The 72,089-nt window shown below is 37.5% G+C and overlaps 2 protein-coding genes across 2 annotated transcripts in view; one reads left to right on the plus strand and one right to left on the minus strand.

The window, feature by feature from the left end:
- Positions 1-11,009: 11,009 nt before the first annotated feature.
- Positions 11,010-21,500, plus strand: ARRDC3 (arrestin domain containing 3). The gene is made up of 8 exons (XM_072416159.1): positions 11,010-11,475; positions 14,911-14,992; positions 15,355-15,502; positions 16,164-16,266; positions 16,482-16,738; positions 17,212-17,371; positions 17,641-17,792; positions 18,920-21,500. The coding sequence occupies exons 1-8, from the start codon at positions 11,196-11,198 to the stop codon at positions 18,974-18,976; spliced, it is 1,239 nt and encodes a 412-aa protein (XP_072272260.1). The 5' UTR covers positions 11,010-11,195; the 3' UTR covers positions 18,977-21,500.
- A 36,666-nt stretch (positions 21,501-58,166) lies between these two features.
- The window catches only part of ADGRV1 (adhesion G protein-coupled receptor V1), a 214,350-nt gene continuing 200,427 nt past the window's right edge, over positions 58,167-72,089 (minus strand). The window contains exons 64-66 of the mRNA XM_072413958.1: positions 68,874-69,065; positions 66,503-66,656; positions 58,167-58,566 (exon numbers count right to left, since the gene is read on the minus strand). Coding sequence (XP_072270059.1) covers positions 58,448-58,566; positions 66,503-66,656; positions 68,874-69,065 — 465 coding nt within the window. The 3' untranslated portion in view covers positions 58,167-58,447. The remainder of the gene's footprint in view (positions 58,567-66,502; positions 66,657-68,873; positions 69,066-72,089) is intronic.

Consider the following 72,089-nt stretch of genomic DNA (forward strand, 5'->3'; position numbering starts at 1 on the left):
TATTGGCAATTATGTATAACTTTTATAAAGAAAATTGTGACATTCTGTGTTTAATCACCACCTGTACAACCACGTGCACCCAAAAGTGTGTGCGTGACTTTTTACATACAAGATCATCTCACTTGCACGTGTAACACTGATGAAGCAATATTGTCGTACACATATTCTGCCACTAGGTGGCACTGTAATGTATAGAATGGGAGTTAATAGATTGAAAATGTTTTGACCATTCTGAAAAGTGATATTACCTGTTAAAGGGCAACTCCAAGCAAACATACACCAATTAAATAATTGTATTTGCATAAAAGATAGACTAAGATATTGTTGAAATATTTTTAAAACATATACAAACATAGGGGGAACTTACAATCTTCATAGCATCCTGGCTGAGATTCAAACCAAAGATCCTATCGCTGTAAAGGCATGAATGCAAGCCATTGAGCCACTATGCTGCCGTATTGCTCCTTGTCTGTTTAGCTGTAGGTTTTTCATTGGTCAGAGATTCAAGATCATTATATCACTGCAATGAGCAAGGAAATCATACAGAGACTTTTATGCCATGAGACTATTAGCTGATGTTCTTGACATTGGCCTCACAAGAATGATGGGGCAAAATTACAAATATATAGAAATATAATGTCCTTTGCAGGACATAGATGTAGATTGTAGTAGTCTTTTTTAAGGGTCCCCCACATCCTACACTTTGACCTTTTTGCATCCAGTTGCCCATTCAGTGGCCAAAAATTCCATGGATTCTGTGTCATATGTATTGCAGTACGGCGAATGTGTTTATTCTTTGTATGTACATTGGGGGGCTACCAACAGCAAAGCTAGTACCTAATGCATATGTGTTTCAACAAGTTCTGCAAAATTCTGAACTGCCTTTATTTTTAAGAAGAAACATAATGTTACCTGTTGTTGTGGAAATATTCTGGAGAGCTAACAGTGTTTTAGCTAGTAATGAAAGCAATTGACTTTTATTACAAGTGCTTGCAGACATATTCCTAGTAGAATAAAAAAGAGAAAGTAAAAATGTAAAAATATCAAATGCTTCAGGTCAGAACAACACAAAACAGACATATCAGAAACCAAAGACACGACTTGCCACCATTACAGGGAATTTCAAAAAATCAAACAAGGAAACTGATACTGTGGGGATTCACTAGCATTGCAGACCTTTGCAGAAAATGCTTGTTTCCAGGATGGCATTATAATTCTTTGACTTTAATGACCTAGAAGAGAAGAGCAAACATTTAAAATTCACTTTGACTTGACTTGTTTCTTTCAGATCAGTGACCCAAAAAGTTCTCAGGCCAGAGACAGGCAGAGCAGGTAGCATCTGAAGAACAAGGCCAGTAAAGCAGACCCCAAGTGGCTATCATCACATTCAAAATAAAAAGAGTTCCTCCAAATTCTTGATTGCAGGATTGTGTAGAATGGAAGGTAGAAAAAGGCTTTCCTTGCTTAAAGTGACTTTCTGAGGGAGACCACAAAATCATAATCATAATCAATCGTAATCAAAATTCGTAGAAATCTCAGATTGGAAAACATTGACTGATGCTGCATTGCAGGGAAGTAGAAGATGGGCTGCTGGAGATGTGAGTATACTTCTTTCCTACAGTGAATCTCACTTTCGAATTAGAATTTCCTGATAGGTAAGCTTTAAATATATTTAATGACATCGCTGATTAGTGCAAGTGGACATATTTTGATAATATTATAAAGGTTGAAGCTTATGGTGTATTAGAAATAAACAGTACAACTGATCTCAGCTTGTACTGTTAATGCAGCTCATACAATGTATATATACATATATATGAGCCTCTTATAGCATTAAACTAGCACAGCATAGAAAGATAACATGCAATATTGTATTTTAATTATTCAATTACTTTTTGTGAGTAGTAAACTAGGAAAAAATGCATTAGGCATGAATATCAAACACAATTGTAAAGAGAAGGCAAAAGCAGCCATTTTTGCCATTTTCCGGTTTTCTCTATTAGGTTTTTTTACAAATAGCTGGCACATAATGTAAAAGGTGAATGTGATAGGTGAACTGGCAAATAAATGTGCAAAAGCAGCATATAAACTGAAACCAATGATAGATGAATAAATGAATATCACATTTCTTTCTTTTACAGTGGGAAAGGTTTCTATTTGGTTTATATTACTGTCATTGTCCTTTCAGGAATATTTTAAAGCAATTCATTTAACCAGATATGCAACAGGTAGCATTGTGAATGGAAAAAAACAGAAAAGATGCCCTCTCTACTCTTGTATTGGTGACAACTGAACATTTTGTAGTCCTTCCTACTTATTTAGGCAATTGTGAGGTTATATTTCTCCTGTGAAAAATTAAAACCAAACTTTGCGGGAGGAAAACGTCAAGAAAAAAATCTAATAAAATGCATTTTAAATGAAGGGCTGACCTGTAGGGATATGAGATGACCACCTTGGACTCTTCAGCAGGAAGTGCACAAAAAGGTTAGGACCTTCAACACATGCTGCCAAGCACTTAGGTGCAATACACATGAATGTAAATCATCACTGATAGATGTTAACAGTCAACAATATGGGCTATTATGTTTTGTGTGTTCAGCTTTATGTATCCTGGTAAGGTTGCTCTCAGCTTATAGGATAGGGGGGTGCACTTTGGCCTTTCCCTTTCAATACTAAAAGACCTAGTCCCACCTTTGTCACAGTGCACCATTTTGAAGGAAAATGAATTCTGTAATTATAATTCTAACTAAATTTAAACTCTAATAAGTATTACAAATTGTTTAAATAAAAATGGAATAAGTAATAAGGTGCCCACAAAAGAATGAGGCTTGTAAATCAGTAATTAAGGCTTAAAATAGAGATGTCAGCATTACTGCCTACAAGTAAGGAGTGGGCTTGGGGTTTGGTGGCTGGTCACCTCTCCTGATCTGAAGCCAGCATAATAAAAGCCAAGTGTGTTGTAAAATAGTCTTAATTATCATAGCAACACTTGCTATTTAGGTTCACTTGTAACTCCCATACTGGCAACACATGCAGGACAATGGAAGAATGTCTGTGGCCATTGTCTAATTGCAGACCAGGGACTAGCTTCCGACACACCTACATGTTTTGTGTTAATATTGTAAGGCAAATATAATGAATTCTTAATCTTAATATGATTCCCAGCCTTTCCTATAATAATACATCAAAGCTTCAATATTACATTTAAAATCAATACATTCCACCAGGACCCTTATAAAACCTTCTTAGTAACATAACAATATATCTAATATAATGACATGAATACACTTTATGTACAAGGTTCTTGGTGATAGCAGCCTATTTCTTAAGCTTGTTTTTACATTTTATAGGACTGGAGTTTTAGGCTAATCATTTTCGAAGTTAAATTGTTCACCTTAGCTAACATATATTGATTTGATTGCCTTAGTAAATATAAAAAAAACACTTTAAGAACATAGCTATGATCTAACTAGAACTACATAACTACATAGAACTTCACTGGCTTCCCCCTTGTAATTTACAATGACATCAAATAATTTGCAGTATATTGTAGTGCTGTATAGCATTAAGGCTCCATGTAAACCTTTCAGCCATCCCATGTGTACCATAACAGGCATCTCTTCAATATCTTAGGTAAAAGAATGATTATGATGCACTGCGATTTAGACCTTTTAGCTCCTTCTATAAAGGTGAATCATTTCCTGATGTAATGTTTTCAGTCAATGTAGAACTCACCAGTCAAAAAAGTCAGATACAAATGCATACAGTACAATGGCGCTTAGTATGTAATTATAAATGATAAGGAGCCACAAGAAAAATTTTATGGAGGTGCCTGCTGAAACCAGTGGCATTATGTTCCTATCAAACAGGTGCTCAATCAAAGTGGTCAGCCACTATGAAATGTTTTCAATGGATTGGAATTCAATTATTAGATTCATAAAAATCAAAAAATCTAATGAAAATCTATTGCACACTATGGTCATTTATGATCAATGTTTGACCAGCATTTAAAAAATGAATGTGGAATGTCCATTCCTGGCCCAACCAAGGAGTACAAACTCTGTCCTTTTGAATAGGCTGATGTAAATAAGTAGAGTGCACTCCCTAAGAATCAGCAACCAATAGGAGTAATCCCACCATTTACTATCCACTGACCCTGCCTAGTTTTTAGGTAATGATTCCTTACGCATTAACATTACCATGTCTGTGTTTTGTGGGGGGTTATGCAGAACTCAACTGGGCTGGCTAGTTGATGAGGACACAGTGGTTATGCTACATAAACATAAAGACAAGCGCTCATGGACCAATGGATAACCACCTTAGGATAAATATATATATACTATATATATAGAGAGAGAGAGAGAGAGAGAGAGAGAGAGAGGAACTAAAATGCTATGAGCATGGTATTGGGTCACTTTGTGGTTAAATAGCCTCTAAAGCAAAAACAGTGCTGAAGTTCAGAGACCTAGGCCCTGATTTACTAAAGCTCTCAAAGGTTGGAGAGAATACACTTTCTTCAGTGAAGCTGGGTGGTCCAGAAAACCTGGAATGGATTTCTTAAAATCATTTGCTTTTTGCTAGCAAATGTTTTGAATCCTGGACCCGATCCATTCCATTCACTGATCAAAGTGTATTCTCTCCAGCCTTGGAGAGCAAGTGCCTGTGTTAGTCTTAAAACCGTGTTTTCTGCCCCTATTAAGTACCTTTATATACTAAACATAGGCTGCCAAATGAGGCTACCTCATAAAAATGATAGCTGCCAGACTGTCCCTGGTTCTAATACTTCTGAGTCACAGGCCCAGGACAATAATGCAACACAATTTTTATCAGGGAGGTGTCAGAATAACATACTTGTATAATTAATCTGGGTCAGTAATTCAGAAAGCTTTAATGACATTGGTTCAGCATGCCAGGCAAATGATTATCTTTTTCAGTACAGATCAGAAATATCAGCATAGATAGTTTTTACATGACAGGATTACTTTAAATACTACAGCCTGATAGATAGGTATGTGGAAGGATTATTAGAAGGCCTTGAACATCAACATATGGAAAACATTGTTCCCTATACAACTAGAGGTTTTTAGCATGCAAACATTTACTGTTCCCAGACTGAATATGAAAGGGAAAAAGTAATATGTGATAATGTAATAGTGTGTAATATGACATTTACTGAATTTGACCTATTACAATTACTCAAAGCAAAGTATGAATCACATACAAACAGAAGCTTTTACTTTACTTTGCATGCTTACCACTGTTTGATCTAAGGTGCCACCTTGGTGTGTAATGTGTGTGTCATTAGGAACTGCTATTGAAAATCTCTTAATTACATTAAATTATTAATGATACAAAATTATACAAGACAGAGTGATGCAGAATATTCAAATGTTAAATCAATCAAACACAATTTCTTTTTAAGTTGATCAACATACCAATTAGATTAGAAGTGTCTGCTGAGCTCCATCCCAGAGGTCCCTATTCACTTACATGAGCAAATTTGTGAGTCTGACTAGTCTCAGATGATGATCGGTTCTCTGCCAGTTGTTAGGTCACACTTTATTACCATTGTGATTATTGTTTACTGCTATTAAAATAAATCAAAGCCCCGAGAAAGGAAGTAAGTAAAGTAAAGGAAGTTTGCTTTAAAGCTTTTAAGGTTGCTCCTTTGGTGCCCAAAGTGGAGATATGTCATCTTGTTGGTTCTCCATTATTGGCAGTTCAATTTCATTCAGTGATGAAGTAACTTCCTCTTGTGATAATGGAAACAGAACTTAGGCAATGCTACAGCAATGGTTTCACCCATCTAACATAATCCTTATGACAATCGAACACTAGAAACTCATGTCAATGGCAAGAGCTCACCAGTAGCAGGATTACTATGAAGAAATACTCACATGTTTGCATGTGTTGTCCTTTCCAAGAGACCATGCTCCATCCATGGTGAGGGACATGCCATCAGTGAGGGAACAATACCTCGCTCATCTGGCATTGAAACAGCTGAGCAACATTTCTTATTTTTTTCAATCAGCACCCGTTACCAAATTGTTGTATGCAATTGCTCATGGCATGAAATAAGGCATGCCCAATGGCATGGGTAAAAAGAGGCTTTAAATTTGTAATTAAAAACATTGTAGTTTTTGTAGATTTAATTTATAGTTCACTATTATGCAAAAGAAGATTTATAAATATAACCCATTTTAGCCACTAAGGGCAGGCTCAGCCCTTCTTGGGGATCAAGCAATTCCTTTTGGCACCCGGTAACTGGCAAGGTGTTGGCTCAGTCACTCACAATGCATTGAACCAGCGTCTACATATTTGATAGCTGGTGGCAGTGAGTGTTACTGTTCTGCTCATTGCTGCCCCGATTCAGTCTTTATGGGGCTGCTAGTGCTAGAAGCTACATGTGGTGGATCCCCCAAGGCAGTGGTTCCCTGGCAAAAAGAAGCGGCACCACAACCTCAAGCCTACAGTGAACATAGCCAAAGGGTTATTATCCCTTTGTGAACCCTTTCTTCCTATTGCAGTCTTTTACCACTTGGTTTTTTTTATTTACTATTCATTTGCATTTGTAGTGTGAAAAAATTAAAAAAAATGCTTGGAGCCAGAAATAAAATACTAGTACCTTTTTAAGAGGAACAAATCCATTTTAGTTTTTTTAAACAATGAAAATTGCAGTTACAATTTAATTAAGACCCAAATTAGTTATTAACATTTCCTTGCCAATATCTTTTTTGCATGTTTGTATGTAAACAGTTTAGTTTGTTTTTGTAATAACACATTAAGACTCTCGGCAGCTGGTAAGAGTGTGGGATGGAGCACTTGAGTTGTGGTATATTAAACAAGAAGTTTACAGGATCTGAAAACAAAAAATGACGTTTTCTAAAGGGTCAGTAAAATCACGAGACAGCACCTCTCATCACCATGTATCTGTTCCCTAATATTACAATTGTGTCATTGTGCATTAACTGCGTGTAAAATATTGCATTGTTGATGTTTGTTAATATAATTGGAAAAGGACAGCCAACATGCCAGCCATGTAAAAATGGTAGAAGATTTAGGTAGACCAAATCCAGATTGGGATAGATTCAGGTGGACCATAATATGCATAAGCAATACAGGCAACAAATGAAAGCAACCTGTAAACTACCGATGCTAAAAACAATAAAAATTGAAGTTTGATGTAAAGGTTCCTTCTTAAGACTGTTTAACTTACTTAACATGGTAACAGGTAACGGGTTATATGAGGTGACTAGTCCAGGACTGATATTTATTGTTCAATGTTTCACCTTCACAATCAAAACAAATTCATCTAAATTGAAAGAAGTAAAAATACAGTTAGTAAAGCCTTAACACCCATACAGCTACATGTTTAATTAAAAACAACAACCTAATGTGATAAAGTACAAAGCAATCAATGTTCAAAATGTATGATGATACATAGATCCCAACACGTCTGCAGCAATGTTTGCCCAGAAACAATTACCACATTCCAAATGTGCTCAATCCCAATTTGCAAGTACAAAAACAGTAAAGTACCTCTGTTTCACTTCCACTTGCCAAATACCCTTTTAGATAATCACTCACTCACACCTGTGGACTAACTGATTAGTGGTAAGGTGAAAAAATACTCAATGAACACAAAGGTCCTGATTTATTAAAGCTCGAGAAGGCTGGAGAGGATACACTTTAATCGGTGAAGCTCGGTGATCCAGCAAACCTGGAATGGATCTAGTCCAGGATTCAAAACATTTACTAACAAATAGCTAATGACTTTTAGGAAATCCATTCCAGGTTTGTTCCAGTTCTAACTTGAAGGTTCCAGTCACATGCAATAAAATAATATCTTAAAGGTATAAACTGGAAAATTTTTATGTAATTCCACAGCCTCCACTGATATAACCCACATAAAAATATTCATGACTGACATCAAACAAAATAAGGGAAAAAGTAACTTTCTTTAAATGGTCCAAAAGGTACAAATTCGGCTTTAAAATAAAAACCCAGCCTAGCCAGAACATACACTACTTCTGTATTTTACAGAATGTTAGGGAGTAGAGACTTGGGGACCCCAACAATTGAGCTCCCTTTTCTTGCTCTACTGTTAGAAAACATAAGACCAAGCACGGTGGAGGTGGAATATGGGTGTGCTTTAAGTAATACACAAACATTTGTACTGGTAAAACTTATATTCATATATTCATCATAGATGGAAATAACACCTGTGATTTGATCTATGGTCAGGAAACAAAGTGTTCCATTCTAAATGTTTATAAGGAACTGGTGTGTGCATGCAGTTTCACTCAAAACAGCAATAGTGGTCTTTCCATTGAGGACCCAATACTTTTTCTGTGGATTACATTAGGAAAGCACATTTGAATGGGCTGCAAGGTCCCAGGGTACTGCAATTTATTTTGAAAAGGGTATTTATAGAAGATCAAATGAACCTGCATTACCCAGAACTGTGTACACATTCTGATGGTGCCCCTACTAAGTCTCTCTTGGCTGCTGCTGGCTGCCACAATTCTTGCTAGTGTCCCCGAAAGATCTCTGCCCTGTGAATAATACTTTCACCCTGTCCATGTGACAGCACCAAGGCCTGTGATATCTGCAAAGGAAAAAAGAGGCCAGGCTCATGACTTTGGGCAGTAATGCGGCCAGGCCCCTCACCTCCTGGCTTGTTTGTCATTCAAGATGGTATTATTTATACAAAGTAAAGTAGTCAGTACAGAATAGTAATTAAAGGTTTGAAGTGCTAATTGACTATTCAGGAATTGATGGCACCAAACATTTTATGGCCCTGATATCCTGGGAATCTCTTCACACCTCCCTAGGTGACCATTCCCTTTATTCCTATTAACAAAGAAGAGAAACTCCACTAGTCCTACCCCCCCCACAATGAAGCAGATTTACCATGGATAGTGAATAGGAGTCCTGAATGTTAACTAAGCTGTGCATGTGTCTCAGTGTGCACATACAAAAAAAACAGGCCAACAGGTAAAAAACATCACTACCAAAGACCTTCCACAGTCTCCTTTGCATTAAAAAGAAACCTGCTCATCAAGACTCCTCCAAAAACAAACTATATTGTGTGTTTTTTTTGCATGTCCATATACTCCCCTGGAGTGGTATGTGACATTACTTCTCGGTAAAGACGCATACCACCCAGATTTGGGAAAATAACACTTTCCAGTTCAAAGTATGTGGGCAAATGACAGATCCCTATCATGCCCCCATTTTGTGGACTATAAAAAATCAATAGGCAAAAAATGGACCTGTTTTTCCTGCATCCTTGCCATTTCCATGAAGACAGGAAATCTTCAGCCGTTGGATGGCAACTGATGATGCAACTCCTGCACTGGCTCTACGTCTGGCACTGCCATACACAGAGCCAAGGTCTACACTATACAGCACATGTAGAGTTAAAACAAAAAGTCGCCAGGGATTTTTTTTTTTTTTGGAGAAAAAAGACATTGCATATGTATATTGTCATTTAGTACTCCTAGTGACTTATTGTTTTCTGAGTTTAGATCCACTTTTTATAATACATATTATATACAGTTGTCTGCATCCACCCAGAGGGACAAGTGAGAATGAAAAAAGAACTTAGTTTTGACAGTCCCTTTTAAAATAATGGTTAGGTCCTTGCTATAAAAATTAATGTTCATGGTTATTGTAAAGAATATTCATCTTACTATGGCAGTCTAAATTCAATAGACAGGTAAAAAGATTACTGGGCAACATGCTTGTAGCATTTTCAAGTGGCGTTTGATCCCAAAGTGTGCAGGATTTAGATCAGCCTTTTCAATTTTTCCCTTCTATATTTACAATATCCACAGCTCTGAGTTTATTAGTGTGATGATCAGTAAGAAAAATGCTGACCAAAGGAGGAATGTCACCTTTGCAATTAGCCCCAAAAAAATCATTGGTGTCACTTAAACTGTTCTGGGAGGCACAGACTGCTCATTGCTCAAAGACCCCTCAGCAACCTCTGTAGGGTCCCTGGTTAAAGCAGACCTATCATCACAGTTTTACATTATATAAAAAGGTAGCTAACCCTTTTATATAATGAAAAAGTATTTTTAATACTTTACTTTTTATGGGAGGATCTAGCCCTTCCCTTCCGTTACCGCCGCAGCAGTAAAGATGGAATGGGAAACCTGCAGCCTACTGGGATAAGTGACCTATATGGCTTTGGGCTTTCCTGAAAAAAAAAGTGCAATTCTTACAAATTTGCAGTGAAATCTGAATTTTTGTTTTACTTTTTCAAGGAGAAACATCACCCGATCTCGCAGCAGAAGATGGTGGTACTTAGTGTCCAGTCTGTGCCAGAGGAAGACAGGATGGGGCGGAACCAGCTGGACTAGGATTGCAGAGCGAATATTTTGTTCCTGAAAGTTCCATTTTAAACTGATCAGAGAAGCACATATTGCTCTCTGCACAACGGAACCCCTGGAGGAACCCTGGTTAGGAAACACTGCTTTAGAAGGAGGACAGTCACCCACAGCTCAAGGAACCCATGCTTTCACAGAACCCTGGTTGAGAGTGGCCAGTCTTACCCAAACAAAGAATGCTAAAACCCAGAATGTGGGATGCACAGAGCTGATTGCAGCAAAGACAAATGTGCATTATACAGACATAACCCAGATGGGGGCTCATGTACCATTATCCCTGTCACCTAGGACATAAGAAGCCAAGTATAACCAGTGTCTCATTGTTATAAGGCAATACACACAAGTCTACCCTGCAAGGGCATGTCTCTCTTGTTGTCTCTGCATCATTTTACACCCTGTTCCTTGTAAAAACACCAAAGCTTTATATAAATGTAATTCCAGCCTGAGGAGCAGCAATGACTGAACAAACAGCAGCAATAATAAGGGCACGTCCTAGAAAGTTTTGTGGAAGCAGGGGCTATATAGGCGTGCAGAGAAGTGTCAGAGGGAGTGGCGCATGCGCAGTCAGCTTGTTTTTCACAAAGCTGTTGATAAAGTGAGCCGGCACACTGCAGACAGACGTCTTTGTACAGAGACCAGTGAGCAGAGCACACTGATAGCACAAGGCATCTTCAATGACCTGCCTGCAAAGCCAGCACTGACTCCATCAGTGCAATACTTCATATGAGATCTTAGCTTGCCTCTCCTTTCCTCACATCATTATTTTTATACATTTTTTTGTTCTTTTTATTTTTTGCAATCATGGTGCTGGGGAAGGTGAAGAGTTTAACTATAAGCTACGACTGTCTGAATGGCAGCCATGTCCCTGTTTATTCCAGTGGGGACACAGTCTCAGGAAAGGTAAATTTGGAAGTGACTGGGGAGATCAGAGTGAAATCTCTGAAGATCCATGCAAGGGGACATGCCAAAGTGAGATGGACAGAATCAAGAAATGCTGGATCTAATACTGCCTATACCCAGAACTACACTGAAGAAGTGGAATATTTCAACCACAAAGACATCCTCATTGGCCATGAGAGAGGTAAGTGCAGCAATGATGGATATGATGATTATAGATGTGTAGAATAGTATATGTGTATGAAGATCATGATCTGATAGTAATGATTTGCTGATATTAAATCATTGATGTGGAAATGTCATGATTGCAGTATAACATGTGCCAGGTACTCTGCATAGGTGCCACAGCATATCTGCTGAACTTTTGTAGGTGTGTGCTGCAATGGATTGTATGATGGTAGACCCCCCCCCCCATACTGCTGGATTGGATACAATGTATGATTGTACCCCAGCCTGGCATGTAGTTCCAATGTCTTTATATGATTGTACCCCAGCCTGGCATTTAGACATGATGTATCATTATGATTGTACCTAGCCTGGCATTTAGATCTAATGTCTCCATGTGATTGTACCCCCCAGCATGGCATGTAGATCTAATATACCCATGTGATTGCACCCCAGCATGGCATGTGGATGAGCTCCCAGGGTGAGGACTACAGCTGATCTGCTCATCTCCATCCCAACTTTTCTAGGTGTGCTGCAGTGGGTTGCATAATGGTTGATATGACCCCCCCTATGTAGTATGGTTGGTATCCCATAGTATGAAGACTCAATACATGGGTGCATGGGAAGGAGGAAGGAGGGGGGGGGTGTAAGAATCATCTTGTTTTTCTGAAGTTTCAGTCTGCCTTTGTTAGAAGCGGTTCAATCCTGTTTTGGGCTAGTGGTGTCAGTGGAGAGAGAGATGAGTGGGAGGGGGAGCCTCCTCTGCTCACTGCTGATTGGCTGCTCTTGTATCAGGTGGTGCCAATGACTTCATATCTTCCAGAGAGAGAATGGCACACACATAGAATCAGGGCAAATGTTGCAGAAAATAAATCTGCATTAGCTGCAGTATAACATTAATGATCACTGCCATGCCTTGTGCTGGCTGCTTCTATAACCAGTGTGACCCAGTTTTCATGCCTGCCTTTTATTACTTAGCAATTGCTGCATTTCTGGTATAGGGCAGATGCTATATAAAAAAAAAACAACATTTATGTATTTATATGTGCCTAAGGAGTTTTTTCGTGTTTGATTACAGATGTCCTATCGCTATATTGTGTTTTCCTATAACACAAGCTGTTCTGATAATTGACTAAGCCCTGGGCAAGTTGCTGGCTGCGGCAGTGATGGGGTTAATTGTTGTTTCTCGCCTGTTACGTGCGGCTCCACAGGCGACTCTCACACAAGCTTGGTTATGGGCTAGGAGGGGGAAGAGCAAAGCCGCACCCAACGCTACGCTGATTGGTGGCTTAGCTTTTGTTAGGCTGTTGTCAAGGAGATGGCCGTGTCTGGTGATTGGCTGTCCCTGTTGCTTAGGGCACCCGGGAACAGGTGGGGATAGGTGGGCGTGGTTGTGTAGGATGTTAACCCAATGCTGTGTGGAGAGGCTGCAGTGTGTTCTAGAAGCGTGATAAGAGGAGTGCTATATTTACCTCAGGACACCCTCACTCAGTATATTCCTTATTTATATCATTAGTAACACTTAGTATATTCCTTATATATATCATTAGTAACATAGCAAGCCTCATCTTATAGTGCAGCAACAAGTTTCTCACTTCTATATACCACCAGAGCAGTTAATATTATAAAAAAATATTTTCAAAATTCACCTTTCTATAGAAGGTGCTGGAAACTATTCTAAAATCTTCTATTTCCATCCCCACTCAGCAACTACAAGTCCCAGCCATCCCTGACAGGCTGTACCTCTCCAGTCTCCTCATATTTCATGTACATGTGTGGCCATATTGTAATAATAAACTTTATATATAGAAACAAATCATGCAGAACATTTATTAGGCCTGTAATGGTTTGATGCAACTGGTGCCCCCCAAAATGTCAGCCATGCCATCTATTAATATGGCTCCTCGTTTATTACCAGCACCATGGGGACTATGATACTTTGCAATGAGCGGTGAACAAATGGCTAGTTGTAGGCTGAAACTCCTGTGTTCTAGTTAATGTTTATCAGAATTAATACAACATAACAGTTACAAGGGTTACGTCTTACTATTATTATTAGTAAACAGGATTTATATAACGCCAACATATTACGGAGCGCTGTACATTAAATAGGGGTTACATTTAGGATGAACAGGAAGCTCTGTAAATAGTGACCCCCCTCCCATGTTATTTTACTAAACAAATAATAAATGGCTATTTAGCATAATTGTTTATCCTTGTGAATGAGGTCCAGGTGTGATGACCTCAATCAGCCAATCACATGCAAGCAAAGATCCCATTTTTTTTTCTATGATTGGATATTCTTAGCAAATGTTTACACAATGAACATCTCCCTTCCTCCAAGGTAAACTGACCAATGATGTTACAGTTCCCTGGGGCAGTAAATGCAGAATTTGTAGCAAGCATGGGGCTCCTTCCCTGTGCACAGGCCAGCATGGTCTGTAATAGACCCGGAAGAAGGGGGCGGAAAGCCTAGAAAAGTGTAGGCAGTGCAAGTTAGGCTGCGCTCAGCCATCTCTTGCAGCGCCTACGTCATGTCTATGCATATGAGGGACTGGCTGAGGATCTGCTTGCACCGGTTCAGGCCGGTCCTCTCCTGCTAGAGTCTGTCTGTGATTGACAGCTCAGCACTTGTTTACCACACTGTACAGCCTCTAGTGCTCTTTTCCAGGAGATTGCTGAGCTGGCATTAAGAAAAAAAAACTTTCCTGCAGAAGAGAAAAAGAAAAGTATTTTGTTTTATCTAAAATGAAGAACAAAAATGATTGCACTTATATATAAAAATAAAATAGAAGGATCGGTGACGTTCCACATTCCTTTGTAGTCAGATAATGAACCTGATCTGTACCGATCACCACCAATCATCGCCTGTGATATCTAATTATATTAATGATCAATGAGAGATATTTTATCATTTATACTTATTTCTTATTTTTATATATTCTCCACATTTCTCATTAGCCTCCATGTACTTTACACACCCGACATGAGATCAGATCTTTGCCATAAAAAGTAGAATGGGAAGGTCATGTTGTTTACTGCAAATCTACGTCTTCTTAATAACCCAATTCCACGGGTGGGGTCTGACCTGCAAACCCTGGTTTTATTGTTTCCAAAAAAACACAAGCTGGATGATTGCATTGTTCTTTCCTCTGGCGCTATAGCTCATCAGCTGAACAATTAAATCTAGATCAGGACGTTTTATAATTACAAATAATTGTGCATTGTGAAAAATATAAATATATAATGCACACATTGTGTGGTAATTTCTATACCTGATGGAGAAAAATACCCAAATAATATAACAAACCGTCCTGACCAAAATGTGCCGCAATTCTAATTGTTGTGAAACAACTTGTAGCCCTGGTAAAACAAGAATGCGCTGTATAAAATGAATGAAATCGTGTAGAGCAGAGAATATTGAAGGCATCTTCTTTTTTTTTTTTCTTTTTAGATGACGATAACTCAGAAGAAGGTCAGACCACTATTACTTCAGGACGCCATGAATATGCATTTAGTTTTGAGCTTCCACAGACGTAAGTATCTGGTATTGTTGGATCATACCACTCCCTATGTATATTGCTAGCAGTTGCAGCAGGAAGTGCTGTCTATCGACATGCTGCACACATTAGGAATAACGCCACAAGATATTAGTTACCTGACAAAGGTCTACTCCTGCCTTTGTCCTATAGCACTTCAGAGGTCCACTCCTGCTTTTTGATCAATTCAATCAATATATTAAAGCCCTGATTTATTGTAATATACACCATTCAGACCCTTATATGTAAAATGCCTGTCTATGGCTTTATTTGACTTAACCCCAGCAATAAGCTGTATTTAACTAGAAAGTTCCCTGATTGAAGCACCGTCACTAATTTTGCCTTCCTCTTTTGTACAGACCACTTGCTACCTCATTTGAAGGGAGACACGGTAGTGTACGGTATTGGGTGAAAGCAGAATTGCACAGAGCCTGGCTGCTACCAGTAAAATTAAAGAAGGAATTCACCGTGTTTGAGCATATAGATATCAACACTCCTTCATTATTGGTAAGACATAATGTTTTTTGATAAAAGGAGATTTTCTGACAGAAATAAACATTAATGAACGTTAGATTTAATATTTCATTGTCAGATATTTACTTATAAATTATTATCTAGAAATATATATATTCTGACTGCACAATTTACATGGGAAAGCTAATTCCAGCAGCCATTTTACCAATATTCCCTAATCTGCATACTGCTTTCATGACTGTAGAAAACACATGGCATCTGCTGTAAGTTTGGCTGGCCAGTTACTAAGTACATGACCAATTGTATGAGCTGGATGAATAAATAAATACATTGGAATCCTCCAGCATTATTAAATCAGGGAATCTTGAGTACGTTCTGAATTTTGATTTGTTATCTTTATATTGTGGCGGTAGCTGCTTTCAAAACTTTACCAAGACATGAAATGCAGCTTATAAATTTACTAGTGCCTTCTGAATTTGAGTCAGGCTTTATGGCCATTTAGCTGGCATAGATCACCAAGGTTGCAGTCTTTTAAATATCACAGACTGCATACTACATTGGTTCAGCTAACAAAATGGCTGCTCTGTGGTTTGGAGGCTGCAAGCAGTAGACAGGTCATCTTTAGTCACTTTATCCTCTGCTTTATGCAGTTAGCATTAATTATTAATGTATGCTTTTCTTCTTTCTTTTTCAGTCACCACAAGCAGGCACAAAAGAGAAGACTCTGTGTTGTTGGTTTTGTACCTCAGGTCCAATATCCTTAAGTGCCAAAATTGAAAGGAAGGGCTATACACCAGGTAATCATCCTTTCCTATTACGTTTAATTTTTAAAATTTTCCTTACAAAGTTAACTTGGCATACAACAGCCTTTTTCATTAAAAGGACATCATTTTATGAGTTGCCAGACACATTAATAAAAAATATTAAATGATCCTGTGGTTTCAGTGTTTTATTTTCTCTCAGGATGGTTTTGCACATTCCTTAAAAGTTTTTCTTTTTTTTTCTCCTGAAGGTGAATCAATTCAAATCTTCGCAGAGATTGAGAATTGTTCTTCCCGAATGGTTGTACCTAAGGCAGCCATCTATCAGACACAGACTTTCTATGCCAAAGGGAAAATGAAGGAAGTGAAACAACTTGTGGCCAATTTACGGGGAGAGTCTTTGTCTTCTGGGAAAACAGAAACGTGGAATGGCAAGCAGCTTAAAATCCCTCCTGTGTCCCCTTCCATCATCGACTGCAGCATAATCCGTGTCGAATATTCCCTCATGGTACGTCTGACAAATACCACTTGGGGCTTCTAAACACCCTATACCCTTATCTTGGCTGCAGTGGCCTACTAGTTACATACAGTAGTCAGTATTAAAGGCAATAACGTAAAGATTATACTGAACAACTCTAACATTGCCTTTTTATAGTCACATTCTCCAAAATATGATTGCTGGGAAAAACATAATTGAACAAAACAAACTGGTTACTGTACTGAAATTATTGGAATATAGGGCTATGAAATGAGAATACCCATAAGGCCATATTTTGGAAGTACTGCTTAAATATTTTTTAATGAATTTGGACTAGGAAATATTAGTGAATAATTGTGAATGTCCTACATGTAAAGCTGAGGGGGCTACCAACTATTACAAAGTCTCAATCAAAGCAATCAATCATGAACATTAGATAAAAGCTATTAAAAAAAAAAAAAAAACGTGAAGCAAGTTGACTTTATTTTTTCTTTTCATTTCAGGTATATGTGGATATTCCAGGCGCAATGGACTTATTCCTTAATTTACCGCTAGTTATTGGAACTATTCCCTTGCATCCATTTGGCAGCCGGACATCAAGTGTGAGCAGTCAGTACAGCATGAACAATTGGCTGGGTTTTGTGCTACCTGAGCGACCCGAAGGTAATTTCTCAATTCTGTGTACTTTTTCTCCTGGCAGATGTTGAAATCCAGCAATTTCTTCCACGTGCTACTCACTGCCACGAGCATGTACATGATCACAAGATATTATTGCATAGAGACCCAAATGTAAACACAACTGTTCTTTCCCACATGCTTAGCTCAGCGCTAGGGTTTAAAAGTAACAAACTCATATAATTAAATTCTATTTATTACAAAATAAATTTACTTTTTCTTGGCCTTTTCCTAATTTTTTTTATTCTTTTTTCCAGCTCCCCCTAGCTATGCTGAAATTGTCACAGAAGAGCAGAGACAAAATCTTTTATCGTCAAATATTTGTGATAATTTCGAGTTGGCACTTCAAGGACCACTTTTTGCGTATATCCAAGAATTTCGTTACTTGCCTCCTCCTCTCTACTCAGAGGTAAGCATATTCTTCCTTGGAAGTAAAAAAAACATTCACTCTCCTAGTATTGGATATGCCACCAATTCTTTTGTTCTCAGGCTGTGAATCTGGCTTTTGTTGAGTCCTAGCAGCCCACTGGAATTAAACTGTTTATTAAGAGACGATTAGGAATAAATTAGTGGTTCCATTATGTAATTGTTAATAAAGCTTTTGTTTAAGGGGACTAACTAATGACAGCAGTCTTGCTGACTTCTATATCTCATGACAGGCGGCCCACTAGCTCTGACCCTAAAGAGAATGTCACAACCCAAATTGCACAATACAAGTAGCTTTGTGTTTGTAAGCATAGGAGGATTGCCAGTACAATGCGCAATTCAAAAGTGCACATGCCCTTCATGTGTTTCAGCGGTTACTGTAATTTTAATGACCTATTTTACAGTTTAAGCAGCACCAATAATACATGATGGTCTATTCCCATTTATAAAGTGAAACTTTTTCATAAGATTGGATATGTTTTCCAAAATTCAGATACAGTTTGTGAACACCTGACCTTCACACATGTATATGCGCTTGTAAGACATTCCAAAACCATTAGCATTAATATGGAGCTGTAGTATAATCATAGGGTATTTAATGTCAGCCAGGAAACTCTCATCTCTGCCTGCACAACCTCCACTGTGCAAGATCACTGAACAGGAAGTATATTCTGCATAGCAGTGAACAATTATTGGCTTCCTGTTTACATTTATAATTATACTGAGAAAAATACGTATTTAAACTATATGAATTTGTAAAAAAAAACTTGTCTACATTGATATATTTGCAATTAAAAAAAAAAAAAAGCCTGCAGGAAAGCTCTACTTATATTCCTCATTCCACCCTCTTTATTATCCTAAACCATCCTTGCACACAGGCACCAAACACCCATTTTTCCTGCTTTTAAAGTTTGTAGATAAAAAAAGGATTTTATTGTGCTATAAGCAACAACACATTTTTATTTTAGCACATTAATAATCAATCGGTCCCATAGTACGCTAAGTGATTAAACGTAAAGAAACCTATATGAACTTTACTGTCTGCATATATATATTGCCAGTTGATTCATTCTGTAGTATACTGACCCAAATGCATTCTTGTTCTCCTAGGTTGACCCAAACCCTGATCAGCCCATTGAAGACCATCCTTCCTGTCCATCTCGCTGAAGGGATTTGATATAATCAGCTGATGAGACTAACTGAACTGCTAATAGTGACAATTGGCAGCCATTTATGGAGACGCACTTTCATAGAAATGCAGTCTGAGTCTTGCCATGGAAGTTGCAGACTGAATCAACCTGTGGTCATGATTTTGGCGCTTACAGCTTCTTAATTCGTTTGTGCTCCATACCTAACAGAAGTTGGACTGCCTTGCTGTTGGCACAACGAAGACTCTGCGCCCCAACAGCACGCGGTCAAGCAACAAGATGCTCAGCACGCAATGAAAGAGGTTCAGGATTCCTCTGTCATGCTGAAAATTTGCACACCTTTAGTGTGTATGTAGAGCAGCTTGGAATCACTACAGCTTATCTTTTCCTCCTCTGCTTGGTTGTGTCCTTCACACCAAGAAGCACATGAAAGCTTTGAGAGACTATACAATGACAATGCACTAATCTTTTTTTTTTTTTCTTTTTTAATATTTTTGTTTGTTTTTTTTTTTTTGTTTTTGTTTGTTTTTTTTATTTGGTTGTAGCCTGGGCTCTACCTGCATATTAACATGCTTAGTACTGTCCTATATGGCTGCATGTGCATCACCATCAGCTTGCATACAGCAATGGATTTCTTTACACACATCTAATGCCTTCATACCAATTGCTGTTATGCTTTGCAGCCTACTGTTCTAGAATAGTGGCAATTCCAGTGAGTAATAGAAAGAAGGTGCAAGTACATGAGACTTTCATCAAGATTGTACACCTAGTTTTCTTTCAAAGACATGTTGCCTTTATACTGTCACCCCAAGCAGGATTTTGTTACAGACTTCCTACAAATCACCTAATCTCAGGATATATCATCACTTGCCAAACTTTGGAATGCTTTTTGTGTCTTTTATGTTGCACTGTACCATGTAGGGAGTTTACGGAGTTGTGTTAGCTGATAACATGCACAGAAAAAGGTAGAAAAAAGTTTTTTTTATTTCATATATTAAGAAATATCCAGCAGCCACAAATGTTTTAAGTCAATAAGGGCATTACCATTTACAAATATTTTTACACAAACACTGAGGTTAGATAAGTGAAGAGAGGCTGGACGTTTAAGGCACACATGCTAACATAAAAGTCTTGAAGACTTGCAAGGTAATGTCTTTTGCTGTCTAGTCCTTCATAATCCCCTCTTTACAGTAGTCCCCATCTAGTCTAGATGTGATTGATGCACAAGAGAACAGTAATTCTGCGCAAGCACTCAATATGTCAATTTTTAATTGGTGTTTTAGCGAAAGGAATGGGCATCTAAATTTGTAATTCCGTCTTATGCAATTTTGTAAGCAGTGTTAATGGATGCTGTGCTGTAAGACACATGGGGCAACCTACAGTCTATACATGAGTACTCAAGACTTCACTATGAAAATATAAAAATCCCAGGCAGATACTAAGTGTTCACTGATGACATTTGGTTTTACTATAGGTCCTCACAGCAAACCAGCATTGGCTCATTCAAGCAAGTTGTATTTGAGATATCAAATTTGGAATTGTTAAAGTTTAGTCCCCATCACAGCCTAGTTTGTACAAATGCCCCTAGGCTAGTGACTGAGGAAGTAAACTATGTAATCAGATAACATCAGTTTATTGATCCATGCTTTTTTGCAAGTGTCCTTTCAAACTAATTTAGTAAGTAGTTCCTTTGTTTAAAGAAAAAAACATAAAAACTTCCAAAGTGAAGACAACTTTTAGTCACGTTTTAAGTGATTCATCTGACGTTTGGTTTTCTCTATCTGACATAATACTGATATAAGAAGTGACAGTAGTTTTGACAATCCCCCGCCCCCCCCACACTCTCTCCACCCTTTTTTTGCTTGGTGTGGATGACCTTATACCTCCGCTGTTTAACTGCTGATTAGTCGGCAATAAAGCATTACACTTTTTTTTTTTTTTTATTCATTTGATCAAAACTATTGTTCCATTTTTTCCATGATTTATAAAACTGGGAACAATCCCTGATTGCCTATGGATCAGTGGGCAAAGATTATGTCTTTATAGGGTAGACCAATATCAATAGCCACTGCAAATGTATGTGAGATTTAGCATTATTGAGGCCACTGGCACTGTATCGCATGAAATGTGGTAAATCAAAAAAAAAAAAAAAAGCTTCAAACTTCTGCAAAGTTTGTGGAAATATTTATTTACTCTGTTGTTTAGAGGCATTATTTTTCTCTTTATTACTTTTTTGTTTTTATAATGTACTGGTCAGTTTCATGTGTAGTCCAGTATTCAAGATGGTTTCCTAAGTTGGAACAAAATGAATGAAATCCATATTTCTAGAAGAAAAAAAACAAAGTGCAATATTTCATGTATGCTTATAGATACTAATCTATGGCTATTTGTATGTTTCTTTTTTGTTTTACTTGTTTTTGTTTTGGTGCTGAAAATGTTATTGTAGGCTCCAGTTCAAAACAGACTTTATGTGGAAAATGTTGAATTTTCCTAATGTTCTTCCTTGTTTAAAAGAAATAAAAACATGTTCATTTTTTTTATAACCTCTGAGTTTATTTTGTTTCTTCCGGTAATATTGAAGCCAGTCTAAACTTATCCAGTGGATTTAAGAAATAATGTTGACGGTTCAGATCACTTTTTATTGAATAGCATTCGGAAGATGTGTGCATGTGCAGGAGAAATTGCAAACCGTTCTATAGGAGTTGTGGAAAACTAGCTACTCTTCATGGGACTGACTATATGACACTGTTATATGAAAGGTGATAGTGTTGAAGAAATAAATTAAACCAGACTAAATAATTTTTCCTTCACTGGCACACAGAAACTGCCAATAGGCTGAGCACCGGGGCTTTAAATTGCAAGGTAATCTTTTTGAGATCGAAGAACTGCTTGAAACCGAGGTCATGGTGTTATGGCATCATTAGTATTGGTTTTGTTGGGGAAAAAAAATACCCCAAATTTTTTAGTTAATCTGTGAGTTTAATACATGAATAAAACATCTGACTATCAAAACATTTGAAGTTACAAGTTCACTTACAGCTTGCGGTGTGTTCGTCACCTAGTACACAATGCCATCTAAACTACACGTGTGTTTTTATTTTGTGCTACATAATGCTAAAAAAAGTAATGAACCTATCTCTTTTTATAACTCGGTTGTATAAAAGTACAATTTTCTTATTAATCTAATAGAGAGTAATACAAACAACCCATATACGCGATAAATAGAATATAAAGTGTCTATCATTCATTTAGTAAACAATGTATGATAAAATATGACATTATTTACTCCGATTATTATTATTCTGATTAAAGAAGTTTCTAGTAACTGTTAACCAAAACCGATAGTAATATGAAACAAAACTAGCAATGCCCATTGCTTTTTACAGACGTGGTGACCCCAAATAGAGGTCATATCATTTCCAATCCACCTTGCTGATCTACAATTACATCTCATCCTGTCCCTTGGGTGTGCCCATTTCACTGACTCAACCTTTCCATTCCCTCCAGTGCCCAAGTAGCAAGTTTATAGTCTGTTACTATGGCTGCAGATAACTAAATCTCACTCAGCCTGATGAAAACTAGATTATCACTCCTTCCTGACATTATACATCAATAGTTTCCGGGATTACAGACATGTAAAGCTATAGCATGTTAGTTTCAACCAGGTGTTCCTACATTCGCACCTAGAGCAGAAAGGGAAGTGAGAAGTGCCTCAGTACAATCCATTTCGTTCTAGTTGCTTTTGCCCTTTTTTATCTCTTTTGAACAATTACACAAGCAAAGACCAGAGACAGTTACCAATTTATGTCTTTACTGACTAATAAATGTTATGCTGATCCTGACACAATTTTAGAAGTGTCTCGTGTCAAAGAATCTGTGTGATGTGTATGTCAGATTCAAGGCCTGAGCTGTAAACTTTTTTATTGAAAGAGAGGAGAGGATGGCTTCTTTCCAGAAGGCTATTAATTTGTAAATTGTTGACCGCTGTGTGTAAATCAGACCACATAAATCAGTGCAATCTTACGTGTACCAACCTGAATTGCCGAAAATGTAAGAATTTTTTCGCAGACATGTCTCCTAACTGTTACATAACATTGATCTCACTGAAGGATAGTGTAGTATTATTTTTGGTAGCTGGATGTATAACAATATACCTATAACATTATAACATAATAACTACAGAGCTGTGAACTTATTTGCCAGTTGACCACAGAACACATTTTTGATGCAGTGTTAAAAACATTATAACAAACTGAAGATGTCCATACATCTCTGAATGGTTAGAATGATAGATATATATTTAAGCATAACATTAAATCACTATCAAAGAATATCAAGTATTATATTTTATACAGTTTAGGAGGAATGTGTCACATCACATCTGAAATGAATATTTGGCAGAAAATCTAGCATCACTAAACGATCAACAGCAATGGCTGCTGTTGCTTCCTAAAGAAAAGAAAGCAGTGGGATGTCTCCTGCTGGTCCTCCTCTCTCCATAGAACTGAACAGTCCATGCAATGCTTGATGTGTTATTACTAAAAAGGATCAATAATGGTTGTTTCCTGTGAGCGTTGTGAACATGTGTATGGGCCTGGTCTTGGTTGGAAGCTGCAGAGAAGAATAAATAAATTAAACAAGACATGACCTAAACTAAGGTAGGATCATTATAAAAGGTAATGATGACTAACAAGTTTTTTTATCTATTACTTTTTGCTGAACTAAAACATAAAATAGTAGATAACAAGATCAAATAAGAAGGGCTGGGCAGCATCTATTTCACCAGGACAACTGCTACCCTTAGATCTACCACTGCCCCAGCCTTGCCCTTAATTTAAGCATACAACTTGTCTACATGGCAAGGAATGCAAACTTTACCAGGTTTTTTCTGCTGTCTGCAAGATTTGCCCTAATTTCCTGTCCCAATAGACAACCGTCTATCTTCATGTTGTTGCATTAAATGAATATTAGGGTATTGTTGCATTGGATCAGGTAGACTATTTTCAGACTAGCAGTTTCTGCTAATACTTTTGAGCACCAAGGTGGTTTCAGAATAGGAACTGAGAGCTTATTTTTAATTCTGATACTGAAAATACATAAATTGTGTTGTGAATTACATTTCTCATTTTTTTTCCATAATTGGCTTTCACTGAGTGCTGCTGAAGCATGCTTGACTAATCTCTTACTGACAATACATCAGTTGTTTTAAATGTTGCTCTGTATTCTATACTAGGAAATGGCCATGCACTGATTATTCCTAGAATTTACTGTTGGGAACAATATTCAATAGAGAATCATATATAGCAGTTGTGTCTTTCTGAAGAACATTCTTTATTTTATGACGCATGTATCATACTGTCCCTCAGTCATGCGTTTGATTATTATTAGGATAGCGTTCCATGTCCATATAGGTTTACTGTAATATTTTACATACTCAGGGTCATATCCACTTATATTTGGTATCCTAGGGGAATCCATAGCTGGTAGTAACCTTAGCCAAACATTTTTTATAGCTGCTGATAAAACCTCATTAAGAGGTATTTGGACCTATTGTTGTTACAGGTATTCATTTCTAGGTTTGTCTCTCCAGCCGCAATTGTTTTTCCAAAAACCTTAAAGTAGAGTTCTAGCTAACAGTGTGTGTTTGCTTTGACGTAGACGAGTAAACGAGTGTTTGAGCTGGCAGAGAACCATGGTCATTGTGGCCAGTATGGAATGCTATGGATTAAAGGAGAAGAAGAGAAAGAAGGGTTTTTTGTCCCCAAAAAAGACAATTTATTGTGTATACAAAATTAGATATATATTTACAAGATGAATATGCAAGTCAAAAAATTAAACCAAAAACAAAAAATAAGGAATATGCATACAATTAGAAACATATATACAAATATCCTCTCATCAAGTAATCCATCTCTTTTTTGACCAATTGTTATATTTATATTTTTGGTATGCTCATGGTCTCCTCGTTACCTCTGAAGAAGCATATGTCACACATCCCAGGAGGCTCTGTGCTCCCATTCAGTTTTAATTGCTGCAGCAAGGTGCGCCACCTTTTTTTTAGTGTTTAGGTCTACTTTAAGTGTTCTTTGCAGGGTGAATTTGCAGCACATTTACTAAATGCAAATGGATAATTCACTTTGCTGCTTAGTGAAAAGCCTGTATTCTTTTAGTAAATCTGTCCTAATATCTTTGCTATAAACTTGCTACACAAGGAAATATATGCTTTGAGATTTTTCGAATAACAGAAAATCATTAATTTATATTAGTTTAAAAAAAATTTCACATTTGTAGATTCTTTAACCATTTAACCAATATTTAAAATTCCTTGCATATAGTAATGCTTTTTTGTAACCTTCTAAACAATATAATTTGTATTTCTGCTCTCCAGGACCCACTCGCATTATGTTTCATTACATGTTGCTGTATATTACTCATCATTGTACGATATGTTGCATTTGACTACTACATCATTGTAGAATGTTCTTCCATTAAATACTCTGCTGGTAAAATGTTATACTAATGTAAATGTTTGCTGTACTTGCAAAATGTACCACAATATATAAGTATTTATGTTACAGGTGGTTTGGTGGCTACCAATATCCTATTTCAAAACTAGGGCCCCGAGTAAAATTTTCAGAATTAAGTCTGCATTGCTTTTAATGTATCTTATTTTCTTAAATCTAAAAACACATTGTTAGGTTTTTTTGGGTTCTAAACTTAAACTATAAACTGACTATGGCGGTATCTGTATAATGTAAGCTTCTTTTGAGGCTTCGAATTTTGTGAGGGGATTATTGTTATCTGTACTTTGAAATGTGCAGGTGGCATATAAATGAAATGTATTAATAATTCACAAAACAAATATTTATGCATAAACAGAACCTTAAAAACACTTGTGTATGTGTTTGCATTGTTGTGCATTTTTCAGGTAGATTTAACGCTTTTTTTTTCAATCCTCTGCCTGCACTTTTTCAGGTAGAGGAAATTTCCATCTACCTGATCGGAGGATCTGTGTTTTGTTTGAAGCCTCATCCATATATAGTATAGAAATATCATTGTGTTTGTGATGGTAATACTTATTAGGCAATAAGCAGATGACAAATTGACATAAAAGCAATATTTATTACTTCTCTATGCCTATAATATTATTTTCTGAAAACTATTGCTGTCAATGAAGAAGAATAAATAATTCATATGGTTTGTTTCTATTCTATTGTCTTTGTACAAAGAAAAGTCTATAACTTGGCATAGCACAGCTCACTTATTGAACACAATAAACTTTCAAAATAGTGCAACTGGTCTGTTTTTTTACCATTCTGGTCTGGCGTTCTGGTAACCAATCACATTGTAACAACTATATTGGTGCCATTTTTAGAATTTGCGTCTACTGCTAAATGGTGATATGAGATCAGTTACTGATGGTGCTGGGATCATGCAGCAGAATTCTGACTGACTTCTATAAGGCAAGAAACAGTTCTGATGTATCAACATAACACATACTGTGCTGCAATACCTCCTGTAAGCTACTTTCTCACCATTGTCATTCTGGGTATATCTCTCCCTAGCTATAAACAGACCTGGTTTCTTTTTATTGTCTGGTATCTCCTTTTTTAGTAAAGTGCCTTTTAGACAAAAATGTCTAAAAGACCATTTTCTAAATTGTATTTAACATAGAAGTCTAAAAAAGGGGGGTAGGGCCCTAGGCATCCCTTTTTTTCTATCACAGTGTAGAGTTATGTGAAATGGATACATGGAGTATTCAAGACTCATTGGCATTATGGTTTAGATACACTTTGTTCTAGTTGGTGGAAAGAGTCAAAAAGAGTAATATTCTGCATGCGGTGGGGAAAATTCTTGGGAAGGGCAGGATGTCAGAGTGTGCCAGGATTAGGTCCCCCTTTGCCAGCCTATACATTTCTGAATGAGTGGCTTTTCTTTGCAATTATTTGATCACTCCTCTAGATGTTGGATGGCAGTATTTTAGTAAAAGGGCTGCATGCATAAGGTGATGGGAATGCTTCTGTCCTTTGAAGAATAAGATAGGTGGGGGAGTCTAATATAGTTGTGTGTCATTGTGTGTCTGTCCATTTAGGGTTGTTATCTATACCATTCATGTATTTTTATTTTATATATACACCTAATTTTAATACTGATGTTTATTGACAAAAAGATTGTAACAATTAACAAAAGGTAACTACTTTTAAAGAAACTCCATGGGCCTAGTCCCCACAGATTATCTTCTCTCATCGTTATCGTGCTCATCATACAAGCTTCACATGTTGTCAGGAGTGCAGAGATAAACAATCATATTTGTGTTATTGTACTAACATCAGTTGTTCACCTTTTGGGACAGAATATTGACCTTATGAAATTTTTGTTTTTACCAACATTTGCAGCATGTCCCCCTTTTCACTGATGAGGCAGGTAAAGTATTAGGATGACAATAACGTGGCTTTTATTGCTGACTAGTTTCAGACAGGCTTCCATGCTGTCTTAGATACTCTTGCTTCATTACTTAGTCATTTGTTTCTTGGAACAAACACAGCAGAAAAATATGTGAAGTCAGTGACTCATTGGATAGTGAAATCAGGATCCAACAATGACAATCTACATATGGCACTTGCTACAGGTTTTCTTTAAAGATGGTGAACACTAAGAACCTTTTCAGGTACTATTTGTAGTATGAATCAGCTTATCCCCTTCCAGATTTTGAGCAACTAGAAAAGGTGCTAAAGCCTAAATAAAAAAGCATGATGTGCTGAGACATATGCTTCATGGTAAATGTCCAGATACATCATGGAAGGTAGTACCTTCCATGCTTAAGTAAAATCTTTAGGGATGTCAAAGGAGGATCTAGTAGGGAAGTAGTCAGACCATTTAGGTCAGGGGTAGGCAAACTCCGGCCTTTAGGCCATATACGGCCTAGCCAGTAGTCTGTTTCGGCCTAACGCCCCCCTGGTCGATCTGGCCTAATCCCGGCTGGCAGGGGTCGGCAACCTGCGTTCCTTGTTATGCCTCCCTTCTCTATTTACTGCGGCTGGCGTTAACACTTCTGCAGCCGGGGTAAGGGGACATTCCCTCCCCTCTGTATGCAGTGTGGAGGAGAGGGGTTTCCTTTCAGGGGCATTCCTGGTGTGGGCGGAGCCATCAGCGCCAGACTCAAGAAAGAGTCCGGCCTAGTGTGCCTTCTTGACCTCCTAAAATGGCCTAGTAGCCAAAAAAGTTTGCTGACCCCTGATTTAGGTAGTCCACGATAGCTTTTCGAGTAATCCAAATAAACCCTCTGTCCTACTCATAGTTTTATTAGCCAACCATATGTGAACCATATACCCATGGTGAGAAAAAGGACTTCCCTTTATCTTTTTTACGTAAACTGACATTGTGGTCATTATGATATAGTCAGAAGGTGGGCAAAGTACATTTGCAAGGGTATAAACTTAGGTCCATATTAGTTATCCCAGGGGAAACAAAGTTGTGGCAAGTTAAGGTTGGTTGGGTTTATTGGCTACAACACCATTTTTAGGGAATATAATTACTAATTTAAAGGTATAAGGTCTATTCCATTTCCAGGACAATATACAGAAACTTATGTAAGACAAGATGAGTCATGTCTGAATTTAAAAGTTACTGTTTCGTGCCATGAGTCATCACGTCCTGCCAAGACCGTCCGGAGCCTTCTATTCTAGAAGCAGCTGTTTGAATTGATAATCACTGAAACTAGTGAGCTTGTGCTGCCTGTAGCTTCTATTCCCTGAACAGAGGGCTTGACTTGCCCTTAAAAGACCTTTAAATAGAAACTAAAGATTACAGCTTTTGCACCTTCTATTTTCATTTCCTTTATATTGTACGTTCTACAAAGGCTAAACCTCTTTCATCTCTGAAGCTGCTATTTTATATCCAAGGAGTGATATTACATTTTACCATATGACGCTGTTTTGGCATTCAGTCATGCTAAAACACATATTTTTATAGCAACATCAAAAATTATTCATTGCTAAAATTTTAGTGGTCCGTGGCTCTGTCCAGTGCGCCCCCCCCAGTGGGCCCAGGAAAAGGACCCCGCTGGGGGGGGTTTCACTTGTCCGAACCACGGACCAGGTCTCCTGTACAGATTGTATACTCAGGGCAGTGGGCGGGTTGTGTCTCTGGAGAGTGGCTCCCATTGCAGGCTCAGACCTGGCATCTGGCATCATGATGTCACTTTGGGGAAATTTCTTTCCCTCTGAGTGACACACAGCTCTCTGCTCATGCGCGTTCCAGAGTCCATGCATTTAGTGGTCCGTTGGTCCGAAAAGGTTGGCGACCATTGTCCTAGACTAAATATATCCAAAGTTTGTAAACACCTGACCATGACACAAAAATGAGTGTGGTATACCATTCAAAAATCATGGGAACTAAAATGGTGCTGCCTCCGCTGTTTGAGAAAGACTTTCCATGTTAGTGGAATTGTTGTGCTCATTCAAACCAAAAGAACATTTTAGAGGTTGGATATATTTTAATTTAGTGAATAACCTGCAGAAACATCGAAAACAAAATTAAAGTTGATGTAAAATGCTGAATGTCAATAGACAAACCTCCTTTTTGCAAAGTAAAATTATACATTTTTAATTGGGCCCAGAAAATTAAAATATAGTAAAGGAACATTAAAACGTCTTTGTTATTGCTGTCAGTAATCCTATACAAGGTATTTTTTTAATGGCCACCAAAAAAGAGGCTAGAGGGAATTCCTTCAGAAATATAGTAAATAGTAAACAGAAGATGGGTTATTTTTTTTTTTCTGACTGTGTTATTGTTCTTTCCTTTGTGGTCACTTGGAAAGGAAGAAACAAAACCAGGCTTGTAATATCAAGCTGCTGTATCCAAAACTAAATAATGATGACATCATTATTACTAATATTATTATTAATAATAATAGTAATAATATTAATAACAATAATAACAAAATAAAGTTTTGGCTATCATTTATGGGCTATTTATGGGCTTTAAACTCTAAACAGTTCAATTGTATTTTGTTTGAAAATATTGGGCCCTGAATTTGCTCTAGATCAGGGATGCCCACACTTTTTTGTCTCGCAAGCTACTTTTAAAATGACCAAGTCAAAAAGATCTACCAACAATAAAAACTTGGACCTAATAACTCCTGTGCGCAGTAAAGTTTATTTTGAAAGGCAGGGCTCCGTGATCTACTCGTGTTGCCTTTGCGATCTACCGGTAGATCCCGATCCACCTGTTGGGCACCCCTGCTCTGGATCATATGCTTTTACTGTACACTGTAAAATTGACATACTTTTTCTACATTCCTGGCTGACCTATTTGTTCCTGTTTATGAGTATCTTGCAAACTTTGACTGAAGGACAGGTCTAATCACTGTGAGTATAATGAACATGTACTACCTCTCTAACATAATCTTATCAAGGCTGTATACATGACAACGAACATATACATGCTGAAATACATTCTAACCAAGAATAACACTGCTTACAACATTTGATCCCCATAATGTAGTTATATGAATTACATCTATACTATTTACAGTAAGACATGGATGGCATTATGTTTTATGCAGTTGCATATACCCAGAATTACAAGTGTATATCATCCATCATTCACATTTACAGGCTAAAAGAAAATGCTGGGCTCTTGGCAAAGGAGTAATGCCCTGTCCTAAGCCATACAAACACATTACCCCCCTAATTTTTTAACCGTCTCTATATTCCTAACAATAAACCTACCTATATACCCCACAGTAGTGGTCCCTGTAACCTTACTAACCTTTCCCATCTACACTAACCTTGTCTGCCAACCCCCGGTACCTTAACACACTAGCCTTTCTTATGATTCCAACACTAACCCACTCATCCGAGAACCACACACTATGTTCCTTGTTTGCATACACTTGTGTTCTGAACCAGAATTCTCTTTTCCAAAAATCAACCCATTCTGTACTAAAATATTTGATGCTAAAGTGTCAGCCCTAAAATGTACAGCTTTGGTTCAGATCAGTGGTGGGCAACCTAGAATACAGGGCAGTTTTCTCATACTTTTTACCCCACAGCAACCTAGGTCTTATAGAACCACGGCTAAAATTAATTATTTAGGAATCAGTGGAATAAATGTGATCTTCACACTGGTGATCAGAATGCCACTTACAATCAGCTATTGGTTTAATAGTCTTGGTATTGCCAAGAGGTGTTGAATCTGTAACTATACAGACACCATCAGATGAAAGGTCAGATATCCACAGCTCAAAGAACCCCAAGAAATCTCTGCAGGAAGGCTAGACGAAAACAACAGCACCAAGGTTTTTAGGGCTTAAAGTAAGGTCCGCCAACATATGGCTTGAAAGGTCTGTGTAATGACGACTACCTTTTGCACCATTGTAATATTTCTCTTGTGCAGCCCCAGTGTTCTACTGACATAAATCCCCCAACTGAACAAACAGAAAGCTATAACACCTGTTATATGTTTCACATTTAAACTGGCCAGTTAAAGCTGTCTTCAATAGAAGACTAACAGTAAGACGTGTCATTGAGCAGATAAGAATGCAAAACCCAAAATTAGAAACAGTGAGGAACATGCTATTCTTGTGAGATATCTTTCTTATCTTGGAGTGTGTTAGCTCAGTGAAAAGTTTAAAATGGGTCATGTGACAAGGGTGGCACGCTCGTACTGTCCTACATACTGCTAGGTGCTTTACATTGGACTTAGAGTTAGAGTTGTAGTCTGTGGGGTTTTGGTAGAAAACCTGTGGTCTGTTTGGTAAAATTAGCCAAACTACAATATGTTAATATTCAGTAAACAAGGATAAATGTTGTACGGCTATTTCTATTTAAACACCAATGTTAATATAGACAGGCTATAAGAATGTGTATCCTCACTTTATACGTTGTAAGCTGAAACCACAATGTTAATAATATAGAATCTCCAAAGTACATGGAGGCAAGACATTGGTCAAGTGTATAACCCTTTGTTGAGTCCTATATTTTTGTAGCAATAAATGTACTTAAAGAAATATAATAGTAAGTGAGTGACTAAAGTCAGTCAGTTTCAAAATAAAGTAAGTCAGTTTCAAAATTCAGAAGCAGGTTTCAGCAAACGTGTCTGGGTTTGGTTTATAGAGGGTAAATTAAATAAATAAATCCTCCTTGAAATTCACAAAACTGAAAGCTGGCAAAAGTTTTTTGTTTTTGTTTTTTTTTTGGGGGGGGGGGGGCAAATCCCCTAAATTCTGGATACGTTTAGGACTAATAATCATTAGGACATCATATGGTGCTTGGCAAAACAAAAAAAAAGAAACAAATAATAATAATAAAAATAAATTTAAGGTGAGGGTCAGTAGCTGCCATCTGGAGCTACACTATAACCTTTCTAAATCTGATGGCCTGAACTACAATTTGCATATTCTTGCAACTGCCCCCAAATAATCTAGTTGCAATATTCTGGCCAGGATGGCCCCACATTGTCAAGTTTTTAATCTGAACAAAATGCCTGGCTTAACAAAATGACAGAAGAGAGGGCACAGATCCTTCCTGTTACATAAAAGACTGCAGCTGCAGAAGGCGGACGATCCACCCCTCCTTCCTCTTCCATCCTCAGACTGGTTGCATGCAACAAATTTTTCCACAGACCCAATTAACCTGCCAACCCCATTTCACTCCCTAATACACTTCTCGTATTTGGAAAAATATTTCTACATGTATCTGGTCCATGATAAAAAAATGTTTGGGACCTCTGCTTTAAAGGCTTAATAACAACAATGGCCACTAGTTTGTATTCTTTACTCACAGTACTCACACAGATCTTAACTCTCTCTAGCTTAATTAGGTGATCAAAGGTTCATTTTGAAAAAAAAAAAAAAAAACAATTTTCCTAGGGATTCTTAATAGTTCAAAAAAAAACTAGCCAGGTCTTTAGCATTATTTACAGTCTTAACAATGATGGAGATTATTTACTAACCATACAGCCAACTCCAGTATAGCAGTTCTTCTTTCCTACACTGAAATGCCTACAAAAAGAAAATATACCTAGACCCCAGCTTCTATTTGCTTGACATAAAGAGATGCAAAGTGTGCTGCTGCATTGGGGCCCTGGACTTTTTCCAGCCAACAGGGGCCCAAGTCATTTCTGCAGAGGGGCCCGCTGTTGGCCATATCCACGACTGCTTGTCAATGTTAATATCATAAATACACCTGTGAAAAAATAGAAAACATACATACCTATTACCAGGATTTTGCAATGAAGAGCTTGACATGTTTTTTTTTCTATTTTATTGGTGTAACTGCTAAAAATGGTTTTTGACTTTCATTTGTTTAGTTTCTATTTAAAGTGCACCAATACAAAAACCTAACAAGCAGCACAGGAGCTTCAAAACAAGAAACCACTGACCTGAGGTGATTTTAATATTATGTTATTAATTTTGAAAGTCCCTCAAAAATCACTTTAAAATAAAGTTTGGTTTTAGTTTGCTAATCCTCTGTTGTGAACTTTAAATATTTCTTCACAATGCTTTTAGATACAGAAAAGAACAGTGGCTTGCATTAAAGTGCTTTTACTGTTTAACCATAATAAGTAGATGTGTGCATAATCCAGGCACATAATTTACTTTATAATGTATAAACTACACACGTATTCAAGAGTAGCCTATCCACAGGGTGACCAATGCTTCTGGGCAATTTCTCTGCACTTTATTGCCTTATTACAGAAAGTGGAAAAATATTAGATTTTTTGGTATGATCAAAACGTACAGAAACAGGGGTACAGATGACTCAAAAAAATAAAAACCTGTATTACTACTACTGACTGCATCATTTATGTTATTATTTAATCTGTCACATTTCTGCTTTACAATTGTATTAAACTGATGTTTAATGAAAGCTATAATCTTTAAAAAGCCTTCAATATCCACTGCACTGATATGATCTGCATGCTGCATTATTTATGGGTAATGTACTTTTGTATTTGTATGTATGTATATAAGAGCAGGAGATAAAGGGAATTCATGTTACTTATCACTGTCAGAGGTATACCAGACTAAAAAATAATGGTTGTAATTTCAAAAATTGAGGCCTACAATATATATATATATATATATATATATATATTTATATATTATACAAAGTTATGTGGTAGTACATATTTACTTATAATGCTCCGACATTCAGAAAAGCTATCCAGCAAAGCCTGGGGTCAGAAGTCAGTAAGTTGCAATGCTTAACATTGTCAGGCTTGTTGGAGGTTAGACAAAGCAACATGAGTATGACCGGTTGGAGGCAGAGGTCAAACAAAGAAGTGTGGATTTAGCCTGTAAACATGTCTAAAATTGCAGATTTGTTACTGTTAGGCAGGTCAAAAGGTCATTTCAGGTCAGACCTGCTAAAACAGGCATGCATGGTTAGCAAGCAATGTGTCCTCAAAAGATAAGACATTGCCCAAAAAAAAAAAAAAATCTCTGAAATGTGTCTTAAACCCAATTACCCCAGATTAACACTAGGATATAGTTGGATATACAGTTATCAAGGTAAATTCTATACACAAAGGGGCTTATTTCCTAAACTGAAGATTGAGGCTCATGCTAGGCTAGTCCATAGCCCTCCTTTCTTTCCCCTTAGCTTTCCTTTCTTTCTTATCTGCCAATGTGTTTCAGATCACTATCCTGTTGAACATCCATTTCTGGTTTCACTTTTAACCTTCGGACCGACGGTCTCACATTCTAATCAAACATACATTGGTTGGGTGCAAAATTCAGACTTGACCAGATGAATGGAACCTGCTCATGTGCTGACAAATCATTAGGAAATCATAATTTTTCCACCACCATGTTTCACAGCTGGTATGAGTTTCTTCTTTCTTTGGTATGTTCCAACCATGTCCACAAGCCAAGCAATACTGTTTTTTTTTAATCAGTCTATAGCATGTTGGTCTAGAAGGCCTAGTCTTTATATTCAGTGGCAAAATGTAGTCTTATTAGTAATATTAGTTATATTGTTTTTGGCTGGCGAAGGCTTTTTCCTGGTATATGTATGTTCATTTGTAAAATCTCTTTTGGATTGTTTTTTGCATTTTGGCTTAGAGTTATCTGCACATTGCACAATATAATTTTAAGGTTTTTGAAGCATGAAACAGTCAGCTCTTGGACCTAATTTGCTGGTCTGACCGGTCCTGTACAAATTAGTGGTCATTAATAATCATTGCCATTTGTAAATGATTTCTTATTCTGGAATGATTTTAAATATTTTGGTGATCTTCTTAAATCCCGTGCCAGTCTTAGACATTTTGATCGTGGTATGATGACACTGCACACGTCAATGGCAAAGAGAATACCATACCCTGGATACTTGTTTTATAAATGAGATAAGTTCTGTGGCATACTTGCAAAAGAAGGTTGTAAACACTGGCATCTGTTCTGGAACAACGTATTCTAAGTTCAAATAGTGCACTTACTTCAATATCTGTGTAACCTTCAAGTTTGGTAGCACAGATAATGGGAATGAATACTCATCATTTTTATAATTGTATTTGTCATTTGTTCAGTATATAATTTTTTTTTTATGTACTATATGAATGAGCATCTATAGTTTGTTCAATAAAACTGGAATGTCACTAATTCAATGAGGGATTCAGGCTTTTTTACATGGCTGTATTGGCTTTATAACTGTATATTGTTGCAACAACCAGTACATTATTGCAAAAAAGCATAATAATTTATTTTTTTATTTTTATTATTTTTATTATTATTATTATTATTATTATTATTTATTAAAAGAAGAACATTTCCAGATACTACATAATATACAAATTTGGCCTAGTAGTTGTACGTAGAAAGAATTGTCAAATGACGCCTGCAAGGATGGTGCACTATGTCTGACGCCACTTTTAAAAAGCCTTTTGAGCATTCCAAATCAAGATGGGTTAAATATGTTTCCTAAGATCATGCAGTGAAGTTGTATAGAAAATTGACCCTCCAGTGCCAACCACCTGCTACACAGACATGACTAAGCTTATGGAAGAATTGATCTAAAAAACCATTTATTACATTATATGTACAGTATATGTAAGCTATGAAATATTTCAATTTGCCCCCTAATAAATATTAAAAAAATACATAGACAGGTAGAACATACGACATTAAACCTCCTGTATAGTAATTAATATGATTGTATTTTTAAATAGTAATTTCTTTTTTTTTTAATAATATACTTGTTCAATTCTATGTACAGCATTTCCTAGCGTAGTAGGGAAAGGGGCAGCATTACAAATCAATAAGGCTTTGCCACATTGCACAATGCAATGCAAGACACAGTGTACCAGGAGCTGCCTGATAGGAGGGCACATAAATGACCTCATTATTGTGTTGTTGCTCTTTGATTATCCACTCACATGCAGTAGTAGTACTTTAGCAAGCTGCAGTGCTTTAATTTCAAAAAAGAGATGTGAGATCATCTGGGAACTTAACTGTTTGCATTTGGTTCTGTTTTACATTACTCTGTACGATGATGTCTCTTTGCCCTAGAAATAGAAGTGAAACTTCACCTGTCTAATAGTAGCTCTGCCAATTGCCTAATCTCATGCTGATAATAACACATGCTCTCACTTAGTTCAGACTAGCGGATTTTGCAGGCGGTTTGGAGCAGTTTTAACATTTTGTAAGAGTCTAAGGGACTTGTTCCTATGTTTTGCTTATTGGATGTGGTTCTATATTTTAATTTGAGTATTTTTGAGTATTTACTTTCTGATACCTATACCCTATAGCCTTTAAGGTTCAAATGAGTTCAATGTCTGGGGTCATCCCCCTGGCCCCTGCTCTTTTGAATGGTTATGTACATTTCCTGGAAAGGATAGTCTGGAATTTTCTAGTCAGTGGAATCGTGGGCACTTCTAATCCAGTCGCTGCTGCTCTATGCATTCAGCTGTCACGTAGTCCAAGAGATGACTCAGCTCTGACTTACTAAATTCTTTGCCAGTGGATTTCCCAGTATGTCAGCTCAGCTGCTGCACGCAGACCATCTCTGACAGCCAAGTACAATACACACGCACATATAAAAATCCCCTTCAGTTGGGTTCACGGCATGATAACATTCACACAGTTCAGACCGTTCAGGTTTATATTCCTTATTACTCTATTGCGCTTTTTATTTAATTTATGACTCTTATTCTTCTGACTGTCAATAGGCAGACTAAAACACTTTGTGTTCTAATTCACTCTTAACTTGCTGCCCTGTGTAGTCTGATCTAATAAAGGGATTCATATTCCTGTTCAGGGCAGCACAGCTAAACCTATTCACAATGTCTGTGCCCTATAGTTAGTAAGTTAGTTCCAAACTTAAGTCAGTGAGGTGCATTTACTAAGAATATAATGACACTTCAATTCACCTAACACAGTAAATGTATAGCCACTGAGCTTGGTAATTACTATAAAGCTTTGTTTCAATCGGCCAATCACATCCTAAAAAAAACTTTTTTTTTTTTATTTTTTAATTCCACTACACATGACTTGGTATTCAAAGTTTACTTTACTAACAAAAAAAATCAATTTGTTAAATGAATATATACTTTCTTGTTTTACTAGGCTATATTCCGTAAGTAAATATGCAAACTTCAACATTTTTAGTTATATATTGATCAGGAATCAAGGTAAAATGTGGACATTTTTCTGGTGACCATTGCCTAAGTAAGAACCCTCAATTTCTTGTATGTATGCATTAAGACACTTACTACTTCATGAACCAGCAGCAGGTTTCACCTGGAGCTCTGGTGCCACATTCTGGAGACATCTTAACTTATTGCTATGCTAGTGCTGAACCCCATTACTGCAGTGCCTGGGCCTTTGCCTCCTTTACACTTGTGCTCCAAAGTGACCCAGGTGCTCCAAAGCAACCATTATGCCTTCTGTGACCCTTGTGTCACCTGTGCTGTTTTAGTCTTTAGAGACCCTTTATGCTCCTATGACATTCCAGGCTTTTGCCTTTCCGCTTGTTGCTTCTCCAGTTACCGTCTGATGCTTATTCTTAACTTTACCTTCTCTTCGTCCTCTCTGACCTTCCTGATTCTGAATTTTCTTGTCATCTTGGTACCTTGCTGTATAGCTACCCGTTCCACTTTCAAGGGCCGCAAGCTAGGATTTGTTCACAGCAAAGCCTATCACCCCTTTAAAGGTGCTCTGGTGAACACTGGGTGATTCTTTAGACTTTGTGCTTTAGTCCATTTTAGGGCTCACACCCTTTAAAGAGTCAATCCAGTGAATTCTGACCCATGTATGTGATCTGCAGGAAGTGAAAGAAAAATCAAAAAGACACAGGTTAATGCAAACATTATTTTTTTCTTCTGATCACTTCATACCTGTGTTTGTATGTTGATACTATGATTGGCTTTTGTAGACAAGTGAGATAATGGTACCTGGGTTACTGAGGTAATGAGAAAGGTCACAGGAGGTATTGGGGCACTTGAAGATAGGCAGGATCTCCAACAGGTGAACAAGGAACACATTAAGAAATAAGAAGTAGTGAGATCTTAGTGTTGGAGAAGCCACCAGGTTCTACATATTATGATAACATTAGTTTTTAGGAAACTATTCCCACCTTATAAACATGACTTTTTTGGTATTGCTTTTGCAAAGATATTTTTTGCAAATGTCACTTTAATCCATTGTACATAACTGACGGACACAAAACATACAGCAGCCTATTGCAGTGCACATATCATGCATTGCAGTTGCATATTTTAGTCCATTCAACGTGCTGCCCTGGCATAACACATGTCGATTTGTGACATACCATAGATAAATGCACAACCAATATTGCACTACCACAGACCATGTAAATTTGATTGCCCGCTTAGGGGCGGTAAGAAGTTAGGATTGAACATTACGGTGAAGGTTGAGATTCTGCATTAGGCAATAATTAGTATGAGTCATAGAAGTTAAGGTGTAATGCCCAAATCAAACTAAATTAAACATTTTACACCAAATATATGTATATTGATTTTCATCAGATTCTGATCATCATATAACCCCAGATTACCTTTTGATCATTGATTCTGTATCACAAGGTTATCTCTGGCAGGGACCCCATGGCAGACGTTAGAAGCTGCCACACTAGCTCTGACGCACACTAAGTATGACCTTGGCACACTGTGTTGGCAATCTGTGACATTTTAAAGGAGAACATTTTCTGCTGCTGTGTGAAATGTGATTTGCCTTTGAAGCTGACATCTGATTAAGTCGTTGCTACTGTCCCTTTGCTAATCTGTCTCGTGGTCAGAATCTTGTGCTGCTTGGCACAAGGCATGGTTGACTTTATTTACCAAACATTTCCCAATTTATATAAACATTTTTACAATTGTTATCTGTTCCCTGGTAAAAATATATTACAACACAATTTGTATCTAACACAGAAAACTTGTTATAAAATATCAGTGCATGTTGCGCCGAGTTTCCAATTAGAGCACTAAGACGATGGTGCCTTTTTTTCCTTCAGCTATGGTATATATAAAGGGTATCTGGTTGACCATAGCAGACTACATATTGGGCCTGACAAAGGTTTGCACATGAAGGCTGGTGTATTGATTGTGCTCAAACAGATCATATCCTTATGGCATTTACTATGTGTAATTGTGTAATGTACATTTACCATACAGTCTGCAACGTATATATATATATATATATATATATATACGCAGGATTGGTTAAGAAAACTTTTAATGGAGTGTTACATTTTATGTCTAAATGTATGCTAATACATATTAATTATTTTTGGAGCACATGGGCTTTTTTATGGGATGTGTTTACTAATTAAATGTTTGTGTTTGGAACACAGTGTTTGCTAAGAAAAGCCTGCATTTGATTTGCTTTGCTCACAGTTCAAAAGAATATATTGAGTCTAAAAAAAGGCACAACACAAAGCTTGTCAAACACACTGGTACGTGGCTCTGCTTGTACTGCTCGAATAAATTCAACAGGATTTTATCTAACTGCATTTGATGTGTGTTCCAATTGTTAGATGCAAAAAGTCCCATTGACATGACCCATGATATGTTCTTTTTTTTTAATGGGGGCAACTGGGCAATTGCTCAGGGCCCTTTCCTTCTTAAAGGTCCCAAGTGATAGAATGGCGTGGGATGCACAGAGCCCAATGCTATGCATTTTGGGCCCACACATTTTTTTTTGTCAGGGACCCATTTTTAAAATCAACTTTTAACAGCAGCGTATAATGGGTATAAAAAACTGGGAGCAAAGCCCAATTATGTGACTTGTCAAACCATGTTATTGGCCTTATGCACCAAATTTTTCCAAGGAGTATTAAGCCCCCAATTTAAAACATGAACATTTCATGACATCATTATTGCTAACTAGCTTGCTTTCCTCCAATGGTTTGAAGTGTTTTTTTTTTTAATTTAACGCCAACTATTTAACACCAGCTACCCACCAACAAGCAGGGAATTGAAAGATCCAGTTGCGTAATTTAGAAGTTTAAAAGCCTTATGAAGAATAAAAGCCACAGGGAAAGACAATAAATTGGTCAGTTAACATCTTCTAGTTTTAGTTTCCAATTTCAAATCCTGATGAAAAATGGTGCACAAAACTTTATGAGGATGTTCACCATGGTTGTAGGTCAATGCCCCGGTAGGCATTGACCTAGCCATGGTAAGAGTGGTTGTTTGGGACATTACAGTAGGAATATGATGGTTCTGATCTGCTAACATGCTGACTAAACAATTGTACAAGAAAATCCACACGTAGTTAACAAGTTGCTTCTCATAGGTAAACATTACTGCAGTGTAGTTGGAGCACCTTGGCATTGAGTGCATACACAAGACCCCATTTTGGTGGTGCTGAGGGGGTGCTGGGAAGTTCCCAGCTTTGCCCAGAAAGAAGAGAGCCAGAGTTACGAAATAACACATTTATTCAACATATTCCCCCCGAGACTGATGCACTTGGTACAGCGTAGTTGCAGCTTTTTCAAATAAAAGTCTTTTGTTTGGGCCGCAAACCAGCTTTCAGCAGCATCTTTGACGTCAGAAGTGTCCTCAAAACGTTGCCCCTTCAGGTGTTTCTTCAAACTCGGGAACAGAAAATAGTCCAAAGTGGCCAGGTCAGGTGAGTAGGGGGGATGGTGGACGAATTGGAAACCCATGGTGTTCAATTTGGCAGCCAAAACGTTGGATGTGTGTGCGCAGGTGCATTTTTCTGCAAAAAAAGATCCCTTTGGTCAACTTTCCACAGAGTTTTGTCTTAGTTGCCTCCTTCAGCTGGTCCAGGAGGTTAGCATAATACTGTCCCGTGATACTAGAGCCCTGAGGTAGGTAGTTCACCAACAGAATACCGTCTTTGTCCCAGAAAACGGACACCATTACTTTTTTGGCCGATTTCTGGGTTCGGAACTTCTTCGGCCGCGGGGACCAGCTGTGGCGCCATTCCTTTGACTGTTCTTTGGTTTCAGGATCGTAGATGTGAAGCCAGGTTTCATCCTCAGTCACTAACCTAGCCAAAAAGTCCTGTGCAGCTTCAAAATGGGCCAAAACGGCTTTAGATGCTTCAACTTGTTCCTTTTTTGGATCACTGTTCAAACATTTCAGCACCCACTTCGCTGAAAGCTTGCGCATGTCTGGGATAGTAAGGTTTGGTTCTAATAAAGATTTGATATCATGTTAGTAATGAAGTTCTGAACACACAATTACACAAAATGGTACTGTTAAAGTAGGTATGAGTCTTCATCCTTGCCAGTTGCTGCACAAATCAGGGATTTGCATGGAGTAAAGACCAGAGGTGCAGGTGGTCTGCATTAAGGGGTAGCTAGACACTCGTGATGTTTTTTGATCCACTTGCACAGTGGATTTATTTGCTCCTGAACCTTCTTATAATCTCACAGTAAGGCACATCTCTCTGTGCAAACATCTTACAACATAATACTCCCACCCCCTATGCCCCTCCATACCCCCTATAGTGTGCAGGACATCTCTCCACTCATGCCTCATTGTACTCAGCATACAACACATCTAAGTAAACTTCCCTGCTTTCTAACAACCTACCCTTCTGATCACAGCACACAATTCTGGGAACATCACCTAAACCCTTCTGTGCTCACCTGATTTCCACTCAAGTCAACCTGATTTCCACTCACCATACATCTCTTCTGGCAACATCACAACCCAAATAACACTCCCTTCTTCACTGACATTGCCTGACATTCCTCCCCTCCCTTTTTAGCACCTTCCCATGATCATGCACCTACCTGCACTCCTGTAACAAATACCACTATACTGATGTGTACTTGCGCACTCGTTGCCACCTGAGAAAGTCATTTAAGAATGGCTTTGGTCACTGTGGGAATAACAGATTACAAAATAAAAGGTATGTATCTACGCAGTAACTGTGCTGCAAAGTATTTTATATTATGTTTTAGGTCTCTCACTTTTCAATTAAACTGCTTTTTTATCTGAAATCATTAAAAAAAGTTTTTAAAACAATAATAAATTATAATATATGATTATTATAAATAATAATATTTAAAGGGTTGGCCTAAATCTGATCCCCACCTGACCTTAATCAGCTCCTGGTGACCTCCAGAACAAGTTCAAACTGCAACATTTATTCCTAGTAAAAGAATTTGTAGAGAAAAATCACAGTTATTAGAAGGTTGCTTCATCAATCCACAAACTTAGACTTTGGCATGTTCATCACCCTATTTTAACAGTGACCCAATGGCAATTGACACGTATTTTTGTTGTCATTTAACCTTTTTCATACTTCTTGTTTTACTATCCCTTTATTTCAAATGTTTATGGGTTATATAACTCTAGAAGCCTGTTTCGAAATATATCTGTTTTGCATTAAATAGCGCAGTGTTTAGGTTACTAAAAATAAACTGTAACATTTTAAAAATGAAGTTTATCTTTGTATTGTCGGTTGTCGTGTTGGCCATTTGCCTAAATAATTTGAGTAATCTGCATACTTGTCAGGGGAACATTTATCAATAACATTAACAGATTTAATTGCAGATCTCTCATTCTACAAAGTTTATGCTACAGTTTTCTGTGTAGTTGCAATCCCTGTGTCTGTTATCCTGGACTGCGAATAGATGCACAGGACTGTAAATAATACAGATTTGTTGCATCCCCAAGGTTCTCAATTTATAGTCTATCTTCCCCATTCTTCGAGAGCTTTTATAAATCAGGCCCAATGCGTTGACATGGAATACAAAGGAATAGAGCAGACTGAACAAGAAATTGACCTTATCAGTGTAATGTTCCTCTTCTACTGTCCAATCAGTGGCAACAACTACCTAACTTTAACTGTAAAAGGTATTATTCATCTGCTGCGCTGTCTGACAGGGCTGCGTAAGTCTCGGAAATAAATGTAAACAAATATAAACCCTTTATTAGGTTAAACAGCACCTATATATGTATTCTTGTTTGTGGATTTAGCTGTTTGTCTGGGGTTAAGCTTTATTACCAATCTTTTTGTCATTACAAATCAACATAATATGAACAAGGAAGCACACTACCTCCAAAAGTACCCATGTTTTCCTTACCATATTAATCCAATGCCAAACAAATCCCAAATTGATGCCTAATTGATTGGGAGGACCTTTTATATGCCTACCCATGCTGGGGGTAACACCTATGTGCATGAACTTTCATTTTTTCCTTTTAATATTTGTGTCTAATAAACGTAATATGCTAGTTTTTCTGCAGCCTTTTCTGTGCCATTGTTAAAGTCATCTTACCTTTTTGCAATTTTATAGACTTGAAAAGAGTATGTTTCCATGCGCTATCTGTAATTTGTGCAAGGAACATGAATTCAACTGTCAGAACATCAGTTCCTTGTTTTATTTCAGCACTTGCTGCTAGGTAGTCCTACAGTAATAAGCCCATAGAGTGAAACTGCACTTTAATTAAAGTTCTGTCCTTGTCATCATACAGACAATCGGAGTCTTAGTGCACATTTCTTACCACCATTAATTAGGCAAGAGCTCTACCTCTTACAATCTATATGTAATTTATTCTCTCTGTTCTAACAAGAGGATCAGTAGTTTCTATGGAGAAGAACAGAGGAGACAGAGGAAAAAAGAAGAAATTCAATGACCTAGATAATGGGGAACTTAACACTTGCTAAGTGAAAAGTAGTTAACCAGAGGTCGTCACAGAGGGAGAGATATGTGTGGTTAATCATTTGGAGTATATGAGCGTTAACCTCTCTCTCTCTCTTTGTCTCCATTCACCTGTGCATTTTGTCAAAATGGCAAACTTCATAGAATGTTCCTGAATTTTGACAAAATGGAATAAATAGGGTTCAGTTTTACTCAATTCCATATGAATGATCAGACCTTTTCCACACATGCAGAGGCAATCTATCAGGAACTAGAATGAGGGAGGGTTGTTAATTAAAGAGAAACTTCACAAAAGAAAAATCATCTTTTTAGAACAATGCTTTTTGGTTGCCGATAGTTTATTTAAATTGACTTTGAACTGTGGTGACCTGTGGCTGTGCAGAATTCAGGTAGTACCACTCCATGTCTATGGCCTTTGCTTAGAAGAAGATTGGTTCAATAAATTGCAAATTGTAAATCCCTCTGGGAGGGAGATGCTGTCTGGTTTGTGATATGAATATATCTGTGAAAGATTAACAAATCCCTCAATGCTTGGTACTTGATAATTGATGCCAACACAGATGTCCTATTTCATTAACAGTTTCAGTTTCGAAGTTAATAACACAGCAAGCCAATGCATAGCAACACTGAAGCATAGACCTAGGAAGTGTACAAAATCATTTCTTGTACCTAGCACAGCAATGTTAGTTGATCGATGGAACACACAGCTCAAATAGCAATAGCTGATCATTTAAAGTTCTTTAAGGGGACCCCCTCCTATAATTATATTATATTATATATTACTAAATCTACAGCTCACAGTACATTAATGTGATGGTTATTTGGAGAAATGCCTCCTACAGTGCTGACCATTGGAAATGTCACCCTTATAGATAGCCAAAACTATTATTGGTATCAATTAAACTGACTTAAGGGTTACAAATTGCTCAAGGATCACCTAGCATCCTCTAGAGCAGAGGTAGGCAAACTCCGGACTTTAGGACAGATACAGCCTAGCCAGTATTCCAGTCTGGCCAAAGCCCCCCTAGTTATTTATTGTTGGATCCAGCCTCATTGATTTGTCACGTTATCGAACAATCCCGCAATATCAACAATATCATCGAGTTCCTGCACAGTACCCCAATGACTATGCCTAAAGAGCAGAAGCGACGCGCAGCTACCAGTCCGTGGAAGGTTGACCTCCAACATTGTATCTTCAACCCCGAATGGACTGATGAATAATTCTTTGTCCAACGCGGCAACAAAGCCCAGTGTTTAGTGTGCAACTAAACCAACAGCACTTTCAAGTGGTCGAATCTCAGAGGGCATTTCGATACCAAGCCGGCCCACACGTACAGAGATTACACCGCGGATGAGTGGAAGACTGAGGCTGCTCCCTTGCAGTCACAGTTGGAAAAAACTTTACCTTGGACACCTTGTTTCTTCTGGCCTAGTGTGCCATCTTGACCTCCTGAAATGGCCTAGTATTCCAAAAAGTTTGCCAACCCCTGCTCTAGAGGAACCCTGGTTGCGAAACACTGGCCTAGCATAACATACGGTCTACTTTCTCTCTGCTGTCTAAAATGTTATCCTATCTCCCTTTGTTTCAAAGTATTGCCATCTGTGTGAAAAGACCTGAAAGTTATTTTCAAGGGTTCCCCCATGTTCAAAAGAAACACTGTGCTAGACTAATTATACTGTAAATTAATATTTTTATGTGCTAACAAAACTTTAAGAGAAATTTTTCTCATTACAATTTTTTCTAAAGTGTCTATCACACACGATGTTGGAGTGCGTACAGGTTTTTCTGTAAGGCCATATTTGCCATTACAGGGTCCCTATATACATTTTACTGCCTTATTTATGCATGGATATGAATTTCAGCGGACTCTCTTCCTGGGGCAACTGTACAGTCTGTTGTTTTCTGGCCCATTATATTGTATGGGGTGAAAAATGTTAAAACTGTTATGTTTTTTTTTTAATTTTACCTGCTTATATGCTTGTCTATTTGCTACAATTACTAGTTTTTGTCAAAAACTAATTTGAATTTTTCTTACTTTTTAGTATTTTAATGTTTTCATGGCCTTAGCAAAGGTTATGTGCATCCAGAGAATTGATACATTATAATAACTGAAGCTTATTACCATTAAAGATTGGGTAAGAATGTATCAAGCATAAACAAGATAGAGTAAAACCGGTCTGTGAGGTCTGGCTGGCAGTAAAACGACATGATTAGAACTTCAGGGCAAGCAAATGAGCATTAGAATTATCATTATTTACATATACACGTGAGCACTAACAGAAAGAATGTGTGGTATTTAAGGTAATATCATGGTGTGGCATCAGAAAGAGCCACGTGAATGAAAACAACATATAAATCATCCTTAAGAAAAGCAAAAGACAGAGATGACTTGTAGACATGAATCCATAATCTCAATTAATTACTTAGAAGATGAGTCAAGTAAAATCCATATTATACTTGGAAAGCATTGCAGGCAATCCTGGGTATTACATGTAGATATAAACAATAAACCTTTTCATTGCTTTATTTACCAGTGATTTTAGTCCCTTGTAATCTCCTTTATTATAGCTAAACAAAAATACCTATTTAATTCTTCTGGAAACCGATCACAGATTTTCTCTCTTTGGACATTGCATTTGCCAAGATATACAACCCTAAAGCAGGTTTTTTTTAAAGCCCCTCCCCTTTTGTCATTGGCCGCCATGGCAGTAAAGTATGAATGGGAGCTCAGAGCCTCCTGGGATACATACGTCACGTATCGCAGGAAGCTTTGGGATCCTCCTTTTGTGGGGGCTGTGCAGAAGGGGCTTTTCCCCGCAATGTAAAAAAAGGAAGAATCTGGGATGACATGGGACCAAATCTAATCTAAATGTGCAGGGATCGAGGCCACTGCAGAAGTAAAAGTGTCATTTTTTATTTTACTGACTGTTCCTCATTAAGTACACTTGTTGGGCAAACTGGTCGAGCTGATTGTCCCATATATGCATATATTGCTCCTTTATGCCACAAGGAGTTATCTTACTAAAAACAGCAATTCCATACACTAATTGGCTCCCAACCAATAACAGCCTGTCTGTGTACACAATATCCCTGATTTATGAAAGCCCTCCAAGACTGAAGAAGGTAAACTGTCAGGGAAGAACCTGGTTGATTCAGAAAACCTAGAATCAGTCTGGTCTGGTCAAATCAGTCAAACAATAGCACATTTTTAAGAAATCCGAAGGTTTGCTGGATCACCTTGGTTCTGCAATAATAGTCTATTTTCACTAGTAGAGCTTTAATAAATCAGGCCCAGCGTGACACTATATCAGGCCAATGTGAGTGACTATAAAACAATCAATAATCATGCATAGTGTTAGCACTCTTTTATTATGTAAAAATGAAATGAAAGTGAAATACTCTAAACTCTCTTTGCAGCTGATCTTCTTCACACCCATAAAACTCAGCATCCATGGTCTTGTGATAATGCTTTACATAATGCTAGATAAACATTACTATACAATTAACAGTGTAATGTCCATGAAATCTCATTGTTCCTTTGCTTTCCTCACTCTTTACAAATTATTCAGCTAAATAATCCCTGTGTTATGTACTGTATATTTTTTAGGTCAATCCATTTCATTGTACCTACCATATGGTATGTACCAAACCTTAAGGCCTTGATCATTCTTTCTGCCTTTTAGCTTCCAATGCTTTATGCCTATTGAATTCTATCCAGGCTGCATTTTATGCTTGCTTTATTCACACAAATTTAGTGGTTAAAGCAGCATTCACTATGCGTTTCTACAAAATAGTCAAACCATTGATTGTCATTGACGCCCCACTTCAGCAATCCAGCGATGGGTCTCTCTAAGCACGACTGACAGCTCCAGGTTTGTCTAAAGCCCTGGCACTATGACCAGTCCGAAGGACGCTCCTGTGATTGGTTAAAGCACTTAAAAGTATAGCTACATTCCATTCAGTGTTTGAGCAAAGCTGAGCCCCCTGATGCTGTGCCTGGGGCCAGTAGTGTTTGCAGAGCCTCCCTGACCCTCCATGCTTCCTGTGACCCTCCTTTGCCTCAATGACCCTGTGTATTCATACATTTCTGTGTGCTCTCTGGTCAATAACTTATCCATTTTCCTGATTTCATCTGGTTGCTCCCAACCTGACCTTTGGCTTATTCCCAACTTCAAGATTGCTTGTCATTCTAGCACCCCACTCTACAGCTCTCCTAAATATATTATGAGCAGATTTTATGTAAAACACATTCAACTTGTGATCTCTCTGTTTCTATTAGATGTGAAATTTATGTCAAACTCTATGGATAAAATGTTATGTTTTATATAGTAACAGTTTTTGTAGTAGTATATAATCCCACTAAATCACTAATGCCCAGGCTTGACTCCATATTTTTCTGCAATCTGACAGCCAGGTCCAGGTCACCCATTCAACAACACAGTGAATGACACTCACTGGCAACCATACACAGTCATTCATTGCTAGCAATGATTTTTCAGATAGGGATTTGAGTCAGTGTGGTGTGAGACAGAACAGCCAGTTCTTTTAAAGAACACATTGATGAAACATCACTGGACAATTCCGTACATAAAATGCTTTGCATGAGCATCTAGTCTCTTGAACATATCTTGTTAAGTTGCAACAGAATTGTATACTGTTCATGTCAAAATTATTTTTTTAATTGTTTGCAGTTAAAAATGTAAAAGCCCTAATAGTGCAAACATTTACTCCTTGTGCTTTATAACCCATAAATAACCTGTATTGCAACCAGTTATCTGCAGATATCATACAATGAGGTGAAAGAAACGCACATATGCAATCAAAGTGTCACATGATCCTAAATTTAATGCAACACTTTCTTGCATACGTGCATTTGTTGGAAAACATATGCACACAAACATCAACTTGAAGGCTAAAAAGCTGATAATACAAGTCTGCGATAAAAGTCTGAAGAAAACTGAGCAGTTCTGGGCTATAAAAGGCCCAAACTTTTAACATAAAAAAACAATTGAAAAAAAAATTGCGTAACTGGGACCCTGTAAAGAGAAATGTGTCCATGAAATTTCATGACCTGGTAAGGAGGGTTTAGTATAAAAAAGTAACCAGGAAGCTATTTTTTTTCTGGTAAGTAGTTGCAGACGTCCTCAGTTGTAACCTATCATTATTATAATATGTAGCATTGGCTATAAATGTTCACTGGGTGATTTATAGAAGGGAGCAGATACTGATTTCTGCATGATGCCATTGTTGATATTCCACATATGTTATACATGACTACAAATATGTTTCATTTATAAACTGCAAAGCAAGTGTCCAGCTTGTTCTGTCCTTCAAAGTGGACTTTTTTCTTTTAAAATCTCACAACAAGTGGAAAACACATTGGTAAAGCACACGGCTGCGTTCTGATTGTACAGCTGCACCTGTCAGTCTGGCCCAGAGCTGGGCCATGGAAGAGAAGGGTGTGGAATGTCCATAGTGTTCTCCCTTCTAGATGAGAGGTGTGCACCACTATGAACAGCATAGTCATAAGTAAACCATCATATATATGTCCTGTTCTTCTCCAGATAACAATACAATATATGCTATGTATACAACTTTTTTGTGTGTTAACAACACTCCTTAATTCCTGCCTATTGACCATTTGCATAGAACAGTGATTTCCTGGGCAGATGTTTCCTATTTCTAGAATGGTACTTTTCCAAGTAAATACTTATACAGGAGTCCCCGGGTTACATACAGGATAGGGACTGTGGGTTCGTTCTTAAGTTGAATTTGTATGTAAGTTGGAACAGGTCAGGTAAATTTTTTAAATAAATGCAATTAGGACAGATGTTTGTCTCAACATATTATTAGGCAGCATGGTGTCAGTTACTGTATAAAATCCTCACAAAGCAAAATAAAAACAACATTTTTTTTATGGAGCTTAGACATTCAAGAAAAAAACTGCAGAGTTTGTCATTAAAGAGTTTCAGGAGGTTGCAGAAGTAATGAAGCCCCCCCCCCCTTCAAGCCTCTGTCCTGCACACGAGCAAGCAGGGAAGGCCCGTTTGTATCTAGGAGTCGTTCATATGTTGGATGTCCTTTATTCAGGAACTACCTGTATAGTTTTGAGAAGTTTTTAATTGCTCATTTCAAGGGACAACTTAATATTTAAGTGCGAGACTATCTCTAATCAATTTGGATAGTGATTTGTTCATTTGGCTCCCATAAATGCCTGCCTGCCTGCTCCTGTGTATACTTACCTTCCCTTGAATGTCTGACCAACATGAAATAAGAAATGTACTCAGATATAAGGAGCATCTTACACTCTTCCTTTCCTACCTTTGTTTTGTTTCAAAGTTCAGGTCCACATTAAGGCTCGTCAAGGTATAACCTTGTTTACAAACAGCCAGACTCAGATTTGATGGGATTTTGATATTGATTTTGATAGTTGCTGGTTGATAATTCAGAAAAAAGCAAGTGATTCTCTTGTCATATTTAAAATTTATTACTAATCCATGAGGGTTATACTTGTACGCAGAAAAAAAACTGAATGGTATTTTATTATAGTGAGCTAAATAAATGATTAATACTTTAATTATGCCTTATGGCAATGGTCCCCCACGTTTTGCACATTGCAGACCACTAAATGCACGGACTCCGAAATACGTGCTGCGTGTCACTCAATAGGGAAGAAACTTCCCCCCAGAGAGACGTCATGATGCCAGAACCCGTCCACTCTATCCAGAGACACATCCCGCCCACCTCCCTGAGCCTGCGATGTCTTCAGGAGACATGGTCTGCAGCTCTGGCCGGTGCAACCCCCCAAGCAGAGTCCTTCTCCTGACCCCGCTGGTGCGTGCACCAGCCAGAGCCATGGCCCACCTGTCAGACGGCGTCTGCCTTCTGGAAAATAATAGAGCGTAAATATTCAAAAAGAACACACAGCACAAAGCTATACTTATTTTGGGTAAATACTATACTTTTTGTTGTATATCTAGAATGCTGCATTCTAACTTAAAAGGTACTAACATCTATCAAAATTTGTGCAAACTCACTCACTGTCTGTATTTTGTTGATTTATGGTAGTAGTTGGTAGAGTAGTTGCACATATGATGACCACTGCCTACTACTCCCGATACTGGATCTGAAAGGTGGTATTTGTTGGTGTTTGATTTGCACAGTCCCCATGTAACAAAACTTGGCCCCAGTGATTGGCCACTCAAGCCATAAGTACTTTGGCTAGCTGGCTTTGCAGCATTGGGGTCCCAGGTTTGACTCGTTTGACTCTTGGCCAGGACACTGTACTGGGTTTGTATGTTTCTCTCATGCTTGATTGGGTTTCTTTTGAGTACTCTGCTTTGTTCTAATATTCCAAAAATGGTAAATGAAATGGCCTCAGACTATGTTAATGACATATGGCAATGGTAGGGACACTAGATTGTGAGCTTGACTGAGAAACAGTAAAGCTACGTACACACGGCAGATTTTTATCGCCCGATAATTGGCATCGGCCAAATATCGGGCGAAAATCTGCCGTGTGTACAGTCGGTGTACAGTCGGTGTCGTCCATCGTCTGAACGACCGACCTGCCGGATCCACGGACGATGGACGACGACTGATCCTAATGAAAGGGAAGGGGGAGAGCGCGCAGCAGGGTGCCGCTCCGTCGCTCTCCCCCTCCCCTCTCCATAGAGCATGAACGGTGCTGTATGTACAGCACCGTTCATGCATCGTGCAGTCCCTTGTCGTTGGAAAGGATCGTGAAAGATCCTTTCCAGCGACAAAAATTGCAAGTGTGTACGCAGTTTAAGTGACATTACTTTCCGTAAATCTCTGCAGCAGATGTCAGTGTTGTATAGGCACATAAATAAAAAATGTAGAGGGGGGGGGCTGATTTATATTGGGTTGCGACTTGGATCAGGGTGATTGGTAGCACTGCCAAGGGTACAGTGTTAACAACAGGCGGGTATCTGAGATACAGTAGGAAAGTGAAATATAGGGTATATACTGCTTACAGAAATCCTAAAGACCAATATTGTGGCATACACACAACATACCTACATATCTGAAATGTATGTACATTTGATGACAAGCAAATCTCACCAGAGCAGGAAATTCTGTGCACCAGCTTATAAAGTTTCATTCAAATATCTAAAAATAAAAAAATAATATTATTAATAAAAAGGTGTTTATGATATAATTGGTCAGTTCTGAAGTCCAGGGACATTTCCATGGACAAATGGACAGTACCTGGAGTCATAGGGAGTCAATAACAAAGTGTCACCTTGACATCTTGTATTGGACTACTGTAATAATCAGGTTATTGCTATATTTGTTACTTATGACTCATTAAATTTTACAGCTTATCTGAACTGACTGCACCGTGCCTTTTATGGCTTTCATAGTACTTAATCTCCAGCTAGGTTTACTTTGTACAGAACCTTGGACTTAAAGAGCAACAAAAGTTTGTTATCGTGTCATAAAATATATGAGGCAAGCATTGCTGCCTGCATACACCAAGCCATCATTTGTACAGGTTATTTGTGTGTTATAAATATCAGATGGTTTACAATGTCTTTTAAGATGAACCTTAGAGATTCTCAGAACATGGCATTGTGTATATATGACAACATTATCTATAATGTTATCAGGGCAAGCAGAAAATTGCCTCAGGGAACAAGAGCTCCGGAGCTGACCAGCAAATACTTTCAATAGAAATTGAAATCACATTTTTCTCTAGCATTCAGACACATTGGGCCTGATTTATTAAAGCTCTCCAAGGTGAAGCTGGATCAGTCAGCTTCACTGATGAAAGTTTATCCTCTCCAGCGTCAGAGCTTTAATAAATCAGCCCCATTTTTGCAAGAAGGGTCAGATTTATACTTTTTGCATTTCACGGTGAACTGTCACACTCACAAAATAACAAAATGCTAAATGTAGTCTAAATATAAATTAAATGCATATTTGCAAATTGTGGTGGAATAACTTTCTCCATGTAACTCCAAAAACTTTCTCATTCTTGGCAATCCTTGTTGACTTTTCTCTTGTCACAGTAACAATATTCGGGGGAAATGGGGCTCGGTGGAAAAATATATAAGTTTTGCCTTGTAAGGCTATGGTTTGCCAACCCTTAATGCTAAATACACAAAATAATCACGAAGAGAAAGAGGGGTTTTTCTTTTGTCACCCCTCTCCCTATGACGCTGTTCAAAGCTCATTTTATGCTTTATAAATTCTTGCTAAATCTGATGTTCTTCAAAATGAATATATAATCTAAAAGTTAAGGCTAGAATTTGTTTTACTACAATTGCTCACTAATAATTTAAAAGAGTCCTATCATGCTGCCGATTATAAATTATGTTACAATGATCATAAAGATTATAGCAAGATGAAAGAAATTTCCCCATTAAGTAGCATTTGCCAAGCAGGATATAAATGAAAGTCCCATTCCATCATTTCTTAGTAAGATATGCATTTTTCTGAGCTGACTTAAGACAAATAGGATAATTTGCTCCATGCAACCTTATAATTAAGGTGAACAATTTACTTTTTGACTCATAAACACTTGTTCTCGCCTGTTTGCCATTTAGTTCAATTAACATGTAAATGTCATATACATTATTATATATCTTTTAGCTCATGCAATAATTACAATTTCAAGTCCACAAATATATAATCAGTGGAAAAATATTACATAATCATAAATATAGCTTTACTTCTTTATCACAGTGACATCTCCTCATGAGTCCATTCATTGCTACAATTTAGTCTGCATTGGATACATGATAATTAAAGCTGATCTCTATATAAATGTTAACTTCCTTTCAATCCTCCCTCTTCAACCCTGTGAAGGGATTAAAAATAAAAAGTTCATTTTATTCTACATGTCCTCACAAGGGCTTTTTTACTGTTGTAATTAATGGCAGTCAGGGGTGATGGGTGTCTGGGTAAGCAATACTTACCATTAAAGATAATCAGAGGCTCCATTAGCTGAATGGGAGGTGAGGTTTGTTTAAAAAAGTAACACCCATTGCACGTCATGTGCTAAAGTCTCTAGACTGTGAATTAGAGTATATCATATGATTAATTTTGTTTTGGGTGTGAATTTACCTAGGGATCCACGACACACCCTATTGCACTTACCTCTATTAAATTTCGATAGATTGTCGGTAATTCTTATATTGCATATTTTTATGGCTGCCAGACTTTATAGCTCACGCTTGGAAGACCCTTCTTTGAATTTTTTGAAAGTTAAAAACAAATTACAAGGAACGTTAATGAAAAAAAATCACAGACATTCCTAATGATACCCATGAAAAGTTCATGGCTGTTTGGCAATCATGGCTGACATACTATGTACAATCTCATAGGACCTTATCTCTTCTTTCTCTTGTGGGTATGACACTCTTTCCCTCTTTCCTTCTCTTCTTTCCCATGTCTCTTTACCCCCACCTATTTTTTCCTTGCCCTTCGCTTATTTTTGCTCCTCCTCTTCTCTTCTGTCCTGTTTTTTTTGTTTTCCACATTTGCAAGTTTTATTTGTTGTAACTTGAATTTATCTTGTAACAAATAATGTGTTTGTTTTATCACTTGTTCTTCTCTCTGTAGTGATCTACAGTTCCTTTTTGATAAGGGATTCTTATTCTTGTTTGTCCATTTTTACTTTGTAACTCCATGTTGCTATTTGATCAGACTTACCTTTTTTGTCATTTTGTATTGTTATTTTTGTACCGTTTTCAATAAAACGCTTTGTACCAGTTTGTAGCAACACCCTTCACCTTGTCTCCACCTCTATAGGCAGAAATTATTTTTGAAAATGACCAGTCATCTGTCCACAGGAAGTTCATACAGTGACTGATCTTTAGAAAAGGAAACCGGTCCACCAAGAATAATATATGCAACTAATAAAGAAAATATTCAAACACAGGCATCCTGTAGAATAGATGTTCCAATGCAGTCCAGATTTATTATTCTAACACTAAGCTTTATTGATATTGTGAATACTCTTGATATTTCCTCTTGGTAGCTGCCAATAAGGTTACTACAATTTGTAGTAAATGTGCAGATTGAGGTGGCTGCAATCACTGGATCCCCAACAGAATTTATTCTTGGTGTACTCATTGGCTTTCCAACAGACTTTGAGGTAGGCTCAGTGGGTCCTGAATAGAGTTTGGGGTGGGGGAAAACTCTTAATATGAAAAGCAAACAGGTATGTATACCAAGCATGCTGGTAAGAGAACCCAGTAACAACAGAGACAATTCAAGCTAACACTTGCTGGTAGCTGACCATCCAAACCTGGGTTATACTATCATCCCCCGGGTCTCATTTCTGAGCACCTCATCTTTAGGAGCACTACAGAGGCCACAAAATATTAAATGGCCCCAATAAAGCTTACATTGTTTATCAACCATTTTATCTGTCACCAACTTTTTCCTTCTGTTTTTGGCCCTTGCAAGAAACTCAGCCTTTCGTAATCCATTGATACAGCTCTGATAGGCTAGCTATATTTAAATGGCTGTTCAGAAAGAAGGAAAAAATAATGTTTGGAAAAACAATTCATTTTTTTTTACCATCCACAGTAAGTGAATGCAGCATTTGGTTGTCATTCTTTTAGCCCCTACAATGTTCTTGCCATGTGCTGTTTTTTTTCTACATTAGCAAAATTACAAAATCTTAACAATGAATCATTGTTTTTCAGACATCTTCAGAAGGTTCCTATTGCCTTATGAAACAAGCACCTACATACCAGCTGAAAAAAATCTGCAACCAACATTTTTTAAATACGTAGCTGATCGAATTTTGAACTTCTCAATTCCCTCCTATGCCACTCAGCATGCCTTTGCCTTCAGAAATGCTGGGTTAGAGGCCTCCATAGATATCAATCTGAACAAGGTCATACAATGCTGGAAGCACAAAAATGCAGGAAAGAAGTCAAATCCTGTTTGAGCCCACCGGATCTAAAGATAAAAAAGTTTTATGTTGCTGTAGCTGTAAAGTGTATATAATTAATAATTAATAAAAGAGAGAGTATTCTTAATCATTGGGATGACCGCATCTGCAATAACATTTTTTGTCAATGTTAAAGTGGAACTAATCCCTATACTTCCCAGTTCACAGTCGCTGCCTACTCCTTGTTGCAATTTTTGGCTATCTTAAATGGCAGTATCATGATGTTTCTCCTGCACAGGAACATTATATTCAGTTTATTCAGTCCCAGCAACCACAGGGCAAGACTCTGATTTTGACAGATGAAGAGAGCGATCTGGAAGGTAAGAATTATTTTTGCAGAAGTGACATTACCTGTCTTTTTCTTTCAATAAAATCCAGCCTGGTCACACATTTTAGTTCAGCTTTAGAATGATATTGCATATTTTAATTTTACTATTCCTATCAGTCTTAGTAGGCCAAATAGATAAACTGATAAAAAAAACCTTGAGACTTCTCCTCTTGTAAAAAACCAATATAATTTATGGTGTTTATGCTTGTAAAAAATAGGTAAATACAGTGCATATTTATCTGTATGCAGCATCTGCTCCATGCGTATGTATCTGCTTCTAATAAAGTAAATCCATTTCAGCAATATGTTTGCAGAGCAGATGCTCAGAGAGTCTGGGCAACACAATGTTGTTTTCTATATAAAGTAGAACAAATAGGACTGGTAATGTTCACAGTTCTTAGGTATTCATTTAACAGTCATGAAAACATTTATACAAACCACTTATTCAATTAAATAAAACCTGATTTTGCATTGTCACACTGCAGATACAAAATTAAAATCAGGCTTGTATCGGGAGTGTCAGAAGGTGTTTGGGTGGATTAGGAAAAGAAACTCATAGCTTACACAGGACACACCATTGCACAAAACAAGGAAAAAGTGAATAACATGTTCCTCTATACTAATATTGTATTCACTGATGATAGCCAAATTGGGGAGGGTGCATTCAACTATAGCACAATTATAAATAGTTGTAATACCTTCTTAAGTTTTAAGGTTCTTAACAAACCAAGCCATCTATCAAAAATGTCAGTGGATATTGAAAGACCATTTTGCATTAACAGGGGCTATTTGTAGTCACTTATATGAAGTTCATCTTAATCTACTAGTCTACCACTACCTTTTTCTTGGGGTGACAATGTTTTCCTCCAAGCAAGACCACCAGGGATGGGCAATCATGCAGGGGTTTGACTCTGATTCTGGTTTGAAGAATGCTCTTTGAATGCTGAATGACTGAATGCTAGTTTGACAAACTATACAGTCAAACTATTGCCAGATGCTTGGTTGGCAAGTTTAACTTAAGGTTTAAAGGTACACAGCAGACACTGGTGCTATTGGCTGAAGGTCATAAAAATACCTACCCCCTGACAATTACCAGCCAAAAGAAATGCTGGCTCCAGTGTACCTTACCAATAGGCTTCTTTCTATTGTTTATTCTAAACTGCTTGTGAAGGTATGGACAGAAGAGATAGTAACATGTAGCTCTTAATAGGATGCTGATCAGGTTTGTACTTACAGAAAAGTTTGACTTATTTATGATCCCTTGTGGCTTCATTACCCAGTGGTTTGAGGCCATCTTCTTCTTGCTATGCCCCTTAACCCTACCAGCAGTCCCTTTTCATTATGTCATTAGCTGTGGGTCATTTTGGGTCAGGAAAATTTAAAACGTTTCATGGAGACTTGTATGGGTACCTGAATCCCTTCTACCCGGCAATTCAGTGCAGCAGAATACAGAGTCAAGACAGAAAGTTAAAATGGCTCAAATTTGCTTCGGCTCACCCCACCAATCCCTACATGGTAGTTTAAAGGATTTTGCCTTTTTTTGGTTTCATACTCTTTATTTATTTTTGTTGTGTGATTCTCTGGTAACTACACAATTCCAAAAGTCACAAATTCCAAATATCCTATATACTGTATGTGGCTATTAAAACCAACAGACTGCATTAGCGTTGGGAAGCCTGATCTTTAAAAGAACTGTTCATATACCAGATACTGACAAGTCATTGGAAAATAATAAAATATTTGATTTGCCTTACACTGCCAAATTTACACACATATATATATATATATATATATATATGTAAATCAATTGGACCATCATACATTTACCCCAAAGAATTACAATGATTTATCATATGATAAATAAACAAAATTATTTTATTATTCTGCTACAGTAAATTGGTTAATAAAATGTTAATTGTCTACATTTCTCATAATTTTGCCTGTTGAGCTTATTTCCAAGACCAGCTTCTTCGGTGACAAATACATTACAATACTTTATTCAATTACAAAAAGTTTCCCTTTAGGACATAAGTGATAAAGACTACAGCTGTAGCAGTTGCTAGCTTACATCATGGAAAAGCCAGTGCATTAAAAAAAATCAGATATAAAAAATTATTAAAAAGGAACTATAGATGAGTGTCAGCAATGGGGATCCTCCGGAGTTCCACAATTTGTGAATTCGCCATTCCACTTCCATCTTGACTTCCATGGCAGGACTCTGTGTCACTGATGTTCATACCTGACCCTGAGAATAATAGAAAACATAAGTTTTATTAGTAAACATGTATCATACATGAAAATCCTATAAATATGTTTTTACTAATAAAAGCATACAATTTTATTCTTTCTTAAAATGTACCTGTGCAATGGCTCTAGTATTGACATTACTAAGCAATAAATGAGCTTATAAACATGCCATCCCTGGCTTTTATAGTTGCTTGTGCTATAAAGTAATTCAGTCTTAAAGATCCTTTAAAATCACCAACAAATACTCCAACGTTCTCCTTAATGCCTTTTTAGGAGGAGTATAACTGCTTGTTCAGAATATGTAAATGTTTTGTAGTCTGGAAACAGTTTATAGATAAATATACCAGCTAATATTTAGAGCTTTAGGACAGAGATTTTAATGGTAGGTAAGAGAGAAGTCGAATTTAACTTTATTTTCAAATTATCAGTGTTTTATATTTTTTGCACATCCAGAACACTGTCTGATCTCCACACAAACAGTACATCAAATACGTAGCACATGGATTGTATTGATTCGATCATTTATGTGTCCTGTAGTGCTTTTTTTTTTTTTGCATTTTACTTTTTATTACTTTTAATATTTTTGGTTATTGCTGGAGTTTGCATTCATTTGAATTTTCGAGGCGACCTTTCAGTTTTTATGTATTTCAGGTCAGCAAAATCTCCCCCCTCTGGTTCTTATCTTGCACTTTGTATTAATTAACACTAAAAAAAAATTGCTGACAATCCAAAACAGGCCTTAAACACCAATCAATGATCAGCCATCAATCAACAGGTATTGTATGTACTTACAACACTTAAAAAAATGTTGCAGATATGTACTGCATTTAAATGTATGCAAGAAATATACAAGGCCAGCAACTGATTACCCGGGTAACATTTTGGACTAGTGTTACCCCCTTGCATAGTGTTCAAGAACTTAAAGCCTTGCAGTAGAAAGACAAACATTACAAAGTCAGCACAGGTTGCACATAGGCCACACTTTAAAGTATTTGCGGCCCTTTACCTTGTTTTGGACTAAGGAGGACAAAGGACCTTTACATTTTTTAAAGCTCTTCAATGCTAAAGAAGGTAGGCTGTCATGGGTAAATCTGGGTGATCCAGCAAACCTGAAATCAATGTCTTCAAAATCATTTCCTATTTGATGGCTAATGTATCAGTCCTGGACCAGATCCATTCCAGGTTTGCTGGGTCACCCATGTTCTCTCATGATAGCCTCTCTTCTTTAGCCCTGAAACTTACATAAATCATGCCCAATGTGTTTTCTATATTTCTTGTTTAATAGGTGATTTGTATAGGTGTTTTACGACATTTGCCTGCCAAAGCGATAGTCTCAGCATATTACTAAGTTAATGTTGGAAATGAAGAAAATAGAACTCATGCTTTGACAATTTATTTTATATAAAGTATAAATTTGGTTCTGCGTGTTTGTTCATTTGGTTTGGTCCTGATTCAGTGGACATTCCAATCTAAGGTCTGGTCTGAGTTACATGTGCAGCTTTCCACTAAAGGAAACATCTACACCTAAGTCTCATTTTGTGTACAGAAGTTCAGATCTGATGAAATGTTATTCTGTGGACTCCCGCAGACACTTCCTTTATTATAACTGTACATACCAGAACAAAATTTACAAACTAAGCAAATAGTTTCAATTATGTAATTCTAATGTGTTGTCATTTTTTTGAGAAAAGCACAAAATAGCCTGTATTTATTTCTCAAGTGGCTTTCATGGTAAGTAGCTAAAGCTGCTCTACTTGAACTCGTATTTGATTATAGCTGTACCGGACATTATTATTATATTAGTCATGGAAATAAAATGATTATGTAACCTTAGGGGTCGAGTGCTGTCCTCTTGGCATGATGTAAGCCGGTGTAACATACCAGCAGAGGAATGAAGTAGCTTAGTCTATGAGTCACTTCTGTATAACCTGACATTCAATCAACCTCCTACAGACTGCAAAAGAAGCCTTGTGGCATTATATACGTAACAGTTGCATAATTTTTTGATAAGTAAAGTGAATATGATAAATATTAGGTGTCAACAGCTCTTCACAAAAGATTTGCAGGGGAAACAGTAAAGCCAGAAAACTTTCTTTTCTGCAGCACACTAGGTAGAGACGTCTTAAAATAGTTGTTGCACTTTAACCAGGAAATAATGGACATGCAGTTTTTTTCTGTATTTTACATTAGTTTTAAATTATTGACTCCATCTAACTAATCGGAAAATAATGGACATACAGTTTTTTTCTGTAATTTACATTAGTTTTAAATTATTGACTCCATCTAACTAATCGGAAAATAATGGACATACAGTTTTTTTCTGTAATTTACATTAGTTTTAAATTATTGACTCCAGACAAACAGCTAAATAAATAAAAAATACAAATGTTCCCCAACGATGCATCTCTTTATGACTAAATTACAAAAACTATTGAAAATGCAATGGATAGAGGCTTCTTTCCATAAAGAATCTAAAACTTTTCTGGCTAACAAAACAAAATTGTACAACTGTTTTCGTCACACTACATGGTACCTTGAACGAGAACTAATAAATGACCCCCCCATTGTTATGTGAAGGTAATTATGCCAATTTTTCTGTACTACCAATGCTGTATAATTGTTGTATGTTCTATTGAAAAGTATTGACCTACCTCTTTGACTACAATGAAAACATGTATAGTATTTGCACTAACGTTGCAAATGTTCCATCATTTGTTCTTTCTTTTGTTCTTGTTTATTGGTTGAAAAAGGAAATGTTTGTACTTTCTCTTTTCACTGTTTAACCTCAATAAAAATATGTTAAAAAAAATACAAATGTTAGCACTGATTTACTTGCCAAGGGATTTGCCTTTTGGGCCATTCTCATTTTCTGAGATTTACACAGTTCTTTTACAAGGCACATGAATCTGATTTGTCTCTAGTGCGATTTTTTAGAACTTACAGATCCTGTACTTTCCCCAGCCCGTGATTGGAGGGTGAAAAAAACAAGTAGCACATCGAAAAGCTCCTGTCTCTGTCATTCTGATCAGTCTCCCTATCAACACATTCCTTTCTTTGTAGCACAACTGATTGGCTCCTTGTGCTACGTTTCCCTCCCCAATCAGCTCTACTGTACAAGGTCTGGAAGAAGATAATAACAAGTTGGGTTTAGGTACATAGTTTGAGAATAAACAATGCATTTTAAGATGTATTAATCCCCCTGGCGGTTTTCCCGAATGTTCATTCATGTGTGCCATTTATATATCTGCCTGGAGCTCATCTGTAGGGCAGTTCCTGATGGCTGGCACCTTGCTAGCCCCCCAGTTACTCACACTTCGGTGCTGGTTGTTAAGTAACCAGTGTCTGAACATTTTCTTAATAATTTGGAAATCATTTACTCACAGCATTTCTTTGTCAAACAAACACTTTTCCATTAAATTCTGCCTCTTGGTAAGACGAGTTTTGTTATTTGTTCTCGTGTTCTCTGACAGGTGCTTTGTAAATGTAGTTTATTGTTAATGTACATGGTTTGCTGTCCCTGGTGGTTCTTGAACACAATATTAGTTAGTCATACACTGAGCACGACACACTCATCAGCTTATTAATGAGAACACAAGATCCCTCTTCCAAATGGCTCTCAAAGTGCATGGGTGGAAAACATAACACTTATGTCTATGTGAATAAGGTGCAGGGTATATTTTTTCTCTGCTCTGTAAAACAATTGTTTCTGTCTGTGCACTGCTGGGTATGTTAAAGTGCAACCACTCATCCTCCTGTTAATATTTCTAAATAAAAGTGGCAGAGCTCAAACATGTTGTTTTTCACTGACACAGCTGATCCAGTCTAGACAGTGTTCACAATTGTTGCGTCCTATACTTCATGTACAAAACCCATTCTCGTTATTCTTTATAGCCAGGCCTAATGTCACTCAGACTTCAGCAATAACATAAGCAGCAACATGGAGAGTGAACAGAAACATATGTCTGCATGCTAATAAAATGTTATTCAACTAGTTTTGTTATTGCTGACATGGTTCTAAATAAATGACATGGTTCTAAAATTCCAACAATGTCTTTAAAACTATGCTCCCATTTTTTATGCAATCCATTCATCTTCCTTTTTAGAACAGCTATGAGGGTCCATTTCCTAGTGTATACATGAGAAATGCCTCTTTAATTTTAATATTTAAAACAAATCAATTCCAAATTATTTCAGAATCATTTTGAATACTCCATACGTGAGGGACTACATTTTTTTACAGGTGTTCAGGGGAATTTCACGCAGAAATCTACCAACAGAAAACCCAACATTTACAGGCAATCTCTGCCATTGAAAAGGATAACATGAGAATTTTGATGTAAGCACTGGATTTGTTCATTATTGCTCAGAGTTATTTCCCAACAAGTTGAAAAATTAAACAAATAAACTGGATTAGACTCTGTGTGGGTGCTAGGGATGAGCGAGCGAGATTTTTTAGTTCGATCTCGTGGCGAATTGGGCCTTTCTCGCTTAAATGAACATTTAAGCTAGAACAGCCTTTTGATTCGTCATGAGGTCGTGTTTTCGCCGAACAAACGAGGAAAAAAGCAAGGGGCAGGAACGGCGACTATTTCTGGTGAGAATGGCACGGCTGGGTGCAATGAATTTGCTCCCAGGATGCACAGCAAGGCCCAGCAGCCCAATCAGGAGAGATCTGAGCACAGGCATATATACAGGGAATTAGGGAGGGGTTAGTCATTCCATCTTGTGTTCTGGGTGAAGGATAGAGGCAGGGAGAGACATGGATTGTGACAGGGACAGGTTAGGAGCTTTCTGTATATCTGTATATATACAGATATTGCAGTTTTTGATGGTAACTGGTCCTATTTAGCAATGAAGACCATTTGCTGCAGAAAAATTTCTGTCCTACTCTAAAAAGAGATACCCGTTACCTGTCTTTTGATACCCGTTACTATTTACCAAAGAAGACTGTTTGGTACATGGACTGTTTGGAAATTTCTGGCCTACTCTAAAATAAAAAAAGATTTTTTTTGTTAACTACATTAGCAATTTATTTGGAAATGGACAAATGTACAGTTCTGTACAAAATGCCCAATATTTGAAACAGTTGTATTAAACAAACCAAAGTAGCCTAAATTTTTACAATGATACATTTTAACAGACTATGCTGAAACCCAAAAATAGAGTAGAGGCACATTGAGTTGTTCTGTGCTTAAAGTTCCCCACATATAAATGTACTAAAAAAAAAACAACAAATAAACTCTAGCCAACACTTTCTGAAGTATTTAGGCAGACATACAACTGTATCTTTATTAGAGTAGTTCTCTTCCTTTCAAACGTTAATTATTTGTTATGAATCCTACCAGTAAGCTGATACATGAGAGAACCAAATATTATATTGTTCTGTGGTTCTCAAAACAAGAAGGAGAAAGTGTGTATGTGCTAAGGCGTCTCCTAGCACCAATCCTATTTTAGGAATGACCCATTTGGAGATCATGGCTTTGTTTTCTCTTATCTGACAAGGAATCCATGGCTGGTAACATCATATTCTTTTAAAGCCTTTTCTCTTCTCTGTTGCTGTAGGACACAAAAGTGCTGAAGTTCTTTGGGAAGCTCAGAGCATAAGTTCTCAGTCAGAGCTTCTGCTTTTGCTAGGCAAGGAGCATTAAGATAGCTGTCAACTAACAATGTAAAGTCAGCGAGCATGCCACACAACATAGCTTGACACAAATCTAGGAGGTGCGATACTTCCAGAGCCAACACTTTTAGCAAAGTAGCAGACAATGGACGGTCGGAACACATATTAGAATTTAGCTCCATCAATGTTTGTTTGATATTCAAGAAATGTACTTGTGCAGACGGCATATTTAGATACCGAACATTCAAACATTCCTTCACAGTAGATGTTCGATGAGGAAGAAAACTACCAGTCTCCATGGAAAACACCTTGGAAGTACACATCACCCACCTGTGTATCAAAAACATTATTCAAAAATACACCATACTGGTGGGTCAAAATATCTTCTAGCCAACGACAGTCGTGAGTGACCTTTTGGATGCCTTTGTCTTCAAGCACCACTTGGAGACCATTTTTAAGACCCCTGGTCCCATGGTGAGGAGTTCAAAGAGGTAAACATGATTTCATGTGCGCACTTGCAGCCAACACAGTTTCCCATAGCGACACATATTCAGGCCAGAAGCTCCCAAACTCAGGACCTTTTGGTGCTGGAGATGCAGAATCTTTCTTCTATTGTCTCTCTTTCAACCTCCTGGCCTCTTGAGTCTTCTACTGGTTCCACATTTAGAACATTTTGCCCCAAAAAACAGCCTTGCTCCTCGCACAGCTTTACCAGTCTTCAAATCCTTGACTTTAATCAGGAGAACAGTGTGATCTGCATGAACACCAAGTAAAACTCCTTGAAATCCTCCATTAATGGTTGTAATTTTGATAGTCTTCCTAAAAATACAGCTCAGAAAACGTTCACCAGAAGTGGACTCCATATAGAAATAGTAATGAAATTAATGCAAATAAATGTCAGCCTTCTGCAGCTTCTGCTGTGTGAGTTAGGTGGGATTGCAAAGACCAGCAGTCCCAATACAGATATTTTAGGGTTTGATACCTGTTCCTATTTACCAAAGAAGACCATTTGGTACAGTTAAATTTCTGACGATGGACTACACCCAGCTCTAGATGCCAGTTACCAATGCGGTCCCGGCTCCTTCTCAGGGCCCACTGCCTCCTCCTCCTGTTGTTGCTGCTGCCTGTCAGTACTCCATTCACTAAAATTGTATTACACACTTCTGGGTGGCATTGACGATGCACTACACCCAGTTCTAGATGTCAGTTACCAATGCGGTCCACGCTCCATCTCAGGGCCTACCGCCTCCTGCTGCTGCTGTTGCCCCCTGTCAGTACTCCATTCACAAAAATTGTATTACACACTTCTGGGTGGCATTGATGATGCACTACACTCAGCTCTCCATGACACTTACCAATGCGGTCACCCTGGCGATAACTGACCACACACTGAGGCCACACACTGCTATTGCTCTCGCTTACCCACGCTCTGTCTCTGGTCCTCCATCCTTTTGGGTAATGTCACCGGGCTACTTCTCCACAACTTTATGGGTGGCGTTCCAAACACATGTCATCCAGATCATGATGCCAGCTAGCAATGCGTTCTCCTGCTGTTTGGAGGGTAGAGACTGCTGCTAGTGGGTTGAGTTCACACGTAGCACCAACCTTTCCCAATGTTCTAATGTTTATGCTGCCTTCTGTATGCTGTCCTTCACGCAAAGATCCTATTTGCCTGCTGTCACTTTACCTGCCATTTTCTGGAAAACCACAAGGTCTTTTGGTACTTTTGTATTTTTTCCTTGTTGCCACTGTTCTCCTACACTTACCTAGAAAATTTGGTTGTTCTAACATGTATAGGGGCTTTACTAATAATAATAATGTATAATAAGTCAGCCCATTGACGTTAATGAAATTCACGAAATCAGTTCACCAAAATTTTGCTGACCCATTGGAAGTTTGAGGAAATTTTCACGAGACTGTGAGAGGCCTTCTTGCTCATCCCTAGTGGGTGCTCATCCCTGACAATAATCCATCATACAATGCTGGCCTAATGCTGACTATGATAACTAATGATAAATAATTCATTTATCACAGATACAGTTGTTCTAAACATTTGCAAAGTTTGCATTGAAATTGAGTGTTGCACACAAATAACATTTTGGTTGTATATTCTTGTAGAACAATTTTACTGTTTTGATTTAAATGATTACCTTTTAATCAAAATGTTTAATGCATGTGACTCCTAAGAAATGTAATGATTTCAAGAAAATTATTTGTATAACAACATGTATGGGTACACTGGGCAAAAACATTCACAACTATGGTTAAAATTATATATTCTGAATTCGTACAAAATGCACAAAATATAAAAACATACCAGCTTTTAACACAAATATTAGGTCATCAAATTCTTGAAGTTCCTCATCAGCAACCAGTGAACCATTACTGTATCCTCCTGACGGGGTGTAAGCTGTACCATTTTGAGGGCTGTGCTTTTCCTGACTACCAGATCGCTCCCAGTCTGAGGAAATCTGAAATATAGAAAAAGTAGTTCCAATTGAGAATTACACCATAGAACAACTTTTTTTGCAAAAAAAATTAAGGCAAACTATTTGTGTTTGCTCTTCTTTTTTAAACAAAAATTAACTTTATTTTGCATCTTGTATCTGGAAGGTGCAGACCCAGCAATTTGAAAATCATGATTTGTAACACCGAGCCTATAAATGACTTCTCAATTAAAGGGCAGGGGGAGAAAAGAGGGGCAGTGTAAATTTCTACTGTTTTTATTAAGTAGGATATCAAGCTATAATTGATGGGGATTCTCCTCCTGGTTAAAATGTGACTACTCAGGATCTGGAGGTCTTCTCTAAGCAAGTAGACATCTAGCTTAACTGTATAATTTATCAAGTAGGATTTTTCTGGCAGGAAGTGACCTTTAGGATTGTCCATTGTGTTTGAGGCCTGGTCAGTCTGTGATGTGATGATTGCTCTGTAGTTTGGTGGAAGTCCCCTTCTTTATCTCGATCACAAAAATGTTCAGGCTTTCCTATGGCCACATACCGTATTTTTTGCCGTATAAGACGCACTTTTTCTTCCCCAAAACTGGGGGGGAAAAGTTAGTGCGTCCTATACGACAAATGTGTTATAAAATAATTAAAATAATATACTCACCCGATACCCGATCCTGCGTGTGTCTCTGGCTGCATGAGTGATCAGAAAGGGAGAACCGGTATGAATGGCACATGAGTGATCAGAAGGGGAATAATCTTTCAGAATCTTTTTTTCTAGATTTTCCTCCTTTAAAATTGGGTGCGTCTTATATTCCGGAGCGTCTTATACGGCAAAAAATGCGGTAATTCCTTTTGGGAGAGTCCCATGGACAAGTGGTGAGCTGCGACAAAGGAACATTCTCAAGATAGCTTTGTCAGATGCATGAATGCAGAGCTCTGGCACAGCACCTTTCATTTCATAAACTCCAAAAACTTTGGTCTCTGAAATTCTATTAATGTTCAAAGGAGTACATTCCCAGGGTCCCTTCAAATGTTCATGGTCACTGCAATCCCTTACAGGAGACCAAGGAAGGAAGCAGGCATACCTAAAGGAATGCTAGCCCAGCAATGATTTTTCTTGTATAAATCTTGTGTTTGTAGATGGCCTTATCTATAAGACAGCAGGCTTAAGTAAAATAGCTGAGCTCAGGAACATGGAGGCATGACCTCAAAGAACTTTATAGACCACTTAGTCGTAGTGTTTCTAGGTTTTTATAAATGATTGGAGTGCTAAAAATGCACTTCTCACATAAAGAACTAAAACACACAGAATGTTGCAATAATGTTAAACAATTAAGAACAAGAAACTGAATTTTAATCAGATGGGTTAAATGACCCAGAATATTTATCAAGAATATGAAATTTACAGTTGCTCCCAGTGATTGGATAGTGAGTAGGTGATTAAAATTGATTATAGATTGCATTTTTGGAGCACAAAAGAACCTGTTATAGGAAAACAGGAAGGCATTTTTATTCAAATTAAGATTCACTTTGTTACATGGACTTGACTTTTGCTTGCCTTAATGGCTGTGTTTTACCACCTGTCACATCAGTGTATAAGAAGAGTTCTGACCACTGCAACAGTCTCATTAGACACTGGTATATAGGATAGCCATAAAGACAAGAATAGCCCAATCCAAGTAAGTGTTGTTAGCCCTTAGGAATTTTTTGAAATTTCCATAACAATTCCCACTGAGAGAAGTACAGGGGATCCCCCACTCACCAGTTTTTGGAAAGGATAATTACTTAGTAAAAAAACTGATCCCCTAGCTTCAATACGTTCTACATTACTGCTTTATGTGCCAAAACAAGCATGCAACAAGTAGTAAAGGGTAAAAATAAAAAAAAGGCCCCAAAAAATAATTAATTTTTGAGACCCCTATTCAACTATACATAAAACTTATAAATCTGGGTGGCAGCTAGCTAGTACTGTCTATGTGAAACTAGGAGGGTCCTAGTACATATCTGACTACATCTAATAAAATAAGCTTTATAAATTCCAAAGAGCTACATAATTGGTAAGTCTGACCTGGTCAGAACTCCTACCAACCAAGGTTAGTGGTTGGAGAAGTAATAAAACCAGGAAATCTCAAAATCTAGTCTTTTCTGAAGGGATTTAGCAATGGCACAGCCCATATTCTTTCAACAGAGTTCTCAGCCAAAATTAAGTTGGTGTGAAAATCATGTAATCCATATTACCTCCTCCATTGCACTAATGAGATTCTGAGTGGATTTGCTGATCTCTGCTCCAGCTGGCGGCATCCCACTACTGGGTGTAAAGAAGGCAGAGGCTGGGCTTCTGTGTCCATCCGTCTCAATGCTGTAACTGGCTTTCACTGGGCAGCACAGCTGATTGTGCATAATAAAGTAAACCACGAAGACATAAAGACCCTGTTAAAAAAAAAAAAAAGTAAAGTAAAAATTATAAGAAAATACTACACATAAATGTTGTGCTCTATTTCAAGGACTGTAGAGATCTATTTAACCTTAGGAGGGATTTGTTAAAAACTGTTGGGGAAAAAACACAACTTCTTTAATTTTAAAATTTACTTTAATTTTCAAATTTGAATGAAATTTGCAAGCCACATACTCATGGCAGGATTTGCCACTTTCCATGGTAGGCATATGCCTAGAGGAGCAATTGGCAGCTTCAGGCTGTGGGATCATTTCAGTCTTACTAGTGCTTACATTACTTTGAAAATCCCCTCACTGTGGTTCTTATTTGCTATGTTCAGTTTACTATTTGGATTTATATAGTGTCACTGTTGTGGTGCACTATGCACTTGTGAGATAGTATGTAAGATTTGAAGATATGATCACAGGCGACCAGGGTAGAGGATTATACTGGCCGATTTCATCTCCACTGCTTTTTTCTCATGAGACACAATAGAAACAAGCCTTCCAGTATAATTAGTGTGGCTTAGCAGAGAACACTGTTGAGCCACTGCATTATTATTTACAGCATTCTAGCAAATGAAAAGGCTGAGCAGGTTAGCTAGCAATTATTTTCATTCTTTTAATAACAAATAAGAATCTCTGCCTACCCCTTACTGTCACTTATCTACCACTAGAATCTACTGGTCTTGTAAGTATAGTGGCATGGAGGTAATGAATGTCTATAAATCTCAAAGGTATGGTCTGTAGGATGAAGTTTGGGGTGATAGGCTTTCAGAGGTTAAAAATGCATATCCAGAGGTGCTTTGGAGCAATCAGACTACATAGATCATTTCCAATACTTAGTTCTAAGTTGTCACATATGAGAGGTATACCATATAAATCATACTCAGCCAATTTGGGGTTTCAAAGCATGACAGATAGTATGCTCAAACTATGTCATCGGTGAATAACAGGCACCACACTGAGTGTGTCTTCTTCTGTTGGTTCCAGAAATGTATCTCCTAATCTCACATGGGCTTTTATAATGCTGGCTCGTTTTGGAACACAAATATAGGAAAGGAAAACCAGTAACCAAGAGATGTAAACAGGTTCCTTAAAGATCACATTGTGACACAGCAAAAGTACAGATGTAGCACTACATTCAGATGCTTTGTGAGTAAATTATAATAGTAAAGGTGGTTAAAAAACTAGCAAATGTTTGGTGTACATGGACCTAAAGTATTGTCCACTTATAGATGGACATACATGGTAGGTTTAGGTTGCTAAAGCATACCCAATATTATTTTTTATGTTTCCCTTTTACATTTACATTTTGCCAGGTCCAACTTGAGAAGGAATTCAGGTGAATCAGGGAGGTGCACAGTAACACATTCATTTAGCACAATACTTAGAATGGTTATCACAGAAAAAACAACAGAAGCACAGCTTCCACAGTCATACCTTCACTAGTTTGTTAAATGTACTTGGAGCAAGATGTGAATGGCAGTGTGTAAATATAGGAGACATCTTTTACCTTCTTATGTTTAGATATATTATAATAAAAAATAGTCTAACTATAAACATGACATTTTAATATCAAAGCTGATTATACAATGATGAATACACCAATTTCACTAAAATGTGTTTTTCTGTAACTCCATCATCAGTATCTATATATATATATATATATATAAATATATATAGATATATATATCAGAAATGTTGACTATGCAGAAAAAAATGTGCTCTGTATTTAGAATAACCAATAAATATCATTCAGTGACAGCTAAGCCAGTGAATCCCCAAACAAGATTTAACTGTAGGCTGTGATAATGTTAAGGGTGTGATTATTTCATAGGTACTTTCCAAAGGGTATATTATAATCCTTTGTAAGGACATAGGTAAAAGATTACTGGACAAATACAGCTGAAGGCTAAATTTGGATATGGTGCAGTGAGACAGCTCATGTAATAAAAGAAAGAAACTTACGGGAAAGCAAGTACTTTCCTTACAACAAAGTACAGGAACTGTAAATATATTGTCTGTAATTAGAACACTCTACACTCCTATGTACTTTATTAAGCATTATCTACCAGGCTGCAAGACGCTATTTATTTTATTACAGAGTAAACTAACTGTTTTACAATGCTTGGTAAAATACAGAGACTGGTTTGTACATACCGTACCGTTTAGTTAAGATAAATCGAGTAGATAGATGTACTTTTTATTTGCAGGACACAGGTTTTTTATAGGGTCTGTGTACTGGGAACAAACACCAGGAGGTGCTGTGAAGTTCCTGGCTTTGCCCCTTCTAGGTGAAAAAGAAAAATGAGAGTGGGTGGCATATGACAGCCTAATATCTTGGTATGTAACTGTGCTAATATCAGGTCTTTGCAATTCTTAAAACTGTTTTTTTCTTTTAGTGAGAAGCTGTGATGGCAGAGGCACAAGCAAGTTTCACATCGTTGGAGTTATGGGCCGTCATTAGGTTTTTTTTGACAGTGCTGTAGGAAGGACACTTCCCCCACAGTGTTTGTGACATCTCCTTTGCTGACTTTCCTTGGAGAAACAAAAATTTCATGACGGCCCATAACTCCAACGATGTGAAACTTGTTTGTGCCTCTGCCATCACAGCTTCTCACTAAAAGAAAAAAACAGTTTTAAGAATTGCAAAGACCTGATATTAGCACAGTTACATACTAAGATATTAGGCTGTCATATGCCCCCACACTCATTTTTCTATTTCATCTGGAAGGGGGCAAAGAGAGGAACTTCTCAGCACCCCCTCGTAATTTATCTGGAATTTTATATTAACTTAAACTGTGAGATGTCAGAGGGGGAATAGCTATGTCCCCATACTTCCTAATTCTGCTGTATTCTCTATTACTAGGATGCATTAAAGGTCAACAGCAGGGGTAAGGGTTCCATAAAAGGCAGTTATAGGTTAGTAATAATCTTTCCATTAGCCTTAAGATGTTCTAATATGTATTTGAAAAAATAACATATCAATTTGAAAATGTTTTACACTGGTTCTTCTTT

This window comes from Pyxicephalus adspersus, chromosome 6, assembly GCF_032062135.1.
Source record: "Pyxicephalus adspersus chromosome 6, UCB_Pads_2.0, whole genome shotgun sequence".
NCBI classification, from domain to species: Eukaryota; Metazoa; Chordata; class Amphibia; order Anura; family Pyxicephalidae; genus Pyxicephalus; species Pyxicephalus adspersus.

Excerpts from the sequence above, each read along its gene's own strand:
- ARRDC3 (XM_072416159.1), top strand. The coding sequence starts at position 11,196 with ATGGTGCTGGGGAAGGTGAAGAGTTTAACTATAAGCTACGACTGTCTG. Across the intron at positions 11,476-14,910 it reads CCTCATTGGCCATGAGAGAG|ATGACGATAACTCAGAAGAA; the intron begins GTAAGTGCAGCA and ends TTTTCTTTTTAG. Across the intron at positions 17,372-17,640 it reads GCTACCTGAGCGACCCGAAG|CTCCCCCTAGCTATGCTGAA; the intron begins GTAATTTCTCAA and ends TCTTTTTTCCAG.